The 64,915-nt window shown below is 42.9% G+C and overlaps 1 protein-coding gene across 2 annotated transcripts; it reads left to right on the top strand.

Moving 5' to 3' along the window:
* Positions 1-20,181: 20,181 nt before the first annotated feature.
* Positions 20,182-44,220, top strand: si:ch211-184m13.4 (uncharacterized protein LOC798560 homolog). Of its 2 annotated transcripts, none has more exons than XM_035750422.2 (4): positions 20,182-20,499; positions 40,728-41,084; positions 41,341-41,855; positions 42,157-44,220. In XM_035750422.2, exons 2-4 carry the CDS (start codon positions 40,733-40,735, stop codon positions 42,319-42,321), a joined length of 1,032 nt encoding a protein of 343 aa, XP_035606315.1. In that variant the 5' UTR covers positions 20,182-20,499; positions 40,728-40,732; the 3' UTR covers positions 42,322-44,220. The 2 variants fall into 2 exon arrangements, with proteins under 2 accessions (XP_035606315.1, XP_035606316.1); XM_035750423.2 differs by lacking the exon at positions 20,182-20,499 and adding an exon at positions 21,935-22,064.
* The last annotated feature ends 20,695 nt before the right edge of the window (positions 44,221-64,915 follow it).

Genomic DNA, 64,915 nt, shown 5'->3' with positions numbered 1-64,915 from the left:
TTTCCTGTATGAAACTTCATCTTGGTTTCGCCTGTAGCATTAGTTCTGGGGCACTCACAGATAATGTCTTTGCAGTTTTGGAAACGTCAGAGTTTTGTCTTTCCAAGACTGTCAATTCCATGCATAGTCGAGCATCTTTTCGTGACAAAATATCTTGTTTAAAACGGGAACGTTTTTTATCCAAAAATTAAAAGAGCGCCCCCTATCTCGAAGAGGTTAACACCCCAGCCATCCTACAATCTAAACTTGATGCCCTCAATCTCACACACATTATCAATGAACCTACCAGGTACCTCCCCAAAGCCTTAAACACGGGCACCCTCATAGATATCATCCTAACCAACTTGACCTCTAAATACACCTCTGCTGTCTTCAACCAAGATCTCAGCGATCACTGCCTCATTGCCTGCATCCGTAATGGGTCAGCGGTCAAATGACCTCCACTCATCACTGTAAAACGCTCCCTGAAACACTTCAGCGAGCAGGCCTTTCTAATCGACCTGGCCGGTGTATCCTGGAAGGATATTGATCTTATCCCGTCAGTAAAGGATGCCTGGATATTTTCTTTTAAATGTCTTCCTAACCATCTTAAATAAACATGCCCCATTCAAGAAATGTAGAACCCGGAACAGATATAGCCCTTGGTTCTCCCCAAACCTGACTGCCCTTAACCAACACAAAAACATCCTATGGTGTTCTACATTAGCATCGAACAGCCCCCGTGATAAGCTGTTCAGGGAAGCTACACAGGCAGTTAGAAAAGCCAAGTCTAGCTTTTTCAAGCAGAAATTTGCTTCCTGCAACACTAACTCAAAAAGGTTCTGGGACACTGTAAAGTCCATGGAGAATAAGAACACCTCCTCCCAGCTGCCCACTGCACTGAAGATAGGAAACACTGTCACCACTGATAAATCCACCATAATTGAGAATTTCAACAAGCATTTTTCTACGGCTGGCCATGCTTTCCACCTGGCTACTCCTACCCCGGTCAACAGCACTGCACCCCCACAGCAACTCGCCCAAGCCTTCCCCATTTCTTCTTCTCCCAAATCCGTTCAGCTGATGTTCTGAAAGAGTTGCAAAATCTGGACCCCTACAAATCAGCCGGACTAGATCTGGACCCTTTCTTTCTAAAATTATCTGCCGAAATTGTTGCCACCCCTATTATTAGCCTGTTCAACCTCTCTTTCGTGTCGTCTGAGATTCCCAAAGATTGGAAAGCAGCTGCGGTCATCCCCCTCTTCAAAGGGGGGGGGGCACTCTTGACCCAAACTGCTACAGACCTATATCTATCCTACCATGCCTTTCTAAGGTCTTCGAAAGCCAAGTCAACAAACAGATTACCGACCATTTCGAATCTCACCATACCTTCTCTGCTATGCAATCTGGTTTCAGAGCTGGTCATGGGTGCACCTCAGCCACGCTCAAGGTCCTAAACGATATCTTAACCGCCATCGATAAGAAACATTACTGTGCAGCCGTATTCATTGATCTGGCCAAGGCTTTCGACTCTGTCAATCACCACATCCTCATCGGCAGACTCGACAGCCTTGGTTTCTCAAATGGTTGCCTCGCCTGGTTCACCAACTACTTCTCTGATAGAGTTCAGTGTGTCAAATCGGAGGGTCTGCTGTCCGGACCTCTGGCAGTCTCTATGGGGGTGCCACAGGGTTTAATTCTTGGACCGACTCTCTTCTCTGTATACATCAATGAGGTCGCTTTTGCTGCTGTTGAGTCTCTGATCCACCTCTACGCAGACAACACCATTCTGGATACTTCTGGCCCTTCTTTGGACACTTGTTAGGGATTTGGTTCCGCTGGCGGGACCAAATCAGCGGACATTTCAAGAGCGCTACCTATAGTTTTTGATAAAACTCAAACTTTCATTGAAACACACATGCAAGGTACTGAATTAAAGCTACACTCGTTGTGAATCTGGCCACCAAGTCAGATTTGTAAAATGCTTTTCGGCGAAAGCATGAGAAGCTATTATCTGATAGCATGCACCCCCCAAAATACTGGAACGTCACCTAAAACAACAGATTTTGCGATAGCTGGCGCTACCCAAAACGCAGAAATAAAATATAAAACATTCATTACCTTTGACGAGCTTCTTTCTTGGCACTCCTATATATCCCATAAACATCACAATTGGGTCTTTTTCCCGATTAAATCCGTCATTGTATAGTCAAAATGTCGTTTTCCTTAGACTGGTCTGATCCAGGAATATTCCATTTTACAAGACGCAACGTCACTTTTTAAAATTACAAAAGTTGCCTATAAACTTTTACAAATCACTTCAAACTACTTTTCTAAACCAACTTTAGGTATTAATAAACGTTAATAATCTATAAAATTCATCACAGGGCGATCTGTATTCGATAGCAGCAAGTCTTGAAATCATCGTCCATTGTTTACAATTTCACAACATCCTGTGGAGAGACTAAAACAGGAAGGGCCAAAACGTCATAGAACCAAGGATAAAACAAACTTTTAATGCCAGTACTGGAAACATCGTGTGGAAGCTGTAGGCGTTTACAGGGCATCTTCATTTATTTTCTGTTGCCTTAGACAATACATTGACTGGCGGATTGATATTTATTTTGTGTTTTTGGTGAACAGTTTTTCGAGGGATTTTTACTCCTAAACACGTTATGTTATAGCCACAGAAACAATTTAATCAGTTTTAGAGACTTCAGAGCGTTTTCTATATACACATACTTATCATATGCATTTACTATATTCCTGGCATGAGTAGCAGGACTTTGAAATGTTGCGCGATTTTTAACAAAAAGCTGCGAAAATTCGCATGATCCCTAACAGGTTTTCAACCCTCCAGGCAAGCTTCAATGCCATACAACTCTCCTTCCGTGGCCTCCAATTGCTCTTAAATACAAGTAAAACTAAATGCATGCTCTTCAACCGATCGCTACCTGCCCGCCTGTCCAACATCACTACTCTGGACGGCTCTGACTTAGAATACGTGGACAACTACAAATACTTAGGTGTCTGGTTAGACTGTAAACTCTCCTTCCAGACCCATATCAAACAACTCCAATCCAAAGTTAAATCTAGAATTGTCTTCCTATTTCGCAACAAAGCATCCTTCACTCATGCTGCCAAACATACCCTTGTAAAACCTACCATCCTACCAATCCTCGACTTTGGTGATGTCATTGACAAAATAGCCTCCAATACCCTACTCAACAAATTAGATGCAGTCTATCACAGTGCAATCCGTTTTTGTCACCAAAGCCCCATATACTACCCACCATTGCGACCTGTACGCTCTCGATGGCTGGCCCTCGCTTCATACTCGTCGCCAAATCCACTGGCTCCATGTCATCTACAAGACCCTGCTAGGTAAAGTCCCCCCTTATCTCAGCTCGCTGGTCACCATAGCATCTCCCACTTGTATCACACGCTCCAGCAGGTATATCTCTCTAGTCACCCCCAAAACCAATTATTTCTTTGGCCGCCTCTCCTTCCAGTTCTCTGCTGCCAATGACTGGAACGAACTACAAAAATGTCTGAAACTGGAAACACTTATCTCCCTCACTAGCTTTAAGCACCAACTGTCAGAGCAGCTCACAGATGACTGCATCTGTACATAGCCCACCTATAATTTAGCCCAAACAACTACCTCTTTCCCTACTGTATTTAATTAATTAATTTATTTTGCTCCTTTGCACCCCATTATTTTTATTTCTACTTTGCACATTCTTCTACCATTCCAGTGTTTTACTTGCTATATTGTATTTACTTTGCCACCATGGCCTTTTTTTGCCTTTACCTCCCTTATCTCACCTCATTTGCTCACATCATATATAGACTTGTTTATACTGTATTATTGACTGTATGTTTGTTTTACTCCATGTGTAATTCTGTGTCGTTGTATGTGTCGAACTGCTTTGCTTTATCTTGGCCAGGTCGCAATTGTAAATGAGAACTTGTTCTCAACTTGCCTACCTGGTTAAATAAAGGTGAAAAAAAATATATATATATTTTTTTTATTTTTTATTTTTTATTTTTATTTTTATGAACCAATTACTTTTACACAAAAATGTATATACTTTGTATGTGTTTTTTTTAACCGGCAAATAAAATCAATCAGACAGACAGACACCCCCCCCCATCACACACATACTATTTTTCTGTGAAATGCATATTGAAGACATGTTATTTTGCTGTCAGTCTCAGACATAGGATATATCTAATGACCACTGTCTAAGGCAACTGGAATATTACATTTGGTATAAAAAAAATATTTTAAATTTGCATCCCTTTCGTCCCCCCTCTGTACTCCCTAATCCAAATGGACAATGCATCACCCGGCCTTGATGCTTCAGATGTCTGGGTTCATTAAAAATCTTGAACTCATGCCAAGGCTGTAGTCAGAGATAAAAGGACCATAAAAGGATGACACAATGTATGGATGGCACGTCACCACCGCACCCTGGCATTTATAATAAACAAATGGTTTCTGTTTCCAATTTAAATTTCTTATTATACTGTGACTTTTGGAAAATGTGTTTTGATTTACCAACATTTTATCAGCAAAATTGTATAATTGATTATATTTACATAGCTCTGATTTTAATACGTATCGCCTCCCCTAAAAATAAAACAATAACTCTGAGGCGCAATGACATGATATAAAACAAATCCACATATCAAACAGACTTGCCTTAGAAATTAACTGGCCATAACCATCATAGAATCCAATTCATGTCTTTGAGAGATGGTTCTGGGATGGGAGGTGGGGGGGACCCAAAAACATGGAAAGATAGACTTCACAGGCCTGGGTCAGACTGACATCAATGCAGCGTGCCAGTGTCGGCCACATTAACCCATAGCTAAATCCCATCACACAAATGTCAGTAGATCCGTTATGAAACCATGACATTTAGATCCAAGGTCTCCATTGTGGTTGTAGAGAGGAGGCTGGTGTTTGTCCATTATAAGCACCCCTTCCAACAGACACACATATGCTTGTGCACACCCACACACACGTCGAAACATTAAAGATCACAAGATTGAATTTCAAATACGTCAGGGATTTCTGTTACTTAAAATGTACTCTTACTTTAATTGTTGTGCATTTTTTGGAAGAAACAGTCATGGTTTTCTTTTTTCTTACTGATGAAGAAGGTAATAGAGCCTATGCTGCTCTGTACCATCACTCATTCATATATCTTTATGTACATATTCTTTATCCCCTTACACTGTGTATAAGACAGTAGTTTTGGAATTGTTAGTTAGATTACTTGTTGGTTATTACTGCATTGTCGGAACTAGAAGCACAAGCATTTCGCTACACTCGCATTAACATCTGCTAACCATGTGTATGTGACAAATACAATTCGATTTGATTTGATTTGATTTAATACATTGATTATGATACAGTATGACCATTTGTGCAAAAGGACAGTAAAATGCAAGAAATCCCCCAATAATAATGTGAACTTCTATAGGTAAAATAGAACACCACGTGTTGCTTTGTTGAACAATCAATAAATGGAAGTTACGGTAATCATTTGACAAAATATATATACAGTATACATTTACAGCTCCAATATGGTATGCAATTTATTTTATGTTTTTCTTCAAATATTTGTTGGTAGGATTTCAGTTTTAGTCACTTTGTTGTCAGTGCAAAGTAAAAAAGAAGACAAAAATCTTTAAAGAAATAGCACAGGACTATAGTACCATAGACATCCTTATTAAAACCTGAAATATTGGAACTATTTGTCTTTTTTTTTTTGAAAACCAATATGGATGAAGTCCTTGAATATAATCAACATGTATGATTGTGTAATAAATGAAGTTAAATGAGATGCCAAAATGTATTTTACAAATTCATGTCTTCCCAATGGGAAATTAATTACAGGCTTCCACAAAATCATAGTTAATATTTGTACACATATATTTAAAAAAATATCATAATTTAACATTAAACATGATTCCAACATTCAACCATTTTCAATTGTATTCAATTACCTGTGGCAAAAACAAATCTCATGACCGGTCTGATAGAAACAGCTAATTTGTCTTTAAAATGTCAATAATGTCGACAACACAAAATACACTAGACATGGGTGGATCATTTTTTGTCTGTGAAATAGAATATGTAACAGTTGCCGTGGAAACACTTTTTTTGCGCAAATATTGATGTAATTAACCATCATGTCAAAGTAAACTTGGAGTCACACGATGATGTGTTGTGTTGTACCACCATGCCGTGGAAAAGCATGAAGAGATTGTAGCAGGGCAGATGAAGTAACCGACTAAACACAGACATCAGTTCAACGTCTAGTTTTGATTTACATTTGGTTATTAAGTTGTCAACTAACGTGAATTCAAATTGAAATCAACAAAACATTTAACCATGTTATAGGATTTAGGTTAAAAGTTGGTTGAAGAAAAAATAGGAAATTCCCTTAGGTTGATGACTTTTTAAAAATCCAATCAGTTTTCCAATAACATGTACTTTTTTGGTTGAAATGATGTGGAAACAATGTTGATTCAACCAGTTTTGCCCAGTGGGAAGTTATGATGAACTTCAAATGGTTAGTTCACCCAAATTACAACATTACACTGGTCCTTACCCTGTAAGTATTCTATGGATAAGGTTTGACAGCAAATCATGCTTTGGTTTAGTTTCGCTGGCACTGTTGCCACATGCTAACATTTTAGCATTTGTTGCACGAATCCCATTCAAGTCATGGGACAGATATTAACATTTTTCTTACATCATGTTCAAATAACAGTCTGTGGATGGAAACTTAACTACAGAAAGACAATAGCGTAAATGTTAGGAATAAAATGAATAGAACGCTACAAGTATGGTTTGTCAATGCGTCACCTTAATAACAGCCAATAGTTTGCATATTAATTATATCACTGTATATTCCAGTTTTAAAAGAGAGTCATTCGAACTTTTTTGCCTGAGATGTACCAAGGTAGTGGGATTAAATGTCCTTATTGTGGCAGGGCCTGGCACTGTTGAAACTTGGGTTGTGTTCAGCAGGGCACATCGTACCAAAACGTTTTGCAAAACAAACCGGAAACGTATGTTGGATGCTTTTCCAAAATGCTTTTTTTCACTACTGAACACGACCATATAGCAGAGGTTAGTAAACCTTAGTCTCAGGATAAGCCCACATCACTGCCAATACTGCTTCTCAGTAGAACAGTGACAATCCGAGGGAATGCTTGAGTCATTTGGAAAAACCCTGATCCAAACTGAAGCATCATGACTGCTCATAATGACTTATGTATGATGAAGAGCAAAGCCCAGATCCCCAAACAGGACAAGGTGTCATAAAGCTCTCATGTCAAGGCCACAACACCTAACCCACACGGCTGAGACGCACAGGAAGCTTAATGATTGCCTTCTCACATTAGCAGGAAAGTCTGTGAGAGGGAGAGTGAGAGAGAGAGAGAGAGTGAGAGGAACAGAGGAGAGAAATCAAACCCTTCATGACCAGAGACAGAGGCTTGCTGCTCTCTCCCTCTTTCTCTCTCTCTGCCCCCGCCCCCCCTTCTCCCCTCCTCCATCACTACCACCGGAAGTCCGGCAGATCAGGAATTGAAAATAATATCATGACAATTGTTCACGCTCTTCAAACCAGTGATGTTTTACAGACTCATTTACTATGATACCGTATTACACGTCCAGCTGCGAATCAGGAACTTGTCACATGGCTGGAGGCCCCCCCACCCCCCACTGAGCCTGTCCAATGACACGGAAAGCAACAGGGGATGCCAGTGCCTACAGCATGTGCTGCACTGACAAAGCAGCAGGGCACCGTCAAAAACCCTCCCATACAAACTTTCCAGATCACTTCTGCTTTTAACAGATGAGTAGGCACTGCTCCCCCCTCCTCTCTTTGAAACAACTTTGTGGATTTTCATTTTCAGAGGCCTATGGTTAACACGCAGTGGGTGAATCCCTTTTGGCAAGAAGTGGAATAGTGTAGTGGTGAATCTGGTATGGAGGGACAGATATTGTGTGTGGCAGGGTCAGTGCTTCGGTAAATAAACAACTCAGAGTGGCAATCCTTTAAAGAAGAGGGGACAGGTATTGCCTGCTTACCAATTAGAGTTACTGTACATAAGGCCAAAGAAATCAGTATAAACTCAGGGGTTGAAGTGGCAACATTACAATTAAGCTGTCCATGTGCATGCAGAACAACTTTGCTTACTGGTTAGAATCATTCCTAGAGAGATTTTGTTTTGGAAAAAGGTAATATTAGCATGAAAACTCAGGTACTTTCTGTTTCTCTGACACAAATCAGAAGACACTTCTGTGAAAATGTGAGACAAAAGTAAGCATTGCACATTCATCCAGTAATTTTCTGTGACTCTCCAACAATATATGAAGGAATTTATTTCACCGGGACTGTGTGCATTATTGTTCTCATCAATATGTAAATGTGCCAGAGCAAATTTCTCATTTCTGTCCGTAGTCTCTCAGTGTTTGAGTTTAGATTGCTTGGGTTTTCCAGATTAAAGCCCCTCACGCGATCCCCAGGCCCTGAAATCCTCCTACATTACTAAAATGATGCGACGGGGAGTGACGAGGATGGGAGTGTCAGGAGGCATTAAGCCCTTGCAGCCAAGAACTGGTGGACATCATGAGACTGAGCACCGACCGAACGCAGGAGTCACTGACCCAGCAATGGAGAGAGACTGACAGAGACTGAGCGAGAGAGGGAGTGAATACGAGAGAGTTGGTGGGATATGAAAGAGGAAGGAAGAAGAGAGAAAGTGTGTGTGTGTGTGTGTGTGTGTGTGTGTGTGTGTGTGTGTGTGTGTGTGTGTGTGTGTGTGTGTGTGTGTGTGTGTGTGTGTGTGTGTGTGTGTGTGTGTGAGAGAGATGTAAAGCGAATTGAAGGAAATTAAATAAAATGGAGAGGGAGCGAGTCGAGAGAGAGCTGCTCTGTAGAAATTAACCAAATTACAGGAAATGGTCTTAAAGGCTGGTTTTCAAATTGGGTTCACCCAGATTCTCACTATCTCACTTCATTTAACTGAATTAATGAGCTGGTCCAGGCCGACCTCAGAAAATCTCAATTTTCAGTACCAGTCACTTTGTTAAGAGGTTGCATTTGTGTTGCTTGAGGGGTTACGAGAAAAACACGATTATGGATGCACACAAAGACGTGATTTGCGATAATCCTAGATATAATTGTTGGTTAGATATATTTGGCTGCTATTTTAACCAAGGGAAGCTCAGTTCTTGGAATGCTGTATAAGCTCAGTTCTTGGAATGCTGTATATTACTAGTATTACTTTTTACAGTAGGGGCAGTGGGCCGAAGTACTGCAGTTCCTTTTTCTGGTAGTTAATTTATTGATTATTGACACTGATTGGCCAGAGAGTCCACTCATTTGGTGTCCCAGGTCTGAAACAGTAGCCCTGACTGACTTACGCTATTCGGGCTACTTACATACAGGCTGTATCACATCCAGCCATGATTGGGAGTCTCATTAGGGCGGAGCACAATTGACCAAGCGTCGTTCGGGTTTGGCCGAGGTAGGCCGTCATTGTAAATGGGAATTTGTTCTTAACTGATTTACCCAGTTAAATAAAGGTTAAATAATTAAAAAGTTCAATAAAAACATACACAGTATGCTATGTGCTATTGCTTAACTTAAAATATAGCATAAAAAAGTGCATTTAATTCAATATGTGTACCTATATTATTTTTTCCCTATTTATATCCCAGGTGAGCATCACTGGCTCAACCTAACCCTCACAGTTTAAACAACACTGAGGACTATATGCCTGTAGGGTCTGTTTATGAATGAAAGAGCCTACTATCCTACCATAGTACTCTACTCTAACTGCACTGAGCTGGAACAGATGCAGTGGGAGGGTAGCAGTGCAACATGGGACCACAGGACTGAGAGACATCTAGAACATCAGAGAAGAACTATAGCTGTGTACACTCGTTCACCGCAGGACACATCTACACGTATAGTAACACGCATTCACGTCGGGGGAGTCCCTCTCTGAAAAGTGACTAGATGTGACTAAAGATATAAATGTTGTGTCCTTACGTTGTGTATGTACATAAGCTTTATTCTTACAATAATTCATTGGATTCATGTAACACTTTGGTTACACTTTGGCTGACCGGTATAATACATGATTGTGCAGTTACAATGCATTATAAGACTTCTCATAATCATATATGACCCGATTGTAATGTCTAATTATCATTGTTTCTTAGTAAGTTTCTTGTTTTCTTAGTAAGTGCTCAAAGTGCTTTTACACTTTTAATGTTTGTAAGCATTCCCCTTTGTCTGCCCCAGCCCGATGCCCATTCCCAGCCCTCTTACTCTACATGTACTCTTACATTTCCACATGTAGACTACTATTAAATCTTCACCGGGCACAGCTACATAAGGATTGGCCTGGTTCCTCTCTAGGTTTCTTCCTATGTTCCTGGTTTCTAGGTAGTTTTTTCTAGCCACTGTGCTTCTGAATCTGCATTGCTTGCTCTTTGGGGTTTTAGGCTGGGATTTTTTGTTTTTTGTTTACCTTTATTTAACTAGGCAAGTCAGTTAAGAACAAATTCTTATTTTCAATGACAGCCTAGGAACAGTGGGTTAACTGCCTGTTCAGGGGCAGAATGACAGATTTGTACCTTGTCAGCTCGGGGATTTGAACTTGCACCCTTCTGGTTACTAGTCCAATGCTCTAACCACTAGGCTACCCTGCCGCCCCAGGCACAGTGTGAAAAATGTAAAACACAGTGTGAAAAAAGTAAAAAGGGCTTGATTGATTAATTGGCGCTACCCCATCTCCAGTCCCGGCTCTCTACTCTAGCCATAGCCCTATACCCCTGCCCCAGCTCTCTACTCCTGCCACAGCCCTATACCCCTGCCACAGCCCTATACCCCTGCCCCCTACTCCAGCCCCGGCTCTCTACTCCAGCCACAGCCTCCTACTCCAGCCCCGGCTTTCTACTCCAGCCCTGGCTCTCTACTCCAGCCACCACAGCCCTATACCCCTGCCCCAGCTCTCTACTCCAGCCACAGCCCTATACCCCTGCCACAGCCCTATACCCCTGGCCCAGCTCTCTACTCCTGCCACAGCCCTATACCCCTGCCACAGCCCTATACCCCTGCCACAGCCCTATACCCCTGCCACAACTCTATACCCCTGGCCCAGCCCTATACACCTGCCACAGCCCTATACCCCTGCCCCAGACCTCTGTAACACTCCAAATAAAAAAGGCAGCTTTATAATTCCGTGATGTCCAACTTCAAGTTAAAGGACAGTAAATAACTTCTCTCCACAGAATAATGATTTAATCACAGATTTATCCAACACCCAACCAAGCCAGCCACTCCAATGTGTCATAGGAAACAGCATCCAACTGACAACCTGGGTCAGCTTCGACTGCAAGTCAGCAACATACTGCATTTGGTTGCATTATTGACTCGTTTACTTTTTCCAAATGTTGTTACGTTTCAGCCTTTATTAAATGATTATAAACATTTTTTTCCCTCATTAGTCTATACACAATACCCCATAATGACAAAGCAAAAACAGGTTTAAGGAAACAGAAATACCTTATTTAAATAAGTATTCTTGTTACGGTTTTCTTCTGTTGAAAGAGAGGAAAACCGTAACAGAATCACCCACCACAACAGGACCAAGCGGCGTGGTGACAGGCAGCGGTAGCAGGAGCAGCGAAATCCAGATTTCTGGACATAGGAGGAAATCTTGGATGGTAAAGGACCCTGGGCAGGCAGCACGGCGACGCGGATGGAAGCCCAAGAGTCAGCCCCAAAAATGTATTGGGGGATGCACACAGGGAGTATGGCGAAGCCAGGTAGGAGACCTGCGCCAACTTCCTGTGCTTACCGGGGGGCTAGAGAGACCGGGCAGGCACCGTGTTATGCTGTAATAATATAATAATATATGCTGTGGAGTGCACGGTGTCTCCAGTGCGGGTGCATTGCCCGGTGCAGTATATACCAGCTCCTCGTATCGGCCGGGCTAGAGTGGGCATTGAGCCAAGTGTCATGAAGCCAGCTCTACGCATCTGGTCTCCAGTGAGTCTCCTTGGGCCGGCTTACATGGCACCAGCCTTGCGCACGGTGTCCCCGGTTCGCCTGCATAGCCCAGTGCGGGCAATTCCACCTTGCCGCACTGGCAGGGCGACCGGGAGCATTCAACCAGGTAAGGTTGGGCAGGCTCGGTGCTCAAGAGCTCCAGTGCGCCTGCACGGTCCGGTCTATCCAGTACCACCTCCACGCACCAGCCCTCCGGTGGCAGCTCCCCGCACCAGGCTTCCTGTCCTCGGCCCAGTACCACCAGTGCCAGCACTACGCACCAGGCCTACAGTGCGCTTCACCTGTCCAGCGCTGCCAGAGCCTTCCTCCTCTCCAGCGCTGCCGGAGTCTCCCGCCTGTCCAGCGCTGCTGGAGCCTTCCTCCTCGTCAGCGCTGCCGGAGTCTCCTGCCTGTCCGGCGCTGCCAGAGTCTCTCGTCTGTCATCAGCTGCCAGAGTCTCCCGTCTCTCATGAGCCGCCAAAGTCTCCCGTCTGTCATGTGCCGCCAGAGTCTCCCGTCTGTCATGAGCCGCCAGAGTCTCCCGTCTGTCATGAGCCGCCAGAGTCGCCAGTCAGCATGGAGCAGCCAGAGTCGCCAGTCAGCACGGAGCAGCCAGAGTCGCCAGTCAGCACGGAGCAGCCAGAGTCGCCAGTCAGCAAGGAGCAGCCAGAGTCGCCAGTCAGCATGGAGCAGCCAGAGTCGCCAGTCAGCATGGAGCAGCCAGAGTCGCCAGTCAGCATGGAGCAGCCAGAGTCGCCAGTCAGCATGGAGCAGCCAGAGTCGCCAGTCAGCATGGAGCAGCCAGAGCCGCCAGTCAGCATGGAGCAGCCAGAGCCGCCAGTCAGCATGGAGCAGCCAGAGCCGCCAGTCAGCATGGAGCAGCCAGAGCCGCCAGTCAGCATGGAGCAGCCAGAGCCGCCAGTCAGCCAGGATCCGCCAGAGCCGCCAGTCTGCCAGGATCCGCCAGAGCCGCCAGTCAGCCAGGATCCGCCAGTGCCGCCAGTCTGCCAGGATCCGCCAGAGCCGCCAGTCAGGATCTTCCAGAGCCGCCAGTCAGCCAGGATCCGCCATTCAGCCAGGATCCGCCATTCAGCCAGGATCCGCTATTCAGCCAGGATCCGCCAGTCAGACAGGATCTGTCAGAGCTGCCAGTCAGCCAGGATCTGCCAGAGCCGCCAGTCAGCCAGGATCTGCCAGAACCGCCAGTTAGCCAGGATCTGCCAGAGCCATCAACCTGCTTGAGCTTCCTCTTCCTCTCAGTCCTGAGCTTCCTCTCAGTCCTGAGCTTCCTCTCAGTCTTGAGTTACCCCTCAGTCCCGAGCTACCCCTCAGTCCCGAGCTACCCCTCAGTCCCGAGCTACCCCTCAGTCCGGAGCTGCCCCTCTGTCCAGTGGGGCCCTTTGTTAGGGTTACTAGGCCAAGGTCGGCGGCGAGGGTCGACAATCTAAGGACACGGAGTAAGCGGACTAAGACTATGTTGGAGTGGGGTCCACGTCCCGCGCCAGAGCCGCCACCGTGGACAGACGCCCACCCAGACCCTCCCCTATGGGTTTAGGTGTGCGGCCGGGAGTCCGCAGCTTTGGGGGGTACTGTCACGCCCTGGCCTTAGTATTTTGTGTTTTCTTTATTATTTTGGTCAGGCCAGGGTGTGACATGGGTATTTATGTGGTGTGTTTTGTCTAGGGTTTATTTGTAGGTTATGGGATTGTGGTTTAGTGAAGTAGTCTAGGTAAGTCTATGGTTGCCTAGAGTGGTTCTCAATCAGAGGCAGGTGTTTATCGGTGTCTCTGATTGGGAACCATATTTAGGCAGCCATATTCTTTGAGTGTTTCTTGGGTGATTGTTCCTGTCTCTGTGTTTGTAGTCACCAGATAGGGCTGTTTCGGTTTTTCACGTTTCTTGTGTTTTGTATATCGCTCGTATTTTCATCTTTATTAAAGATGTATAAAGATAACCACGCTGCATTTTGGTCCTCCTCTCTTTCGACGGAAGAAAACCGTAACAATTCTGACCCTTTTAAGAATCAAAATTGAGCTCAGGTGCATCCTGTTTCCATTGATCATCCTCGAGATGTTTCTACAACTTGATTGGAGTCCACCTGTGGTAAATTCCATTGATTGGAATTTGGAAAGGCACACACCTGTCTATAAAATTTACCACAGTTGACAGTGCATGTCAGAGCAAAACTCAAGCCATGAGGTCAAACGAATATCCATAGAGCTCCGAGACAGGATTGAGTCAAGGCACAGATCTGGGGAAGGGTAGCAAAACATTTCTGCAGCATTGAAGGTCCCCGAGAACACGGTGGCCTCCATCAGTCTTAAATGGAAGATGTTTGGAACCACCAACTCTTCCTAGAGCTGTCCGCCCGGCCAAACTGAGCAATCAGGGTAGAAGTGTCTTGGTAAAGGAGGTGAATAAGAAGCGAATGGTCACTCTGACAGAGCTCTAGAGTTCCTCTGTGGAGATGGGAGAACATTCCAGAAGAACAACCATCTCCACAGCACTCCACCAATCAGGCCTGGAGTTTGCCAAAAGGCACTTAAAGACTGTAAAGTACAGTGAAGTACAGCGCTACTCCACAGCGCTCAGGACCTCAGACTGGGGTGAAGGTTCACCTTCCAACAGCACAACAACCCTACGCACACAGCCAAGACAAAGCAGGAGGGGCTTCGGGGCAAGTCTATGATTGTCCTTGAGTGGCCCAGCCAGAGCCCAGACTTGAACCCAATAAACATCTATGGAAAGATCTGAAAATAGCTGTGCAGTGACGCTCCCCATCCAACCTGACAGAGCTTGAGAGGATCTGCAGAGAAGAATGGGAGAAACTGTCCAAATACAGGTGTACCAATCTTGTTGCATCATACTCAAGAAGCCGCGAGGCTGTAGACACTGCCAAATGTGCTTAAAAAAAGTACTGAGTAAATGGTCTAAATACTTATGTAAATGTGATATTTCTCTCTTTTTTTTGCAAACATTTCTCAAAACCTGTTTTTCCTTTGTCATATCCTTTGGGGTATTGTGTGTAACGTGACGAGGGAATAAAACAATGGAATCAATTTTAGAATAAGGCTGTAATGTAACAAACTTTCCAAAGGCAGTGTATGTGTATTGTGGACACACAAATGGACACACAGACGCATGTATGCACAGGCACACACACACACACACACACACACACACACACACACACACACACACACACACACACACACACACACACACACACACACACACACACACACACACACACACACACACACACACACACACACACACACACACACACACACACACATAACATAATGTAAAGTTTTACAATGTTTACTGATTTGCTCTAATACTACTTTCACCGCTTGACATCATCCACTGTTACAGAGAGGATGTCAAGCCAGTTGATTGTCAGGCGATGTCAGAGGTGCGTGATCCGAACCACTCATAGAAAGAGACCGTAACGACACCTCCCTCTTTCCCTTTCCCTTTCATCTCACCGTAAATAGATCAAAGCACATCTGTTTTGCCAACCAACAGCCACACATTTATAATTGTGACCTGGTCTGAATGGCTCAGAGCGAAGCGACCCGTTGGATGCTAAACGGTTTGGACACGGGAGATGCTGAAGCATATGAGCAGAGGAATGCTTACAGTTAGTTGTAGGCAGACAGGGGGAATTCTCTGGAGCCACACTGGGCTCTGTTGTTTAGTCTCGGGGCAGACTGATATAGATACCACGATTCCGGCCTGGGGAGGGGGACACAGAGGGACCAGGGCTGACCAGACATACAGCTGGGGCTAGGCTGGGGCTGTGTGGGGGCTGCATGGGGATGGGTTGGGATATATAGCTGGGATATGGGGCTGGTCTACTTGGCTTGGGACTGGAGTTGAGAGAAATGGCTGGAGCCTTATAGCTTTAAAAAGCAGCTTATAGCGCTGGGTAATAGGGGCTGAGGCTGGGGCTGGATCTGGGCTTTGGGTTAATGACTTATCTCATTGCCAAGCTGGTGCTGGGGTACATGCCAATACTTTTGCTATGACCTGGTCTGGTCCAGACTGAGTGTGAGTAGTGTAGGTGCCGGAGTGACCAGAGAAGCCTCAAGTTGTCCAGTTGTCACACCCGTGACTCTGATTCAGTCTAATGAGCAGGTCCCTGTCACCCCACATTTGGCCCGTGTACACTTGTAGGATCTGGCAGCCGATAACCTGCTAGATTTCCACTCCCCAACCTCACCCCCACCCCACTTGCCAGACACTGTAACTCCACGAGCATTGGGCTTGTCACCAGATCAGCACCATACCATTCAACAAGCACTGAGGTCCTGGGGATAATACCCACTATCGTCCTGACAAACAAACAAATAAATAAACAAATAATTAAACTAGGAAATGCTTAATCCCACAACGCCTGGTCATCCACTTGTCATTAAAAAGCGTGACAAGCTGGTGGCACAGTGGTCTAAGGCACTGCATCGCAGTGCTAGAGGTGTCACTACATACCCGGGTTCGATCCCAGGCTGTTGTAGCTGGCCACATGGCAGCGCACAATTGGCGAGCCGGGATGTCCTTGTCCCATTGTGCTCTAGCGACTCCTTGTGGTGGGCCAGGCGCATGCACTCTGACTTTGGTCACCAGTTGTACAGCGTTTCCTCCTACACATTGGTGCATCTGGCTTCTGGGTTAAGCAAGTGGGTTGTCAAGAAGCAGTGTGGTTTGGCAAGGTTGTGTTTTGGAGGTTGCATGCCGCACCCACTGCAGAACCTGAGACAGAGCTGCATTTCCTGACAAAATGTCAAAAATATTAAACAATTAGAGAGTGTCATTTTCCCAAATTTGAAACCCTTATTCAAGGTTTCAAAGACCTCTCTGATGAGGATAGGCTACACGTCCTGTTGGGGGAGGGCGCAGAGAGCTGTGGATTGGCAGCGCACTACATTGCTGCCTGCCATAAGATGAGGGGCAGTGTCTGACAGACCAATCAACCTGCACATGTCCTCTACTGTATAGTTATTGTTATTGTTGAATGTATGGTTATTTTGACACTTGGTTATTGTTGTTACTGTTGTCCCGTTTACAATTCGATTCTCATTTTTATATTGTAAATATCCAAAATAAGCTTTGGCAATATGTACATTTTTACGTTATGCCAATAAAGCAAATTTAATTGAATAGAGAGAGAGAGACAGAGACACACAGAGAGAGAGAGAGAGAGAGAGAGAGAGAGAGACTTATTTACTGGTGATGATGATGATTGTAAGGATGATGAATAAGATATGGTACAACAGACTACAGACAGAAGCCTTCCCAATCCCATCTTCATTCTCAAGACTTCTCCTTCTCCAACTCCTCCTCCAACAGACCTTCCCAGAATTTCTCATGGGCACTGTACTGGAAAATGGCACAAAGGTTTACTTAACTTGGTCATTGGCTGTGGCACCAATTACTGGTAATATATATCCAATAGGTCCTTGGCAGGGACCCGTGAAAACAAGACTGATCATTACAATGACGACAACTGTCAGTCTGCTCACCGCCGAGCTCCAGCTGTTAAAATAATTAGCTCATGGCCTGTGAATAATATAACAATACAATGAGCCGAGACGGTGTCCAAAATATTCATAGCCTCAGATGCAGTGGCGATTTTAGCATGTAATTCATGGTGGGGGAAACTATTGATTTTCTTTTTTTTATGCATGCCAGCAAAGCCAATACACAACACAACCCCAAAAAATTCATTAATTGCACTATAACGGTGACAAACAGTGCCCACAAACTGTTAGGGCCTACACAGAGATTTATTTTCAGCACCATGGAGTGAATCCTACCACTGCTTCACCTGGCTATGAGCGGAGCCTTGTCTGACAGCATAACAGTTAATTCAGCCTCATTTACTGCCTTTTTTAAAAACATTGCTGATATGGTTGACTTGCTTAAACAAATGTGGTTTCTATTGATAATTGAGATGTACAAACTATGGCATAAGGGAACGATTAGCGGATAAGAGGCCATCTGTAATTTCGATTAAGACATTAATGAGCGAACTAAAATGGGCGTAGACAATATAACTATTTGTTCAGTACTTTTGAAATGTACAGCGACAGAATCCAGAACATGGGCCGTTCTTACAGTATTATCCCTGTACACCAAGTTAGAACCATAGGATAAATAAAGGGGGCTTATCACCAGACAATGAAAGCTCTTACAATATTCAATGTTTACATTTCTCTAAAACAGGCTATAGTACAGGCTATAGTACATGTGCACCACCAAGTCAGAAGAGTAGACTAAGGACCATATTATTAGGGTGAGGAACATGGGCTACTAACAGCTTACTACACAACATACACTTAGTATTACTTTCTTAGCTAGAGTATACATATCTCCCTGGCATATTACTGTCACGTTCATTATAAGAAGGAGACCAAGGTGCAGTGTGGTATACGTACATTCTTTATTAAAGAATAAACACTGAACAAACTAACAAAACAAACCGTGAAGCTAATATGAATAGTGCAGACAGGCAACTACACACAGAGCAAGATCCCACAAACACCAATGGGAAATGGCTACCTAAATATGATCACCAATCAGAGCCAACAATAAACAACTGCCTCTGATTGGGGACCATATCAGGCCACCATAAACATACAAATCACCTAGACCTACAAACCCTAGACATACAAAACCCTTAGACAATACAAAAACTAGCGTACCCACCCTAGTCACACCCTGACCTAACCAAAATATAAAGAAAACAGAGATATCTCAGGTCAGGGTGTGACAATTACATAATTTAGGCAGTAGCATACAATACATTTTTGGACTCACCTTGTTGTGATGTGCTTAAAAAGGAAGGTGGTGTAGTGGTGCTTGATGTGGGCAAATTTTGTGCATCAAACCTTTTCATCAAAGTCTGGGGTTCTCTGGATTTATGGTGCTTTCAAGTTAACTGGGAACTCGGAAAAAAACAAGGTTGAATCGTCAGTGATCTTCAGGTTGTAGCTCTAGAAAGAGGCCCGATATCCCGACTTGGAGTTCCGAGTTGGAATCCCGTTCAAAATGTATTTTCCCAGTCGTAGCTAGATTTTTTTTTTTCAGAGTTCCCAGTTTTCTTGAACTCACTGAAGTCTGAGATTTCCCAGTTCCGAGTTTCCAGTTGTTTTGAACACTGTAGAAATTATGCTGGATTGACAGCATGGCCAATGTTGTCCACCTTTTCTGGCCCATGGTGTTGCATGTGAATATTTATCATTTTAAGATTGGAAAATAGACCCTTAAACCAAGACTTGGATCACACACTCTCTCCACTGAATAGCAGGCTAGTGATTGCTTTGCAACGCTTGCAGTTACTAACTGATTCCTTCCAAACAATTCATTGTTGGGTTAGGGTTATTTGCGATTTCCAACTTGTTGTATAATGTTTATGTCCAATGGCCGATAAACACTGATATGTTTTTATCTACAATTTCTCTTCATATGACAAGGATTTACCAGTAGATTGTCGACTTCATTCATGATGATGACTGCTTGTCTAGCTCACAAGCTAAGATTTTGATAGTATGACGTTGACATAATCGGTCCAATCAAATCTACGGTAGACATAACGTGATTGAAGTACTTTTATCTATGGCCAATGACCTTGACATTGAGCCTTCTTGGATGGGCACTTCTAATGTAAATATATGGCAGCACCTAGGGGGCTCGAATTTTCGAGCTCTCCCTGTAGATTTTGTAGTGATGTAGTGTCACCATAATTGACAGAACAATGAGCCAATCACGGCGCAGCGAAAATAACATTACCAACCTCTACGCTCTATATTTTACGCTGGTTGCCCCACTACCAAGGAAAACACAGAGCTAGGCCGAAACACCTGCATTTTGAAGCTGTCTTTCTCAGGAAAGCAAAAAATAAACCACGTTTGTATGCGGCTTTATTAACTCAATGATTTTGTTTTACATTGTTTGCAAACTGATATGTGACATGTATTAATACCAAAATACATATTTCACGTGGTAACTCCCACGCTCACTGCGACAGGTGGATTCATGTGTCATTCACAGTGTGGTCTCCTAGCTACAGCCTACAGAGCCTCATCAACCATGCCTCTCAATAACTATGTTTGGTTGCACCAGCAACTCTACTCTCCGGTCTGTGGGATCTGACTTTGTGGTTGTATTATCTAGTGGAAACCCTCTTCTACTGCCTGCCTTGTTGCATGCCTTATGAGAAAGCGAACACAAACGGCCACTGAAAACAAGTTATGTGTTAATAAAACCAGTTTATCGTCCCCTAAAACAAGCTAGAATGATCCAATCTATAGCTAGCTCACAAAACTTCTAATGTTAGCTTTAGAGTAGCCTAGCTAGCTTGATAGCTGCCTAGCTAATTTTAGCTAGCTAGGTTTATGCAATCACGCAGCAAGCAACTAACGTAAGTATAGTGTTTAAATGTAATCCTGCCTTGTTACAAAGTCTGTGTTTAGTGTTATCCTACCTTAAATAAAGCTTATAGAATGAATAATTGCAGAAGAGCAGTGTAATCAGATGAACAAATGTTTTATGACATTAAATGTAAATACTTTTCTAGAATTAAATTAATATTTATAGAAATTGTAACCATTCTTTGCAAAACGCTCAGCCCTGCTATAGTAGCTCACTAAACTACGGAGTATGTTGTCCATTGATGTTGTCTCCGGCATTAAAAAAAAATCAGATTCAAAATGTATAATAACAAGGTTTGTGGTAATTTAAAAGGGTTTGATCCAACTTAGGTCAGGAGTGTTTCCAATTCACATACCCAGCCCTAGTCATAGCCCTGATGAAAAGGGAAGCTATTTATAATAATAATATTTTGTCATAGCCTATGAATAGGACCCAGAGTTTTACCTGACCAGGTAATGAGATCAGGAAACATTTTGACACACCACTTTTCAACTTGTCGTGCCACCTCTACCTGAAAACCGATGTCTAGTTTAAGGCTGATGTGCAACCACCGATGTCAAAGCTGACGTGCATACCTATATAATGTAGATAGCTGACATAATGACGCCACGAAAAATACAGCGCTACACAGAACAAAAGCAGAAAAATACTAAGAGCACACTTCCAACTACTAAACAAGTTCAAGTCCAGCAGTCATTTGAGTACGAATATTTAAGCGTGACAACTCAAAGGCGAAATCCATTAACGCCAAGATAATGGAATTCATTGCCCTTGACAATCGATCGTTCTCTGTCGTGGATGATGTTGGCTTTCGCCGACTGGTTGAGCACCTCGAGCCCCTGTACACACTACCAAGTAGGTGCTATTTTTCAGATGTTGCCCTACTGGAGTTGCACAGTATTGTTGGAACTCACATCCATGAGCTACTTGCTATGGGCATCACTGCTATTAGCTTCACGACTGACGTTTGGAACAGCGATGTCAGCCCCATGAGCATACTGAGTCTGGCAGCACAGTGGGTTGACGAGGATTTTGTACTGAGGAAAGCCGTATTGCATGCTCAAGAATGTGCTGGTTCTCATACGGCTGCTGCCATTTCAATGACATTTGAGAAAATGTTTGAAACTTGGAAACATGAACACACTCCTAGCTCCATTCGAACAACTGATTCTAGAAATAAGCTCATCAACTGCATCTGCAGCAGACGTGATACCCTGTTATGACATTGAAACTCCTGCTGAACAAAACTGCCGACACAGACTGTAGGGGTTAAAACTTGCAAAAGTACTCTATAAGAGGCTGTGAACAAGTGATTCGGTGGCATTCTCTCTTTACTGTGTCACCACCATGCTCGATGCTAGGTACAAGTACAGCTACTTCGATGCAGACAAAAAACTGGGTTTGTGTGAAATGTTAGACACAGCTGGACAAGATAGAAACGGACACAGTGACAGTGTGCACCAAAGAAGGGAGGCCACGGACAGACAGAGCTGAAACTTCAGTGCTTGACCTGTATGATGCAATTCTGGTTGAGACTGAACAAATGAACAACAAGTAAGTGAAATAAATAGGTTGATTGTGTTTTACTGGTAATGGGGACATATGTAAATGCCAACAAAATAACTTTTTGGTGTGTGCGTGTGTGTGTGTGTTTCAACTATGCTAGAATGCTTAAAAGACCGCCACATTTTTTAATATCGGTCTCATGTAGCTTTTTTTTTGGCAAGGAAAATATTGGATATCGGTATCAGCCAGAAATGTCATATCAGTGCATCCCAAACACACACACAGACTGGGGAACAAGGCCAAGTGTCTTCAAACGAGGCCACAGCCATTAGGAAGCTGTTTGGGTTCAACATCCCTCTTCATTATTCATTAAATTCCAATTTTAAATTATGACGATAATTTGTGTGAAGAGAGAGCGTCTTTGTGCAAGTTGTATGCATTGCACATTTATGTATAGAGTTACCATGCCATGGCCCAACATGCTAGATAGGAGAAGGGCAGTAGGTTCACAAAAATCTAAAGGATGTGTGATAAAATATACATTTGTATTAACAGGAATAGGAGAGAGAGAGAGAGAGAGAGAGAGAGAGAGAGGGAGAATACTTTGTATTCCTAAGTGTTTCCTTTATTTTGGCAGTTACATGTATGTGTTGTGTATGGAGACCTGCACAGATATTTATTCATTGAATTCCTTTATGCTTTATTGTGTGTGACTAGGTCACTAAGGGCTTGATTCAATCGGTATCACAGAAGTTCAGTACTATAGCATGATTTAAACTTAAAGGCGATTTTCTTGCTTTCGCAGAGACTTCATTTACGGTAAATGCTGCACCTGTCGGCTCAATCGAAATGACCTTTAAATTCAAATTGCGCTATAGTGCTGGACTTCCGCAATATGGATTGAATCAAGCCCAAATTCTCAGTAATACTGTACACATACCATGCACTCTTACACACCTCTATTTCCACCCCACTTGGGGACTGCAGAGTGAAACACACACCACACCCTCCCTCACCATACAGCCCTCCCTTCCTTACCATCCACACATTGCCACTCGTAATCGGGTGTTCCTGAAAAGCAAAGTGTTACAGTAATGAACTAAACACAGTGCTAAAGCTGTCACGTGGTTAAGCAGGCATAAGCAAGGAGACTTCATGGGAGCAGGGGGATAGGGCATCTGCCTGGGCTGGGCATCTAGTATCTGATCTATGGGGGTAGATGGTAAAGATGAGAACAGATAAGAGCCACACGAGGCCCTCTGACAAAGGAGGAGTGCCCTGCGGTACCTTTGAATTGCACAAACAAACACACACCAATACTAAGGGCTCAAACACTCAGCATAACTCTACATCATGATAGTATATTTGTTGTGGAAATTCTTACACAGGGACACTCAAAGTCAATCTAAATTGAATTATTCTTTATTTGTCAGCGCGCTGGAGAGGTTCCAACCAACTCAATGCACCATAGTGCACGCGTCAATCAGGGGCTCTGCTTGGGCAGTCCCAGCAGTGGTCTTAAATATGGCTTTACACAGACAAGTTATTTTTTCATGATTTAGTATAATTAATTCATCATTACCATTTTGTTTCATTCATGTGACCGACCAATACTAGTTCATAACATGTGACAGACCAATACCTCACGAGGCGTCTTCTCTCTAAGCTGAGACCTTAAAACTGAGATATCTTTAGTTCTCAAAACAAGGTCTGCTAAATTGCAGCTACTGATAGTGAGTATTCGTTGAGTCAGCCACTTGTGTGAACACAGAAATTGGTTTATAGTACAACACAAATAGAACACAGAAATTCGTTTTAAGAAAATCACAAACATTAAATTCCCATTATATATCACTGAATGCAATCATATACATTTATCGTCATGATATGAATTGCTGTAACATAAAAATTCCACATGAAATAAAGTTTATGTGTATACCACAGCCTACTCAAGTAATGGAAGAGGAAGCTCTGCAACACTTAGGTCTCACGAAAAAACTACATATAAAATCAGGGCATAAGACGGTCATACTGTCTGTACTGTTTCCTCGTCTTTGTTTTTAGTCAATGGTTACACACCCTCTAGTGGTATTAAAATACAAATAGCAACCCCTACTTTGATGAGAGAGCCTTAATAGTTTAATAGAAACACCACAGAAAACCACTGTATTTTTATGATATGGAAACTTAACATATCACAAAGCTTGTGAAAAGGCTTTACATAACAATAAGAGATAGACCATATGTAATGGATTCACCAAAACACTAAACCTATTCATCCCTCAATGATCAATTTCTTCATGAAATACAGATTGAAGAACAGTATCTATTTCATGTATTAGTCTTACAACATTTGCTTTTGTACTAAATTGAGCCAAACCACTTTATTACTGTTTTAAGTAAGTTTAAAATACTTTTTAATAATACGTTTTATGTAGTTTTTCCTAATTCAACAGACCTGAGAGGAAATCTACAAATTCTTGACAGGAAATGCTTCATATTCAATTGATTTTGGCAGTAAAAAACACTCAGGCACCTATTCTGGAGCCATGCTGGTGATTACAGGCATGTTGGGACACTAAAAGTCACCCCCAGTTTGCCTCACCAACACCACTGGTCATACCCCCTACCACCATCTCGTCCCTTTAAAACGAGATGCCTTCTGGGGGTGTGTTAGCATAGGCTGTTGTTGTTGCACCATTGACTATGTGTAATTCTCTCCAAATCAGTTTCACCCCCGACCCCCCCCAACACACTCTGCCCGATTTAACGACCAGAAAAAGGTCACATTTTTGAGAAGTGACTTCAATGCGTGTTCCATGCTGGGTCGTCACTTTCGATTTCCTAAAACCCTTTTGTGTCACACACTCATCAAGCTCACGGAACTGTACATGCTCCACCTCATGGCGCACCAGTGACTATCCAAGATTGTGCCATTTTTTCTCTAACGTTTATACCGCATTTCACATTTGGCACTGATTTATTCTACGAGCCTCAAGTAAGGGATGGAATTGTCAGGGATTCCTACTTTCTTTTGTGATGACTTCCCAATGTGACTTTTCTCTAATTCTACCCCTGCCTAAACCTGAACTGATTATGAACATTAAGAGAGCAAAAGGGAATTCATTCCAACATTCATAAAAACACTCTACACATACAGTATTACAACTGTATTTAAAGGGAACTGTACTTTAGGGAGAGACTGAACCCATCCGCCCATCTGTTTCATTTATCCCTCGACCCATCCAACAACCTTAAACTCAGTTTGAGGGAGCCACAGGACACCCCTCTGAGAGGGCAGAAAAACAACTGTCTTTTCCTTTTGGGGCTTGCTCACTGGACGTAGAGAAGGGGGGGATCTTTAACTCCCCGCACCAGAATTAATGGAGCATGTGATGTAGCCATGATCTGCAGTGGGCTCCCAACTCGCAGGTGACACTAGTCTACGTCCATGTATCGTGACCTAAGTGAGCTATATCATAACTGCATGTGACTGCTGATGACTAGTGACCTTTCCCTAGTCTGGAGCCATCCATTTCAATTACGACACTGTAGTGGGGCTAGCTAAGTCAGAAATAGTTGGAGTGCCCAGCTGAAAAGCATACAGTATGCTTCGACTTTATACTCTACTGAATATTGCTGTTACTGTGACCATGATAGGCCTATAGGCAGTGGTGTAAATACTTTTAAGTACTACTTAAGTAGTTTTTGGGGGTATCTGTACTTTACTATTCAGTAGTTTTTTGGGGTATCTGTACTTTACTAATCATATTTTTGACAACCATTACTTTTACTCCACTACATTTCTGAAACATTCCTGAAGAAAATGTACTTTTTACTCCTTACATTTTCCTGACACCCAAAAGTACATTTTGAATGCTTAGCAGGACAGGAAAATTGTCTAATTCACACACTTATCAAGAGAGCATCCCTGATCAACCTTACTGCCTCTGATCTGGCAGACTCACTAAACACAAATGCTTCGTTTGTAAATTATGTTTGAGTGTTGGAGTGTGCCCCTGGCTCTCCGTAAATAAAAAAACAAGACAATTGTGTCTTCTGCTTTGCTTAATATAAGACATTTTAAATCATTTATACTTTTACTTTTGATACTTAAGTACATTTAAAACCAAATACTTTTAGACTTTTACTCAAGTAGTATTTTACTGGGTGACTTTACTTTTACTTGAGTAATTTTCTTTTAAGGTACTTTTTCCACCACTGCCTATGGGCCATTCCATGTGAAGGGGGACGCACACATATTTTAGGTATCTCAGATTGTTCTGGTCATATATTAAAAGTAGCACTCTAGATATTTGACATGTTTCAGGAGCATAATCAAAAAGGGTTGTTTTGAGATAATAAAGAGCAAAAATTGCTCTGTCATTTCCTGGTTGCAAAAATTCTAATGGTTTGCCTAATTTCAGTTTATACCACAAAACAAGCATAGTATAAGTATAGTGTAGAGTATCATTGTACCATCTAAACCACTGAAATATATTTTCCATAACCAAAAATATTGTATTTTCAGCTGTTTGAAACTGGTGTACAAAACGTAAAGTAAAAGACGCAAAATCAAAACTTAAGATTTGATATATTAGACTCCCTATTAGCCGACGCCAATGGCGACAGCTAATCTTACTGAGGTCCGACACATAACGAAAAGATATTACGGACAAAATACTTTACAATTTACATATATTTAAAAACATTAACATGTAGTGTGTGTGTGTGTGTGCACCTATCAGTTACACTCCCGTTCAAAAGTTTGGGGTCACTTACTGTAGAAATGTCCTTGTTTTTGAAAGAAAACCACAGTTTTTTGTCCATTAAAATAACATCAAAATGATCAGAAGTACAGCCTAGACGTTGTTAATATTGTAGCTGGAAACGGCTGATTTTTAATGGAATATCTACATAGGCGTACAGAGGCCCATTATCAGCAACCATCACTCCTGTATTCCAATGGCACGTTGTGTTAGCTAATCCAAGTTTATAATTTTAAACGACTAATTGATCATTAGAAAACCCTTTTACAACTATGTTAACACAGCTGAAAACTGTTGTCCTAATTAAAGAAAGAATAAAACTGGCCTTTTTGTAAACTAGTTGAGTATCTGGAGCATCAGCATTCGTGGGTGCGATTACAGGCTCAAAATGGCTAGAAACAAAGACTTTCTTCTGAAACTCATCAGTCTATTCTTGTTCTGAGAAATAAAGGCTATTCCACGCGAGAAAATGACATGAAAATGAAGATCTTGTACAACGCTGTGTACTACTCCCGTCACAGAACAGTGCAAACTGGCACTAACCATAATAGAAAGAGGAGCAAGAGGACAAGTACATTAAAGTGTCGAGTTTGAGAAACAGATGCCTCACAAGTCCTCAACTGCCAGTTGTGTCATGTTTTGTCTTATATTGTCTTGTCATTATGCTTTCCCTTCTGTTCGTTTCCCCCTGCTGGTCTTATTAGGTTCGTTCCTTTTTTCTCTCTCCTTCCCTCTCTCTCTCCTCTCTCTATCGTTCCGTTCCTGCTCCCAGCTGTTCCCCATTCTCCTACTCACTCATTTAGTCTTTTCACACCTGTTCCCTATCTTGTCCTCTGATTAGAGTCCCTATTTCTCCCCTTGTTTTCCGTTTCTGTCCTGTCGGATCCTTGTATGATGTTCGCTGTGCTGTGTCTTGGTCTCGCCCTGTCGTGTCTTGTCTCCTTCAGATGCTGCGTGTGAGCAGGTGTCTGAGTCCGCTACGGTCGGTGCCTTCCCGAGGCAACCTACAGTTAATGGTCGAGTCTCCAGTCTGTCCTCGTCACTACGAGTGGATTTAAGTTTTTATGTTTTGTTTTCTGCTCTGATTGTCCAGGAGTAGTGCTCTTATCCTTTACTGGAATAAAGACTCTGTTTTCGCCAAGTCGCTTTTGGGTCCTCATTCATCTGCATAACAGAAGGATCCGACCAAGAATGGACCCAGCGACTATGGATTCTCTCTACTCTACTCTCGAGTTCCAGGGAGCGATGCTTGGCAGACACGAGCAGGAATTGTCTGCTGCTCGGCATGCCGTTGAGACCCTGGCCGCTCAGGTCTCCGACCTCTCAGGACAGTATCAGAGTCTTCGTATCGTGCCACCAGCTACTTCCGAGTCTCCGGAACCTAGGGTTAATAACCCACCATGTTACTCTGGGCAGCCCACTGAGTGCCGCTCCTTTCTCACCCAGTGTGATATTGTGTTCTCTCTCCAGCCCAACACATACTCAAGAGAGAGAGCTCGGATTGCCTACGTCATATCACTCCTTACTGGTCGGGCTCGGCAGTGGGGCACAGCTATCTGGGAGGCAAGCGCTGAGTGTACTAACGATTATCTGAACTTTAAAGAGGAGATGATAAGGGTTTTTGATCGTTCTGTTTTTGGGAAAGAAGCTTCCTGGTCCCTGTCTTCTCTATGTCAAGGTAATCGATCCATAACGGATTACTCTATAGAGTTTCGCACTCTTGCTGCCTCCAGTAACTGGAACGAGCAGGCGTTGCTCGCTCGTTTTCTGGAGGGACTCCACGCTAAGGTTAAGGATGAGATTCTCTCTCGGGAGGTTCCATCCAGCGTGGATTCTTTGATTGAACTCGCTATTCGCATTGAACGACGGGTAGATCTTCGTCACCGAGCTCATAGAAGAGAGCTCGCGTTAACTGTGTCCCCTCTCTCTCCGACACTACCATCTTTCCCCACTGACTCAGGTGTTGAGCCCATGCAGCTGGGGGGTATTCGCATTTCGACTAAGGAGAGGGAACGGAGAATCACCAACCGCCTCTGTCTCTATTGCGGTTCCGCTGGTCATTTTGTCATTTCATGTCCAGTTAAAGGCCAGAGCTCATCAGTAAGCGGAGGGCGACTGATAAGCGCTACTAGACTGTCCTCTCCGTCAAGTACCTGTACTACCTTGCCGGTCCATCTACGCTGGACCGGATCGGCAGCTTCCTGCAGTGCATTAATAGACTCTGGGGCGGAAGGCTGTTTTATGGACGAAGCCTGGGCTCGGGAACATGACATTCCTCTCAGACAGTTAGGGAGCCCACGGTCATGTTCGCCTTGGATGGTAGTCCTCTCCCCAGTATATTATGTGAAACACTACCTTTAACCCTCACAGTATCTGGTAACCATAGTGAGACCATTTCTTTTTGATTTTTTGTTCACCTTTTACACCTGTTGTTTTGGGTCATCCCTGGCTAGTGAGTCATAATCCTTCTTTTGATTGGTCTAGTAATTCTATCCTTTCCTGGAATGTTTCTTGTCATGTGAAGTGTTTAATGTCTGCTATCCCTCCTGTTTCTTCTGCTCCCTCTTCACAGGAGGAACCTGGTGATTTGACAGGAGTGCCGGAGGAAAATCATGATCTGCGCACGGTCTTCAGTCGGTCCAGAACCAACTCCCTTCCTCCTCACCGGTCGTATGATTGTTGTTCTGATCTCCTCAAGAAGCGTTTTGCATCCGCTCCTATCCTTGTTGCACCTGACGTCACTAAACAGTTCATTGTCGAGGTTGACGCGTCGGGGTGGGCGTGGGAGCCATTCTGTCCCAGCGCTCCGAGACTGACGATGGGGTCCACCCTTGCGCGTATTTTTCTCATCGCCTGTCGCCGTCGGAACGTAACTATGATGTGGCTAACCGCGAACTGCTCGCCATCCGTTTAGCCCTAGGCGAATGGCGACAGTGGTTGGAGGGCGACCGTTCCTTTTGTTGTTTGGACTGACCAAAGGAACCTTGAGTACATCCGTTCTGCCAAACCACTGAATGCGCGTCATGCTCGTTGGGCGTTGTTTTTCGCTCGTTTCGAGTTCGTTATTTCTTATTGCCCGGGTACTAAGAACACCAAGCCTCATGCTTTATCCCGTCTCTTTAGTTCTTCTGTGTGGCTTCTACCGATCCCGAGGGGATTCTTCCTGATGGGCGTGTTGTCGGGTTGACTGTCTGTGGAATTGAGAGACAGGTTAAGCAAGCACTCACCCACACTCCGTCGCCACGCGCTTGTCCTAGTAACCTTCTTTTCGTTCCTGTCTCTACTCGTCTGGCTGTTCTTCAGTGGGCGCACTCTGCCAAGTTAGCTGGCCACCCCGGCGTTCGGGGTACGCTTGCTTCTATTCGCCAGCGGTTCTGGTGGCCTACTCAGGAGCGTGACACGCGCCGTTTCGTGGCTGCTTGTTCGGACTGCGCGCAGAATAAGTCTGGTAATTTTTTTCTGCTTCTGCTCCTGGTCTTGCTGGGTCTCAGTCTGTCCCCAGCCACCGCATCTTTCCTGCCCTTGCTGTGTCTCAGTCTGTTCCCTGCCACCGCATCTCTCCTGGTCCTGCTCCTGCACTTGCTGTATCTCAGTCTGTCCACAGCCACCGCCTCTCTCCTGTTCCTGGTCTTAGCCTTGCTGTGTCTCAGTCTGTCCCTAGTTGTTACTCTCCTGGCCTGTTTGGTCCTGTTTGCTCTAAAGCTTACAGTTCTCTACCCGTGTCTCATTTTTTTTTTAGAGTAGTAGCCCTAGATTCCCTCTTCTTCGTCTTCCGTTACGGGCCTGAGGAGAGGAGTTGGGTTGTTTCTCGGGACGTGCTGGACCGTTTGTGATCTATGATTTCCTCCGTGGCCGCCAGTGTTCCTCCTCGAGTGCGCCAGGAGGCGCTCGGTGAGTGGGGGGGTACTGTCATGTTTTGTCTTATATTGTCTTGTCATTATGCTTTCCCTTCTGTTCGTTTCCCCCTGCTGGTCTTATTAGGTTCGTTCCCTTTTTCTCTCTCCTTCCCTCTCTCTCCTCTCTCTATCGTTCCGTTCCTGCTCCCAGCTGTTCCCCATTCTCCTACTCACTCATTTAGTCTTTTCACACCTGTTCCCTATCTTGTCCTCTGATTAGAGTCCCTATTTCTCCCCTTGTTTTCCGTTTCTGTCCTGTCGGATCCTTGTATGATGTTCGCTGTGCTGTGTCTTGGTCTCGCCCTGTCGTGTCTTGTCTCCTTCAGATGCTGCGTGTGAGCAGGTGTCTGAGTCCGCTACGGTCGGTGCCTTCCCGAGGCAACCTACAGTTAATGGTCGAGTCTCCAGTCTGTCCTCGTCACTACGAGTGGATTTAAGTTTTTATGTTTTGTTTTCTGCTCTGATTGTCCAGGAGTAGTGCTCTTATCCTTTACTGGAATAAAGACTCTGTTTTCGCCAAGTCGCTTTTGGGTCCTCATTCATCTGCATAACAAGTTGCCATAATATGCATATCTTATATTCCTGGCATGAGTAGTAGCAGGAAGTTGAAATTGGGCAGGCTATTTATCCAAAAGTGAAAATGCTGCCCCCTATACCTTAAGAAGTTAAAGGTTTTACTCACATCGGCTACGGAGAGCGTGATCACACAGTCATCCGGAACAGTTGAGGCTTTCATGCATGTTTCAGTGTTACTTTCCTCGAAGCGTGCATTGAAGTTATTTAGCTCGTCTGGTAGGCTCGTGCCACTGGGCAGTTCTCGGCTGTGCTTCCCTTTGCAGTCTGTAATAGTTTGCAAGCTCTGCCACATCCGATGAGCGTCGGAGCCGGTGTAGTACGTATCGATCTTTGTCCTGTATTGATGCTTTGCCTGTTTGATGGTTCGTCGGAGGGCATAGCGGGATTTCTTATAATCTTCCGGGTTAGAGTCCCGCTCCTTGAAAGCGGCAGCTCTACCCTTTAGCTCAGTGCGATTGTTTCCTGTAATCCATGGCTTCTGGTTGGGGTATGTATGTACAGTCACTGTGGGGACGACATCCTCGATGCACTTATTGATAGCCAGTGACTGATGTGTTGTACTCCTCAATGCCATCGGAAGAATCCCGGAACGTATTCCAGTCTGTTCTTGCAAAACAGTCCTGTAGTTTAGCATCTGCTTCATCTGACTACTTTTTTGTATACCGAGTGTATAACCCGCCAGCTCTATGTTCTTAATTCTTAATGTCGTCGTTCATCCACGACTCTGTGAAGCATAACATTTTACCGTTTTAATGTCCCGTTGGTAGGATATACGTGCTTTCAGTTAGTCCCATTTATTTTCTAGCGATTGAACGTTAGCTAGCAGAACGGAGGGCAAGGGCAGATTAGCCACTCTTCGCCTGGTCCTCACAAGGCACCCTGATCTTTTGCCTCAGAATCGCAGTTTCCTTCTCCAGCAAATCGCGGGGATCTGGGCCTGGTCGGGTGTCAACAGTATATCCCTCGAGTCCGACTCATTGAAGAAAAACTCTTCATCCAGTTTGAGGTGAACAATCCCATTTCTAATGTTTAGAAGCTCTTTTCGGTTATAGGAGATGGTAGAAGCAACATTATGCACAAAACAAGTTACGAACAATGCAAAAAGACGGCAGCCCTACCCATCGGCGTCATCACATACACTATCAAATTTGATTTGATTTTGATTTCAAAATTTGATTTATCAAGCATTTCACACCTTATTTAGATACTGACTGTTAGCACTTGGTAGCCTATAGCAACACCCCAAAATAAAAGGCTTTAGATGTGCCAGGTGAACCTGCAACCACAACAGTTGACATAAGATCTTCTCTAAGCATTACAGGGATATGGCTCTGAATATATACAGTGACACCTCCCCCATAAACATTCCTACCTCTTCTATAAATGTTATATCCTTGTATTTCTACTTTCTATTACCTAAGTGAGTCTCAGAAATGTCTAATATTAGAATGTTATCTGATGTTAGCAAGTTAATGATTTCATTAACCTTATTTCCAAGGCTACATATATTAATATGGGCAATTCTCAGAGCTTATCAGAGATAGACATAATATAGAAAAGAACAAACAAAGCAAGAGAAAAAAATACATTCAGCAGTCATTAATCAGTTGGTGTGTGTAAGTGTGTCTGTGTGCTGCGGGGTTGAAGGTAGGAACCCATAGGCTTGGCTCTCTAATCCCTTCCAGGCTTTTGGGAGGGAGGATGGACATTGAGCCTGTCATAACGGACGTAAGCAAGTTCCCCATGCCTTCTGGCAGCTTTCATAGCTGGGGTAACTTCTTTATTCTTCTGGCACACAGCTTCAGGATAGTTCTTGTTGAGGAAGATGTATTTGGCTATTTCCAGAACAGCTACATTGTCCTTGAACCTCAGGAACTTGACTACTATCGACCTGAGCCTGTCACCTGGGCCAGTGGTGGGTTTTCCAGTCCTGCTCCACCTCAATCTTCCTGTAGTCCATCTTCAGTTTCTCCAAGATAATTTCCCTCACTTTGTCCTCAGATTCCGTCCAGGGCTCGTGGAGATTCTGCAATTCCGTCCACAACAATGTTGTTCCGTCTTGATTTTCTCTCGAGATAATTGGATATTTCTGTCATTGTTATGATGGATGATTCACATTCAGAACTGATGTCCTCTCTCAATGAGATGAGACAGCAGATTGCTGTCATCTTGCCGTTCTTCTGTTTAAAACTTCTTGGTGACAGGGGGGCAGTATTGAGTAGCTTGGATGAATAAGGTGCCCAGAGTAAACTGCCTGCTACTCTGTCCCAGATGCTAATATATGCATATTAGTATGATTATTGGATAGGAAACACTCAGAAGTTTCTAAAACGGTTTGAATGATGTCTGTGAGTATAACAGAACTCATATGGCAGGCGAAAACCTGAGAAAAATCCAACCAGGAAGTGGGAAATCTGAGGTTTGTAGTTGTTCAAATCTTTGCCATTCCAGTAGACAGTGTAAATGGGGTCATATTGCACTTGTAAGGCTTCCACTAGATGTCAACAGTCTTTAGAACTTTGTTTGAGGCTTCTACTGTGAGGTGGGGGAGAATGCGAGGGGATTGAGCCAGGTGTCTGGCAGAGTTCCACAGGCTCGTGACGCGCGGCCAAGAGAGAGTTGGCTCTCGATCCATTGCTTTTCTACAGACATAGGAATCCTTCGGTTGGAACATTATTGAAGATTCATGATAAAAACATCCTAAAGATTGATTTTGTACTTAGTTTGACAAGTTTCTACGGGCCTTTTTGAACTTTTCATCCGACGTTCGGCTGGACCGGAACGTGCGTTTGGATTTGTTTACCAAATGCCCTAAAAAAAGGAGCTATTTGGACACACATTATGAACTTTATCGAACAAATCAAACATTTATTGAGGAACTGGTATTCATGAGAGTGCATTCTGATGAAGGTCATTAAAGGTAAGTGAATATTTATAATGCTATTTTTGACAATTGTTGACTACACAATATGGCGGATATATTTTTGGCTGCTTTGAGGTCTGAATGCTGTACTCAGATTATTGCATGGTTTGCTTTTTCCGTAAAGTTTAAAAAAAATCTGACACAGTATTTGCATTAAGGAGAAGTATATCTCTAATTCCATGTATAACGATTGTATTTTCATCAACAGTTATGATGAGTATTTCTGTAAATTGATGTGGCTCTCTGCAACATCACGGCATGTTTTATAATTACTGAACGTAACGCGCCAATGTAAAATGAAATGTTTTGATATAAAAATGCACTTTAGCGAAAAAAACATACATGTATTGTGTAACATGAAGTCCTATGAGTGTCATCTGATGAAGATCATCAAAGGTTCATTCATTTTATCTCTATTTGTGCTTTTTGTGACTCCCCTCTGGCTGAAAAAAAGGCAGGGTTTTTCTGTGACTTGGTGGTGACCTAACATAATCGTCTGTGGAGTTTTCGCTGTAAAGCATTTTTGAAATCAGACACTGTGGCTGGATTAACGAGAATTGTATCTTTAAAATGGTGTAAAATACTTGTATGCTTGAGGAATTTTAATTATGAGATTATTTTGTTTTGAATTTGGCACCCTGCACTTTCACTGGCTGTTGGCAAGGTTGGACGCTACCGTCCCACATATCCCAGAGAGGTTAATCTCATAGAGCTGACCCTTGGAGAACTGCAAACTGTTCTGCAGGTCCTGGACCTCTCTGATCATGTCGTCCATTATTTTATTAGTTGACTCAACCAGTATTTGGACACAACACTTGAGACTATTTTCTTGTTGTTGTAACAACTGCTTGTAGAACTCTTTTTGTTTATTTAAAAGACACCGCTGTCCTTAACAGTAATCCCGCTGGCTTTGGTCTTTGTCATGGTAGCAATGTTGGTTAGGCTGTTACTCCTCGCAGTTCCGGATTGGGCAGGTAGCAGGGAAGATTGGAAACAACAACAGCAAACAGAAGCGATCTAAACAGCCAAAAGCCCGGGACAATCTGCGGTCCCAGCCTCAATGGCTAACTGCGTTGCGGGCCCCGTTCAAGCCTCAAGAAAACCCTACTGGCTTGATAGGCAGCTAGCTAGCAGCAGGGCTAGCTAGCAGCTGGGTTAACTAGCAGCTGGGCTAGCAAGCTGCTACGCCAAACAGCTCCTCAGACCCGGCCTTGTTTGGCAGGATCACTGGACAGATACAGTAGTAGCGGTCCCAGCAGCTGATGCCAACTATGTCATAGAATCCAAACAACAAACTTTCCAAAACAACAAACCGAGCTATCCCTTGTTTCGCATTCAACAGGAAGTGACATGTTTTGGACTTAACCTGTTGCTTCGAGCAATCCCGTATCCGGGAGCGTAATTATAGCCTCAAGCTCATTACCATAACGCAACGTTAACTATTCATGAAAATCGCAAATGAAATGAAATAAATATATTGGCTCACAAGCTTAGCCTTTTGTTAACAACACTGTCATCTCAGATTTTCAAAATATACTTTTCAACCATAGCTATACAAGCATTTGTGTAAGAGTATTGATAGCTAGCATAGCATTAAGCCTAGCATTCAGCAGGCAACATTTTCACAAAAACAAGAAAAGCATTCAAATAAAATCATTTACCTTTGAAGAACTTCGGATGTTTTCAATGAGGAGCCTCTCAGTTAGATAGAAAATGTTCAGTTTTTCCAAAAAGATTATTTGTGTAGGAGAAATCGCTCCGTTTTGTTCATCACGTTTAGCTATGAAAAAACCCAGAAAATTCAGTCATTACAACGGCAAACTTTTTTCCAAATTAACTCCATAATATCGACAGAAACATGGCAAACGTTGTTTAGAATCAATCCTCAAGGTGTTTTTCACATATCTATTCGATGATAAGTCATTCGTGGCAGTTTGGTTTCGCCTCTGAAGCAAATGGTAAAATACAGGCAGCTGGAGATTACGCAATAATTGCAACGGAGGACACCAACCGGAGCACCTGGTAAATGTAGTCTCTTATGGTCAATCTTCCAATGATATGCCTACAAATATGTCACAATGCTGCAGACACCTTGGGGAAACGACAGAAAGTGTAGGCTCATTCCTTGCGCATTCACAGCCATATAAGGAGACATTGGAACAAAGCGCATTCAAAATCTGGGGCATTTCCTGTTTGAAATTTCATCTTGGTTTCGCCTGTAGCATCAGTTCTGTGGCACTCACAGATAATATCTTTGCAGATTTGGAAACGTCAGACTGTTTTCTTTCCAAAGCTGTTCTATGCATAGTCGAGAATGTTTTCGTGACAAAATATCTTGTTTAAAACGGGAACGCCCCCTATATCCAAGAAGTTAAGAATGGTAAGCATAGAAATGGAGCACATATTGTAGAACAGATCTACCACTTCTTGCAATACTTGCTTTTCAATGAGAATGACAGATCTATAACACACATTTCTATGTGAATTTGGTTGGTTCTGCCAAAAAGTTACATATTGCAACTATAATATAATATTATTTTTAATCTTGAATAAATTATTTATCCCAAAAATATTTAGTCCTTATTTTAGAGCACACTATAAGAAGTATGACACCAAGATGTTGTCTGCATCATGTATGGTTCACAGTTCATAGGGTCTTATAGGAGGCATGTATACAGTTGGTCTAAAAAGAGCCTAATGGCCAATTCCATCATGATTTTCTAGAAAACTGTTTCTGATACAAATGTAAAAAGCATGTCAAACATCCTTCCTCATGATTAAGTATCTATGTGAGATACCAAAAATATTTTGCATCCCCGCTCAAATGGAATCCCCCTATACTTTCCCTGGCACTCATGTAACAAATCCGGATTTGGCTCCCACAGTTTATTTGAACCCTGCTGTTTCTGTATGTATTGTACTATTGCACAACTGTTGTAGTAGCAATTATCCTGGTGTACCATTTACAGTAACCCTGTGAGAATGCAAAAATGCAACGCTGCCTAAATTACATCATGAACAGGTCCTAAACTAAGAAATAATGTCAAACACGCCAGTGCATCTCCTTAGACCCAGATGTATCTCTTAGTAGTATTTGGTGTCTCTCAGTGTGATTATTGTGGCATCAGTAGCCTCTGAAACACTAGATACCTGTCCACTCGTCTGAGATCACACTGGTCTCCTACACAAGTATATATTGGTAGCCATTCATGCAAGTACAGTACATGACTTGAAATACGTTTTCCTGTCTTCTCTCATATGTAGTATGTAGATATGTCATATGTCATATGTAGACGAAATACATTGAGAAACAAACATTCTGAGCCAGAGCTACAGGTTGTGTTGTAAATTGATAAAAGTCATCTTTGGGCTTAAAGGGTTGAATATCTGAGACATAGTGTCACGCCTTGGTCTTAGTATTTTGTGTTTTCTTTCTTTATTTGGTCAGGCCAGGGTGTGACATGGGTTTATTTTGTGGTGTGTTTTTGTATTGGGGTTTTAGTAGGTATTGGGATTGTGGCTGAGTAGGGTTGTCTAGGAAAGTCTATGGTTGCCTGAGGCAGTTCTTCATCAGAGGCAGGTGATTTTCGTTGTCTCTGATTGGGAACCATATTTAGGCAGCCATATTGTTTGAGTGTTTCGTGGGTGATTGTTCCTGTCTCTGTGTTAGTTGTCACAAAACAGGCTGTATAGGTTTTCACATTCCGTTTTTTTTTTGTATTGTTCGTGTTTTCGTCATTAAAGATGTATCGAACTAACCACGCTGCATTTTGGTCCGACTCTCCTTCAACGGAAGAAAGCCGTAACAGAATCACCCACCACACCAGGACCAAGCAGCGTGGTGACAGGCAGCGATAGCAGAAGCAGCGAAAAGAGGAATGGACATGGGAGGATGAATTGTTCGGAGAAGGACCCTGGGATCAGCCTGGAGAATATCGCCGCCCCAAAGAAGAACTGGAGGCGGCGAGAGCTGAGAGGCGCTGGTATGAGGAGAAGCAACAGCGGCAGCAGGAGCAACAATATCGGGACTACACTACTTGGGAGGAAATAGACAGGTGGGCGGTCGACCCAGAGAGAGTGCCGTAGCCCGCATGGGATTCGCTGGAGCAGTGCGAAGCAGGTTATCGGAGAATGGAGTTGGCGAAGCAAGCATGGCGGCGCGGACGGAAGACCGAGAGTCAGCCCCAAAAATGTATTGGGGGGGGGGCGGCTCAACATCATTTAATTGAACCAGTGGGAAGATAGGAGATTATCTCTTCAAGTTAATCCAAAAAGTTGATCCTTTCAAAAATACATGTTTTAATAGTACAATACTCACATTTGGATAGATCAAGTTGATCAATTGAGCTATTTCAGACAAAATATGACAATATTTCAGACAGATTTTCCATCACATCAATGATTTTTATTGAATTTTATAGTTTTCTTAACGCAATATTTTCCTGCCATAACATTTTCATAATCAGAGGTCTAATTTGAAGTATTTCTGAAGGGTAATACATTGTTTTCCATCACTTGGATCTATGCATGGGTATGATACGGTTGCCTAGTCGGGGGCATCCTCAATGTGAGAGTCAGAGATTACGCTAAATACAAAATGTCTGAGTGAATGGAGACGCATAGAGAGAAACTGCTGAATCGGGACTCACTTTGTAGACCCTGTAGGAAGGTGGGGGGCACACCTAACAACCTGTACCACGGTAGTGGCATTATAATACTCACATGCACCCGCTAAACTTCTTTGAGCTTTTCTCTTAGTTTAATGTAATTTTGCATTTGAAGTTCAGAGTGGCAGAGATTGTGACCAAAATAAAATGTTCTCTGAGAAATACTTTTCCCAATTAAACACTGAAATAAATAAATAAATGTTGATTTAAATATCACTTTTACCACCTGGTATAGACACTTCCTGTCATCAGAAGATATTATATGACTGTCAGCATTGTAAGAAGGCCCTGGTTTCACTTGAATGCCAGTGTATGGATGGACACACTATTGAAATTGAAAAAAATACAGCATAAAACCAATGAAGTGAATACCATAAATATACTATGCTATATAACACATGCTAAGGTTGATTAAAATTCTTTTTTAAATAGTCACCCACAAAAAGACTTGTCAGTCAGTGATTTCAGTCTAAATTTGATTCATTTGAGTTCAGTTCTTGGCATTGTTTTATCTTTATATTGGCAGTTGAGGGAGAGGTGCGGCCAAATCAAAAATGATTCGTCAACATCACACACATTTTGACATTTACGCAATGAACCACATGTTTTCTACTTTTCCCCAATCTCTTCATCATCTCCACCTTTCTTTACCTCATGTAGGCACTCTGCTAGCTGTCAGTCAACCCCAGAGACGAGACCCAACACAGGATACACAACCTCAGATCTTATCAGATATTCATTTAACCTTTCTTTCATGAAATTCCCTGGTATAGGTATAGACAGGGGTTAGAGACTGGGGCCAGTAACCGAATGGTTACTGTTTCAAATCCCAGGGCTGATGGGGAAACCTGGTAGGAGGGTTGCTGGTATCAGAATCTCAGGTGCCGCCTACTTCCATTGTGCCCTTGAGCAAGGCACTTAAAGCCTGGTCCAGCTTTAAACATTTTTGTTGTATTAGGTTAAGGTAGTTTTGGGTATGATCAATGAGTATACTTGACACTTTCATATGCACGTCAATAATATGTTTTGATGTCTCATAAATAGAAAGTTGTGTTGTGTTATTTTTTACCCCACCTGGCTTTCAAATTTGAAAACATTTGTTTGAGCTGCAGAATACCACAATGGCTTCTGGTTATTGTCAAAAAGACGATCTTCTCACAGGACTATGTAAAACATGGTACATTGATGCCCTAGATTTAGCATGTGTGTTTTGCAGAGAAAACACTGGCCATGTTGTGATCATCATTATACACCGGAACTTGATTTCTAGATGTAATCTTTATCTAATTGATCAGATCATCTACATTGATATATCATGGTCTTAGATAAACTGGAAGAACACACATCGTTGAAGTGTTCAACTTAATACCAGGCACCTTGAAAATGGCATTTGACTGGTTGTGACCAAAACTGTAACTTTGCACTACCTCTTCTGAAGAAAGTGGGGGTGGGATTTGCGACACAGTCATTCTCTTCAAAAGTGTTTACAAACAGTTCTCCAAGTCACTTTACTTTCAAACACCAGAGTTAACAGACTGTCTTGGATAGCAGGTGAAACGCTGAAGTCTTTTTGCATATTTGTCATTATAGATATGCAATCATTTATATTCAAAGCAAAATCGATTAATTCAGTATTGATTAACTATAGTTATAGAAGTTAATATATGTATTGTTAATATATGTGTTAGCTCAGTATTTATTTATTTGTGTCCCTTTTGGACAAATACGTTTTTTGAATGTAATTAGCTGTTACAGTTTAAACTCCAGCACACTAGATTGTGTTCTCCATAAAGTATTCAATGGATTTCAACCAACTTTTTGGGTTGTTCATCAGGGTTCATCCACAACTTTTTTTCTCAAACATATTTTTTTCTCAACAGGAGAAATGTCTACCAACATCTCTGTGGACCCGGTGGATTTAAACACCTCTGACACCAACCAGATGTGTGACGTCTTTGTCTACCAGAGAGCTGCCTTGATCATCTTCCCAATCTTCTACTCTCTGGTGTTCCTCATCAGTGTCTGTGGCAACTGCCTTGTCCTGTATGTGACCTGTCAGAAGAAGCAGAAGTTCAACTCCACGTCTCTTTACCTGGTCAACTTGGCTGTGTCTGATGCATTGTTCACATTGGCACTGCCAGGGAGAGTCACTTACTACATCAGACAGTTTGACTGGCCCTTTGGGGATTTGCTCTGCAGGCTGGCTACTATGTTGTTCTTTTCAAACACATACTCAGGTAAGGTGTGTGTGTGTATTGTATGGGGAAAACTGTGTAAGAGCTGCAGCATTCCGCAGTGGGTTGTTGTTATAGTCAAAAATAACTTTTGCTCACAGGTTTATATAAAACATTTACATTTATGCCCTACTTTTTGCATGTGTGTGTATGTGTCAGTCTGTCCATTTCTTTCTCTGTCTGCTTGCCTGTCTGCTGGTTAGTGTCTTCTGTTTATTCATCCACCCATTCAATATCCCGTCTCCCTGTCTTCCACCAGGAATTGCCTTCATGACATGTATCAGTCTAGACCGGTACCTGGCCATGGTCCACCCCCACCGGCTACAGTACCTGCGGAGTGTCAAAGTGGTGCGAGCGGTCTGCTGCCTCGTCTGGCTACTGGTGTGTCTGGAAACCGCCCCCCTGCTCTTCCGTACCATGCTCCATGACCACAGAGGCCGACGAACCTGCATGGAGTACTTCACCTTTGAGGGTACTCGCTCCACCCCTTATCTTCTCTTCCTGGCCTGTACGGTTTCCTTCTGTCTCCCCCTACTGGTCATCATTGTGTGTTACACCCGGATTAATCTCAAACTGAGTCGCACGGCCAAACAGAACCCACTGACGGGCCGCTTGGGTCGTAGCCAAAGAGCCAACAATATCATCCTCCTCATCCTCCTCACCTTCATCCTGTGCTTCAGCCCCTACCACCTCAACATCATGCAGTTCATGCTGAGGAAGATGCTGGGCCAGCCCAAGTGTGACGAGATGCGGGCATTCAAGGCTTCCCTACAGGTAGGACCTGCTAAAGTGAATGTCTGTATGTCAGTTGTTCGTCTGTTCGTTGGTCTGTTTGTTGGTCTGTTTGTTTGTCTGTCTATCGGTTGAGGAGACTGTTGGTGGGTCTGTCTTTCTATAAAACATGGTAGGTTTACATTTATGCCCGAGATGCATCCTGTTGTGTGTGTGTGTGTTTGTGTGTCTGTCTGGCTGTCAGTCAGTATATCTGACTGTTTAGGGAACTGTGAGTTTTCTTTGTGATACATTGAAATCCTCAACAACATTTTTTTATTAAAAAGGCATTGTGTCCCTGCAGGTGACTGTCTCCATGATGAACCTTAACTGTTGTCTGGACCCTGTCATCTACTTCTTTGCCATTAAGACGTACAAGCAGAGGGTGATGAGTCTGTTCAAGGGCTACCTTTCTACCCCTGCTCCTTTCTCCAAAACCGCCACCGACAACAGTAGCAGCAACACCTAAACATCAACACCAGTAGGAAGAGATTGTGGTAGTTCTTTATTAAACTAGAAAGAAGTTGAGGAAGCTATTGAAGGTGATTGCACCTAGTTGATTTCTGCATCTAGGGTTTGATTTGAGGTGTTACATTTGTGTAAGAAACTGAGAATTTTGTTTTGCGATAGTGAGCAAAGAATTATCAGGCTGTAACCATGCTAGACCGTCTAAAACTTTGTTCACACTGCAGGCCTTAATACTCAAATCCATTTAGTTTTTCAAATCCATTTTGGAATACTGACTGTACAAACAGCAAGTTTGACTGTAGTCAATTTTTCAAAATTTTATTTGACCTTTATTTAACCAGGCAAGTCAGTTAAGAAAACATTCTTATTTTCAATGACAGTTCAGGGGCAGAACGACAGATTTGTACCTTGTCAGCTCGGGGGTTTGAACTCGCAACCTTCCGGTTACTAGTCCAACGCTCTAACCACTAGGCTACGCTGCCGCCCCTAATTGCTTACATTGTTACTCAAGTTGTCATTGTAATTGCGGGTGTGTGTCCAGTTGTTGTGTACTGGTAATAAGTTAAGGTGACTGACAACAATGCCTGCCATGGAAGTCTCCCAGTTGCTTTGAATGTTCAAAATCATAGCGTAAGAACACTTTTAAAGCCTCAAAGGATAAGGTGATCCAACTTTCAGAACTAGTCATTTTTGGCTAGCCAAAGCAGTCAACAAGCTTGCTAGGTAGCTGTTTAGCTTGCTAGCACAAATCACCAATGTGTTCGTAAACAATTAACAAGCTAGATAGCTACCACATGTTGTTGTCAAACTGTCAACTGAGAAGCCTGCAAACAACACGATACGCCAAATAACAGTAAAAAAATACTAGAAGGCAAATAAATCAGAGTTGACTGTTCAGACACAAGTCAAATCATTTACAAATATGGTCCAAATTGGGTCTTGAAATATCCAATTCGATGTGCTTTTTGTCTGTTCAGACTGCAGAAAAAAAGAATATATTAAAATCAGATATGCATTTTTTTTTGTCTCTTCAAACCAGTGTGAACAAGGCTTAATAAGATGCAATTAATATGGAGCAGCCTGATTTTGAGCTCAGCTTGAACTATCAAAACTGCAAACTCAGCCTAAAGGCAAAGGTCACTTATCGCTTATATTTAAGGCAGGGGAGCATATTGACATGGCGTCCATATTAAATGTACCAATTAATTAACTTCAAATCACTCCATATGTGTTTCTTTATTTACGTGATGCCTATACAGTTGGTGTAAATGATTTACACTGTACATATCCCATTATGTGTTTTATATTGCTATGCCCTGTCTAAGCTGGGAGGGAGGCTACTTACTAAGCAATATGGAATTGCTTTAAGCAGGTCATACCATGGAACATTTTGTTGCTTGTTTTCGAATTAGATTTTTTTTTATATAAAAATGATTTGATGAAGAAGAAAGCACTGGCCTTACTGCTATTAGCCCATACAAACACATTGATTCACTACATGGAACAGATAGTCCCCCACCAAAGAAATATAAAGGAAGTTTGTCCTATACCTTTAACATACAAGAAAAATCTGGAAACATTTTTACATGTATTTAACGCTATATTTTTGGCACTAAACATACTCCATCCTTATATGTTAAAGGTATAGGACAGACACTTAAGAACAAACTTCCATACATGTATATGTATAGTATGTTTAGTGCCAAAAATATAGGGTTAATACATGTAAAAATGTTTCCAGATTTTTCTTATATGTTAAAGGTATAGGACAGACACTTAAGAACAAACTTCCATACATGTTTTCGACTGGTACCGGGGGACATTCAGACAAGTCTTGTGAGGCCTGTGGAAATCCTACAAAAACAACCCATATGTATGTGTTCGTGAGAGTCTCACCTTTACACAGATGGGTCAAACTGTTCGAAAGCTACAGACGGAGGTTGGCAGATTGGCTGTATCAACTTCTGATGCTTGTGGGGGTCGTAGAGCAAAACAGAGAACACCATAGTGTTCATGAGAGACCCATCTTTCCATAGAGGGAACGATTATAGTTTGTAGCCCAAACCATTCGGACGCTACAGACAATTTTGTGAGATGTGTCATGGTCTGACAAACACCGCTCTAGCTCTGTCACCTTTCACTGCAGATGCGGAAGTGTAACATAGACGGATGCGGTGGATTGAGACGCATCTAAAGCAAAAACAGATCTCTAGCTTAAACTGACATAATTTTATGGGGAGTTTGTATTTATGCTAATTAGATTCCCACGTTAAGTGGTTTAATATGACTCAAATGTGTATATATATAATGCAGTTATTTTTGTACAAAGAAATGTTACAATATTTTGTTAAACTGAATGAGTAAATATTTAATGCAAATGACGTAAGGTGACAAGTTCTTGATTTACAACATGTATATTTGTAAATCTGTAAATGTCTGGCTAGAGATATAGGCTGGAGTTGGGGACATTTTCTGTATCATTTTACTCTACTGAATAATATAATCTGCAGCTGAATAAACATATTAGTCATCTCTCTGATGTATAACATTTGTTGAGGGTGTCCATTAAACAGACAGAAGGTACGATAATGAGTGAGTTCATTTTCATTGTGTGGAGAAAAAATAAAAATGTGGACCTAGCCATGTAGAAACAATCTGAATGTATCAAAGCGTATAATTGAATTTCATCCGATTGTATTTGGACACTCGGTATATTTCCATTCCATATTTAGTTACACGACACAGCCAGATCACGGGAAAAACACCAGAGCATAAAAGTCAAACATAATGTTTTCAAAATAAACAGATTTGAGATGTAAAAGTAAATACACCTTAACAGAGAATTACTCAAGTAAAGGTAAAAGTCACCCAGCAAAATACTACTTGAGTAAAAGTCTAAAAGTATTTTGATAATGTAATTGCTCAAATATTTTTTATTTTACCTTTATTTAACCAGGTAGGTTGCAACTGCAACCTGGCCAAGATAAAGCAAAGCAGTTTGACACATACAACAACACATAGTTACACATGGAATAAACATACATACAATCAATAATACAGTAGAAAAATCTATATACAGCATGTGCAAATGAGGTAGGATAAGAGAGGTATAAGGCAATACATAGGCTATGGTAGCAAGTTAATTACAATATAACAATTAAACACAGGAATGGTAGGATGCGCAGAAGATCAATGTGCAAGTTGAGATACTGGGGTGCAAAGGAGCAAGATACATAAATAAATAAATACAGTATGGGGATAATGTAGATTGGATGGGCTATTTACAGATGAGCTATGTACAGGTGCAGTGATCTGTGAGCTGCTCTGACAGCTGGTGCTTAAAGCTAGTGAGGGAGGTTAGAGTCTCCAGCTTCAGAGATTTTTGCAGTTCGTTCCAGTAATTGGCAGCAGAGAACTGGAAGGATAGGCAGGCAAAGGAAGAATTGGCTATGGGGGTGACCAGTGAGCTGAGATTAGGCAGGGCTTTACCAAGCAGAGACTTGTAGATGACCTGGAGCCAGTGGGTTTGGCAACGAGTATGAAGCGAGGGCCAGCCAACGAGAGCATACTGGCTGCAGTGGTGCGTAGTATATGGAGCATTGGTGACAAAAACAGATAGACTGCATCCAATTTGTTGAGTAGAGTGTTGGAGGCTATTTTGTAAATGACATCGCCAAAGATCGGTAGGATGGTCAGTTTTACAAGGGTATGTTTGGCAGCATGAGTGAAGGATGCTATTTTGCGAAATAGGAAGCTGATTCTAGATTTAATTTTGGATTGGAGATGTTTAAAGTGAATCTGGAAGGAGAGTTTACAGTCCAACCAAGTCAGAACGGTCCAGAGTAGTGATGCTGGACGGGCAGGCAGGTGCGGGCAGCGATCGGTTGAAGAGCATTTAGTTTTACTTGAAGAGCATTTAGTTTTACTTGCAATTAAGAGCAGTTGGAGACCACGAAATGAGTGTTGTATAGTATTGAAGCTTGTCTGGAGGTTAGTTAACGCCGTGTCCAACGAAGGGCCAGAGGTATAGAGAATGGTGTCGTCTGCTTAGAGGTGGATCAAAGAATCACCAGCAGCGAGAGCGACATCATGGATGTATACAGAGCAGAGAATTGAACCCTGTGGCACCCCCATAGAGACTGCCAGAGGTCCGGACAACAAGGCCCTCAGATTTGACATACTGAACTATATCGGAGAAGTAGTTGGTGAACCAAGAGAGGCAATCATTTGAGAAACTAAGTCGAAAGCCTTAGCCAGATCGATGAATACGGCTACACAGTAATGTCTCTTATCGATGGCGTTTATGATATTTAGGACCTTGAGCGTGGCTGAGGTGCACCCATGACCAGCTCTGAAACCAGATTACATAGCGAAGAAGGTATGGTGAGATTCGAAATGGTCGGTAATCTGTTTGTTAACTTGGCTTTCAAAGACCTTAGAAAGGCAGGGTAGAATAGATATAGGTCTGTAGCAGTTTGGGTCTAGAGTGTCTCCCCTTTTGAAGAGGGGGATGACCGCGGCAGCTTTCTAATCTATGGGAATCTCAGACGATACGAAAGAGAGGTTGAACAGGCTAGTAATAGAGGTTGCAATAATTTTGGCAGATAATTTTAGAAACAGAGGGTCCAGATTGTCTAGATTTGGGTGAAGGAGAAGTGGGGGAGGTTTGGGCGAGTTACTGTGGGGAGCGCAGGGCAGTTGCCCGGGGTAGGGGTAGCCAGGTGGAGAGCATGGCCAGCTGTAGAAAAATGCTTATTGAAATTCTCAATTATTGTGGATTTATTGGTAGTGACAGTATTTCCTAGCCTCAGTGCAGTGAGCAGCTGGTAGGAGGTGCTCTTATTCTCCATGGACTTTACAGTGTCCCAGAACTTTTTTGAGTTTGTACTACAGGATGCACATTTTTATTTGAAAAAGCTAGCCTTAGCTTTCCTAACTGCCTGTGTATATTGGTTCCTAACTTCCCTGAGAAGTTGAATACCACGGGGGTTATTCGATTCTAATGCAGAATGCCACATGATGTTTGTGTTGGTCAAGGGCAGACAGGTCTAGAATGAACCAAGGGCTATATCTACTTCTAGTTCTAAATTTTTTTGAATGGAGCATCCTTATTTAAGATGGTGAGGAAGGCACTTTTAAAGAATAGCCAGGCATCCTCTACTGACGGGATGGGGTCAATGTCATTCCAGGATACCCTGGCCAGGTCAATTAGAAAGGCCTGTTCGCAGAAGTGTTTTAGGGAGTGTTTGACAGTGATAAGGGGTGGTCGTTTGACCGCAGACCCATTACGGACGCAGGCAATGAGGCAGTGATCACTGAGATCTTGGTTGAAAACAGCAGAGGTGTATTTGGAGGGTGAGTTAGTTAGGATGATATCTAGGAGGGTCCCCGTGTTTACGGATTTGGGGTAGGTTCAGTGATAATTTGTGTGAGATTGAGGGCATCAAGTTTAGATTGTAGGATGGCCGGGGTGTTGAGCATGTCCCAGTTTAGGTCACCTAGCAGCACGAGCTCAGCAGATAGATGGGGGGGCAATCAATTCACATATCGTGTCCAGGGCACAGCTGGGGGCAGAAGGTGGTCTACGGTGAGAGTCTTGTTTCTGGAAAGGTTCATTTTTAGAAGTAGAATCTCGAATTGTTTTGGTACAGACCTGGATAGTAAGACAGAACTCTGCAAGCTATCTCTACAGTAGATTGCAACACCGCCCCCTTTGGCAGTTCTTGGCGGAAAATGTTATAGTTAGGGATTCAGACACGGCAAAGACATCCGGGTTGGCAGAATGTGCTAAAGCAATGAATAAAGCAAATTTATGGAGTAGGCTTCTAATGTTAACATGCATGAAACCAAGGCTTTTACGGTTACAGAAGTCAACAAATAAGAGCACCTGAGGAGTAGGAGTGGATCTAGGCACTGCAGGTCCTGGATTAACCTCTACATCACCAGATAAACAGAGGAGAAGTAGGATAAGAGTACGTCTAAATGCTATAAGAACTGGCCGTCTAGCATGTTCAGAACAGAGAGTTAAAGGAGCAGGTTTCTGGGCATGATAGCATAGATTCAAGGCCTAATGTACGGACAAAGGTATGGTAAGAAGAGTACATTGGAGGTAAACCTAGGCATTGAGTAATGATGAGAGAGATATAGTCTCTAAAGATGTTTAAACCAGGTGATGTCATCGCATATGTGGGAGGTGGAACAACATGGTTGGTTAAGGCATATTGAGCAGGGCTAGAGGCTCTACAGTGAAATAAGACAGTAATCACTAACCAGAACAGTAATGGACAAGGCATATTGATATTAGGGAGAGGCATGCATAGCCAAGTGATCGTATGGGTCCAGTGAGGGGTTGGGCTGGCTGGGGACATGGCGATTCAGACAGTTAGCAGTCCGGGGCTAGCAAGCTAGCAGTTAGCAGGCCGAGGCTAGCAAGCTAGCACAAGGGCCTTAGAGGGATGTCGCTTTGGGGGAAAGTCGTGCGGCGACGTCGAGGAGTATCAAAAATATCAAAAGTAATAGTATAAATCATCTCAAAGTACTTATATTTAGCAACCAGACGGCATCATTTTCTTGTTTTTTTAATTTACGGATAGCCAGTGCCATACTCCAACACTCAGACATAATTTACAAACGAAGCATGTGTTTAGTGAGTCTGCCAGATCAGGGGCAGTAGGGATGACCAAGGATGTTCTCTTTATTAGTGTGTGAATTAGGCAATTTTCATGTTCTGCTTAGCATTCATAACAAGTACTTTTGGGTGTCAGAGAAAATGTATGGAGTAAAAAGTAAACAATTTTCTTTAGGAATGTAGTGAAGTAAAAGTTAAAGTAATCAAAAACGTAAATAGGAAAGTAAAGACACACCAAAAAACTACTTACAGTAAGAAGTACTTTCAAGTATTTTACACCCACTGCATATTGCATCATGACTTATGTTCAGTGAGCATTTCAGAATGTTAAGCGCTAACGAATCAATTTCCTGCAACACTTTTTTTTCACAGTTTATTCATAACTCAAAATGATGTAACAAAGAACAGAGTGAATCGTATACGATATACACATTGAAACCCTTTGATAATACTGATCTTAATCAGAGTTTTTCTTAGAAGGTCATACTTTCCAGAGAAATGCTTAACATACTGCTAAACACATTTATATGCAGGCAACCAACACACAAAGACATGAAAAGGAGAAATAAATATGATACTGAATGAAATGCATCTCCTTTTCTCCCTCACCGCACATACACCAACAACATGCACACACGTATGCACCAGCGGCAGCCCACCAATTGGGACGTTAGGGACACCGTCCCACTTGTGATAAAAATAAATAAAGAAACATTTGATTGGTCAACCGATTTTTTTTTAAAAATATTTGCAGTGAAAAAAATATACAGTGTGTATATATATATATATATATACACTACCATTCAAAAGTTTGGGGTCACTTAGAAATGTCCTTGTTAATGAAAGAAAAGCAAATGTTTTGTCTATCATCAAATTCATCTGAAATACATTGTAGACATTGTTAATGTTGTAAATGACTATTGTTGCTGGAAACGGCACATTTTTTAAATGGAATGTCTACATAGGCGTAGAGAGGCCCATTATCAGCAACCATCACTCCTGTGTTCCGATGGCACGTTGTGTTAGCTAATCCAAGTTTATCATTTTAAAAAGGCTAAATGATCATTGGAAACCCCTTTTGTAATTATGTTAGCACAGCTGAAAACTGTTGTGCTGATTAAAGAAACAATACAACTGGCATCCTTTAGACTAGTTGAGTATCTGGAGCATCAGCATTTGTGGGTTCGATTACAGGCTCAAAATGGCCAGAAACAAAAACTTTCTTCTGAAACTTGTCGGCCCATTCTTGTTCTGAGAAGGCTATTCCATATGAGAAATTGCCAAGAAACTGAAGTTCTGTTACAACGCTGTGTGCTACTCCCTTCACAGAACAGCGCAAACTGGCTCTAACCAGAATAGAAAGAGGAGTGGGAGCTATAGGAGGATGGGCTCATTGTAATGGCTGCAATGGAATATTTGGAATGGAGTCAAACATGTGGTTTACATACTCTGTTTGATACCATTCCATTCACTCCATTGCAGGCATTATATTGAGCCTGTCCTCCTATAGCTTCTCTCACCAGCCTCATCTGGCACGCACACACACAAACACAGTCTTGTACAGCTAACCTTGTCAGGACACACAATTCAGTCCCATTCAATCCTAACCCAAAAACCTAACCCTAAACATAACCCAAGCTTCTAATCCTAACCCTTCTAAAACGAATTCTAACCATAACCCTAAACCCCCGAGAAACAGCATTTGACTTCATGGGGACTAACAAAATGTCCACAATTGGTCAACTCTTTGTTTGTTTACTCTTCTTGTGGAGACTTCTGGTCCTCACAAGAATAGTTAAAAACATCCACATACAGTGCACACATGCAGATACACATATCTCGCTCTACATCCTCACCCACCTGCCATACTTCCCCTCACACACACACATTCCTGCTTACCTTGAGGTGGTGTTACATTTCTCTATCTCCAGGAAGTGGTCTGTTTATAGTGCACTGTAACTATCTTATAGCTCCATCTCTATATTTAGATGTAGAACATTGCCAGAGTGTGCAGAAAGTGTTCCATTACTTTTCAGAGAAAATCAGGGTAAGGCACACAGGCAGCAGTACTGCAAATGCAGGCTGATATTCATTGTTGTGCCCTGGAGGCAGCACTGAGCGATTTCTGCTAGATAGGGACAGCTGCAAAGTCAAAATTGCCTATATTGTAAAAACAAATGAAAACAAAAATGTGCTTTTAGGTATTAATTTACAGTTAGGGTTAGGCATTATGGATAGCAGTGTGTTTAAGGTTGGGGTTAAGGTCAGGGTTAGGCTTAACAGATTTTATGACTTTGTGTCTGCATCAGGTCGTGAGAGCCTCCAGAACAGAACAGAAAAACAGAAAAACGCTAACCCGCAATGCAAACTGTGCCATAAAGGCACTGGGTGGTTATTGTGGAAGACATTGGTTACGTTCCAAATGGCACCCATTTCTCCATATTGTGTACTACTTTTGCTTTTGACCAGGGGCTATGGACAAAAGCTATAGACAAAAGCATTACACTTTTAGGGAATAGTTTGCAATTTAGGATATATTCATTATTAAGGTTGTTACTGTGTGGGGAGATGGATCGATAGGCTCCCATGCCTCAGCTGGCTGTATAGGCTCCCATGCCTCAGCTGGCTGTACAGGCTCCCATGCCTCAGCTGGCTGTACAGGCTCCCATGCCTCAGCGGGCTCGATAGGCTCCCATGCCTCAACTGGGTGAACAGGTTCCCGTGCCTCGACCGAGGCAACCGGGGAGGTCTCAGCCGGGTTGTTAGGCTCTCACGCCTTAGCCTGTTCGTCAGGTTTCTGTGCCTCAGCGGAGGCGACCGGCCCGCTCCTGATCCCCGGGATCGTCCCTGTGGTTGGCATCCTACGGCTGGAGCCGCGTGCCAGGGAGGGGCTACTGTCACGTAAGCTCTATCTTAAAATACTTTAAGAGGTCAACATTGCCAGATTCCTTCACTCAATACAAACACCTAAAGAATACAGTTCAAATGATGATTGACAAAGAGAAAGAGTCCTCTATAAGAGCAAGATCCAGCACAATAAACATCTATCTACTCGCAACAAGCCTTCAATACAAAAGCTATTGTATACAATAATAATGTGCCTATGAACCAGAGTTATACTGTTAGCATGAGGCAGTGTGCCCTAGTAGGAAGTCCACTGTGTGCAGCTCACCCTGCGCTATCAGCTCAAACATAAATAACATTGTCATGTCTACTTCTGAAAAGTTTCCCAGTAAAAGCAATAAATAATACAATACTTAAATAATACATTTGATGATACAGTGGTAGCTATGCATGGTTATAAATCTACAGAAAAGACAGAAATGCCAATGGAGGTGGAGTTGCGGTCTATATTCAGAGGCACATTCATGTAAAGCTTAGAGAGGATCTCATGTTAAATACTGTTGAAGTAATATGGATACAGGTTTACCTACCTCACCTAAAGCCCATTATTGTGGGTAGCTGCTTATAGACCACCAAGTGCTAAAAGTCAGTGTCTGGATAATGTGTGTGAAATGCTTGATAATGTATGTGATCAACAGAGAGGTATATTTTCTGGGGGACCAGAAATGTCCCAGTTCTTCCATGGCCTGCATACTCACCAGACATGTCACCCATTGAGCTGTGGATCAATGTGTACAACAGTGTGTTCCGGTTCCCGCAAATATCAAGCAACTTCGCACAGTCTTGTGGGACAAAATTCCACTGGCCATAATCAACAGCCTGCTCAACTCTATGTGAAGGAGATATGTTGGTTTTCTGATCCACGCCCCTACTCTTTATTTTAATAAGGTAACTGTGATCAAAATATGCATATATGTATTCACAGTCCTGTGAAATCCATAGGTTAGGGCCTAATTAATTTATTTTGATTGACTGATTTCCTTTTATGAACTGTAGCTCTGTAATATCTTTCAAATTCTTTTTGTTCAGTGTTTTATTCAGCCAAGGGATTTTCCAAAGGAAAGTATACATTTTCCCAGGTTTCAACTTCAGATGTTACAGAGTTGCTTTAGGATCTTGACAAATAGAAAGCCACATGAATGGATAACATCGCAACTAGACTCCTGAGGGATGCTTTTGATGATCTTATGTAACACACATCATTACATTTCAGTCATTTAGCAGATACGGAGTAATTAGGGCTAGGTGCTTTTCACCTAGTCAGCTCAGGTGTATGACCCAGCGACCTTTCGGTTACTTGCCCAATGCACTTAACTGCTAGGCTACCTGTCACGTTCTGACCTTAGTTATTTTGTTATGTCTTTGTTTTTGTATTGTCAGGGCGTGAGTTGAGTGGGTTGTCTATGTTCTTTTTTCTATGATTTGGGATTGCTGTGTTCGGCCTGGCTTGGTTCTCAATCAGAGGCAGCTGAGAATCATACTTAGGTAGCCTGGTTTCACTTTTGAGTTGTTGGTGTTTGTTTTCCGTGTCAGTGTTTGGTCTACACGGTACTGATTTGGTTTAGTTATTTCACGTTGTCGTTTATTGTTTTTGTTTCAGTGTTCACATTTCTTATTAAGAATCAAGATAAACACTTACCACTCTGCGCTTTGGTCCTCTCCTTCATACGACGACCATTACAGAAACACCCACCAAGGACCAAGCAGCGTGGTGATGAGAGACAGCGATACTTGGAGAACTGGACTTGGGAGGAGATTCTGGATGGCAAGGGAACCTGGGCACAGGCTGGAGAATATCGCCGCCCCAGGGCTGAGCTGGAGGCAGCGAAAGCGGAGAGGCGGCGGTATGAGGAGGCAGCACGGCAGCGGGGCTTGAAGCCCGAGAGGCAGCCCCAAAAAATTATTGGGAGGGCCACACGGGGAGTGTGGCGAAGTCAGGTAGGAGACCTGCGCCAACTCCCCGTGCTTACTATGGAGTGAGAGGGACCGGGCAGGCACCATGTTATGCCGTGAGGCGCACAGTGTCCCCAGTGAGTGTGCATATTCCGGTGCGGTATATTGCAGTGCCTCGTATCGGCCGGGCTAGAGTGGGCATCGAGCCAGGTGCCATGAAACCGGCTCAGCGCATCTGGTCTCCAGTGCGTCTCCTCGGGCCGGTGTACATGGCACCAGCCCTACGCATGGTGTCCCCGATTCACCAGCACAGCCCACTGTGGGCTTTTCCACCTCGCCGTACTGGCCTGGCTACGGGGAGCATTCAGCCAGGTAGGGTTGGACAGGCTCGGTGCTCGAGACCTCCTGTGCTCCTTCACGGTCTGGTCTATCCGGTGGAATATCCACGCACCAGCCCTCTGGTGGCATGCTGTCTCTCTGTCTCCTTCCTACAGGTGCTCCTGCCTGTCCAGTCTCCCGTCTGTCCTGAGCTGCCAGAGTCTCCCGTCTGTCCTGAGCTGCCAGAGTCTCCCGTCTGTCCTGAGCTGCCAGATTCTCCCGTCTGTCCTGAGCTGTCAGAGCCACCAGTCTGTCCTGAGCTGTCAGAGCCGCCAGTCTGTCCTGAGCTGCCAGAGCCGCCAGTCTGCCAGGAGCTGCCAGAGCAATCAGTCAGCCAGGATCTGACAGAGCCGCCAGTCAGCCAGGAGCTGCCAGAGCCGCCAGTCAGCCAGGAGCTGCAAGAGCCGCCAGTCAGCGTGGAGCTGCCAGAACCGTCAGTCAGCCAGGAGCTGTCAGAATCGCCCTTCACTCCGGAACTGCCGGAGTCTCCCACCTGTCCGGTGCTGCCGGAATCTCGCGTTCGTCCGGTGCTGCCGGAATCTCCCTTCCATTCGAATCCGTGGCTAGGGTCCCCAGTCCGAGGTCAGCGGCGAGGGTCGCCACTCTAAAGAGGCCACAGAGGCGGGCTAAGAGGCGGACAAGGACTATGGTGGAGTGGGGTCCACGTCCCGCGCCAGAGCCGCCACGGCGGACAGACACCCACCCAGACCCTCCCCTATAGGTTCAGGTTTTGCGCTCGAACTACAGACCAGTGTCAATCTTGAGTTTGTTGTCAAATGTTTCAGAAAGAGCACTCCATGCACAGATCCTGAAGTATATGCATGACCATAATATTTTATATGACCTTGATTCTGGTTTGAGATAATCCCACTCTACTGACAGTTGTTTACTGTTCTTGACAGATTTTTATCAAGAAACAAATTGACAAGGACAACTTCTGTGGAATGGTCATGCTTGACCTAGAAAAAGCATTTGATGCTGTGATCCATTATATTTTGTTCTACAAACTGAAAAGAATTGGTCATACCTAAATAATAGGGTCCAAAGGTGGATGTGGGCATGACACTGTCTGATGCGAATGAGATATACTGTGGTGTCCCCCAAGGGAGAATTTTGGGGCCTTTACTTTTTTGCTCTAAGTAAATGACATGGACTGCCTGTTCATTCCCTCTGTTCCTGTATGTGGCTGAGTTTGCCCACTTGGTTTCACAGAATAAGAAGGAGCCCATTGAAAATACCCTAAGCAACAAACTGACTGAAGTCAGTAAGTAGTTATCCAACAACAAACTGTCTTTGCATTTAGGCAAGACAGACTGCATCCAATTGACATTGACACTTTTGTCATTAAGCAGGTGCTCTAATCCAGAGCATTTAAGGTTAAGTGCCTTGCTCAAGGGCACATTGACAGATATTTCACCTAATAAGCTCTGAGATTTGAACCAGCAACCTATCGGTTACTAGTCCATTGCTCTTAATCACTAGGCTACCTGCCTGTTTGGTTCCAAACACAATGTGAGAGACTTCCAACTTCTCAGTCTAGTTTCATCATGTAATGTTGAAGGAACAATGCTTTGTTATTTCCAATACTTGGGATGTGAACTGGACCAACCCATGACAGGTAAACTCATGGCTCTGAAGGTAACTGGGAAGCTTCACTCCAGGACAAAGTTCATGGCAAGGGTAGCCACATTTCTGGATACAGAGACTATGAGGACCCTCTCAACATCTCTGATAGTGTCACTATGACTACAGTTCAGTGGCATAGCAACAAATCTGAAGGACAAACTTCAAACGGCCCAAAACAAACTAATGATAACTATACTCAAGCTCAATCCAAAGACGCACATTGGTCCTAATAATTTCAGGGAAATTAACAGGATTTCAGTTGATCTCCAGGTGGTACAGATCAAACTGTTGATGGTTTTTAAAGTTATACATTACTTTGTCCCCAGTTACCTGTCTGGTTATTTTAATTTCATTAGAGTAGGGGTCTCCAACCTTTTCTAGTATGAGAGCAACTTTAAAAAAATGAAACATGTTGTGAGCTCTCAACCCAACAGTTGGTTTTTATTTATTTCTGTTCATTGAGTTGAATTCCCATGTATTTTTCTTCATGAATCACACACTGGGTGGATGTGTATGTATTGTTACTAATGAATCTGCACTGAATTTTATTCCAGTCTGTCTTCTCCTCTTCCCTGCAACTCTTTCCCACAACTCTTCCCCAGGTAGTTAGTGCACAAGAGAAAGTAATGCACTGTGTTTCCTGACAATATACTGTACCTGGTAAATTAATGGTTAATAAATCTGTCCCCCCCACACAAATTGTTTTATATTTCTCCAAATTATGTTTTCTCAGTTAAATTTTTCCTAGTTTTGGATTTGTTTTAGTTTTTCACTCTTAAAATTACAATGATTCATATCGAAACAACTAAATTGGATGTTCTGAGTCCATGTCAATGCTTAAATCACATCCGAATACCATTTTCTCCACTGGAAGCAATGTAGATTTGTTGGTGCAATTTTCCTTTATTTGCGCATCTGGCCATTTAATTGTGCATCTAGCGAGTGAAGAATTCGCCATCTAATGTGCGGTCGAGCTATGATTATGCACTGCTGCTGCTAATTTCATGGCAACGTTTGCAAATAACAAATAATAGATACAAATGATGTACTTACTCATGATATACTTCTGCCAGTTAAGCCTATTTTGCAGTTAACATTTAATTGAGAAGGGTTTGGGGAAAGTATTTCTGTCTACCCATAAGACGGTTATCACATCACCTGGCTACGCACAGTGTGATAGACATGGGCAACATTGCTGGAAATTAATCAGCATAAATTGTGTTAGGTTTGACAAGCCAATAGTGGCTAACCAGGAGTGGGATAATGTCAATGTTGCGTTGATTAGGTATTAGCTGGGAGCATGCAGTGTCTGATACTTGTGACCGTTTGTGATGGAACATGTGAAAATTGCTTTCACAATTGTTTGGCGAGTTTCTCATACATAACATTGCTGCAGATGAATGAAATGGTGTACAAACCAGAAATAATTTATGGGCAAAATGCTTTAAAACTGCACAGGCTTAAAGAAAGTATAATTGTTTCAATGAACGCTACTTGGTAATCTATTTAATTCCTTTTAAGGTTTCCTCCCTATTGATGATGTATCTGAGATGTATTTTCTTTTTATGTTATAATCTTGTGTATATTTTGTTTTCATATAAACTTTTTTGTGTCATCCTCTATAGTTTTAATGGCATTGTACTGCATCCACATGTGTGGTTGTACTGTGTTTAAAGGTCAACTACCCCAGAGAACAAACTTCTTTGGTTTTAAATTGCCTATGTGACTTTGATATCAGGAACAGGAACATGAATACAAATGTCAAAATTGACTACAAAGTGTAAATAGGAGAATTTTGGCAGAATCACGACTTACTTGAGGGTTGGGTTTGGATTACTTACATTCCCACTTTTGCTTTATCTTTATCTTGGCCAGATCACAGTTGTAAATGATAACTTTTTCTCAACCGGCCTACCTGGTTAAATAAAGCTGAAATAAAAATCGGTAATCGAACCCACAAATGTTGATGCTCCAGATACTCAACTAGTCCAAAGAAGGCCAGTTTTATTGTTTCTTTAATTAGGACAACAGTTTTCAGCTGTGCTAACGTAATTGCAAAAGGGGTTTCTAATGATCAATTAGCCTTTTCAAATGATAAACATTTACATTTACATTTAAGTCATTTAGCAGACGCTCTTATCCAGAGCGACTTACAAATTGGTGCATTCACCTTATGACATCCAGTACGGCAGTCACTTTACAATAGTGCATCTAAATCTCAAAGGGGGGGTGAGAAGGATTACTTATCCTATCCTAGGTATTCCTTAAAGAGGTGGGGCTTCAGGTGTCTCCGGAAGGTGGTGATTGACTCCGCTGTCCTGGCGTCGTGAGGGAGTTTGTTCCACCATTGGGGGGCCAGAGCAGCGAACAGTTTTGACTGGGCTGAGCGGGAACTGTACTTCCTCAGTGGTAGGGAGGCGAGCAGGCCAGAGGTGGATGAACGCAGTGCCCTTGTTTGGGTGTAGGGCCTGATCAGAGCCTGGAGGTACTGAGGTGCCGTTCCCCTCACAGCTCCGTAGGCAAGCACCATGGTCTTGTAGCGGATGCGAGCTTCAACTGGAAGCCAGTGGAGAGAGCGGAGGAGCGGGGTGGCGTGAGAGAACTTGGGAAGGTTGAACACCAGACGGGCTGCGGCGTTCTGGATGAGTTGTAGGGGTTTAATGGCACAGGCAGGGAGCCCAGCCAAACTTGGATTAGCTAACACAACGTGCCATTGGAAGACAGGAGTGATGGTTGCTTATAACGGGCCTCTGTACGCCTATGTAGATATTCCATAAAAATGTGCAGTTTCCAGCTACAATAGTCATTTACAACATTAACCATGTCTACAATGTATTTATGATGAATTTGATGTTATTTTAATGGGGGAAAAATGAGCTTTTCTTTCATGAACAAGGACATTTCTAAGTGGCCCCAAACTTTTGAATGGTAGTGTATGTCATTCCATCTAACGCAAAACACAAGAGTCACCACTATAGTCATAACCATACTAAAACATTATCATATCAATTAGTCAATATACACCAATACCTCCTCTGGAACAACGATCACTCTTATGTTCCACGACACCTAAAAACATATTGACTTGAACAGGGAAGCGAGAAAGTGCATGATTAATAATTTCACACCACCCTTGATGCGACTAAGACTGGGTGAAATAACCGTCCATTCGTTCTGTTCTATGCCCATGTGATGCTAGTCTCCATGCCTGTCTCCTTCATTTTTATCCATGGGTATTAACGCAAGACACAGACTATTAGCCTTGTAGGTAATGAATTTTACCATATCATCCAGTAATCCATATGTATTGATGCGATTTAACATTGTAATTCTGACGACATGGTAAAACAAAAACCCCTTCATGGTTGACTCAAGCTATCATCTAATGTTCTCTAACAACTTCCCTCTCGGAGGACACTTAAAGATAAGGCTTCTGGAGAGAAAAACCCTCCCGAGATCCAATAAATTCTAGCAATGCCCACACCCCTCACAGTTTGAGAGTAGCTCCCTCTCACTGTGTCCGAATCATCATTAAAACCTTTTATAAATTGTCCTACCCAAATTTAGAATAACAGTATTTATCAAGTGAAATTGTATTTGTCACATACACATGGTTAGCAGATGTTAAAGTGAGTGTAGCGAAATGCTTGTGCTTCTAGTTTCGACAGTGCAGTAATATCTAACAAGTAATCTAACAATTAACCAACAACTACCTATAACCCACAAATCTAAAGGGGTGAATGAGAATATGTACAATTAAGTATTGTATATGAACGAATGAAGGCCGAACGGCATAGGCAAAGGTGCAATAGATGGTATAAAATACGGTATATACTTTTTGATATGAGTAATGTAAGATATGTAAACATTATTAAAGTGACATTATTTAGCGTGGCATTATATAAAGTGACTAGTGATCCATTCATTAATATGGCCTGTGATTGGTTCTCATTGTAGGCAGCAGCATCTCTGAATTAGTGTTGATATTTAGCAGTCTGATGGCCTTGAGTTGGAAGTTATTTTTCAGTCCCAGCTTTGATGCCCCTGTACTGACCTCGCCGTCTGGATGGTAGCAGTGTGAACAGGCAGTGGCTCGGGTGGTTGATATCCTTGATGATCTTTTGGGCCTTCCTGTGACATCGGGTGATGTAGGGGTCATGGAGAGCAGGTAGTTTTCCCCCGGTGATGCATTGTGCAGACCGCACCACCCTCTGGAGAGCCTTGCGGTTGAGGATGGTGCAGTTGCCGTACCAGGCTGTGATACAGCCCAACAGGATGCTCTTGACTGTGCATCTGTAAAAGTTTGTCAGGGTTTTGGGTGACAGGCTAAATTTCTTCAGCCTCCTGAGGTTGAAGAGGCGCTGTTGCGCCTTCTTCACCAAACTGTCTGTTTGTCTGTGACGTGTACACCAAGGAACTTAAAACTTTTCACCTTCTCCACTGCTGTCCCTTCGATGTGGATAGGGGGGTCCTCCCTCTGCTGTTTCCTGAAGTCCACGATCATCTCCTTAGTTTTTTTTACGTTGAGTGAGAGGTTGTTTTCCAGACACCACCCTCCGAGTGCCTTCACCTCTTCCCTTTAGGCTGTCTGGTCGTTGTTGGTAATCAAGCTCACTACTGTTGTGTCATCTGCAAACTTGATGATTGAGTTGGATGCGTGCATGGCCATGCAGTCGTGGGTGAACAGGGAATATCGGAGGAGGCTGAGCATGTACCATTGTGGGGCCCAAGTCTTGAGGATCAGCGAAGTGGAAATGTTGTTTCCTACTTTCACCACCTGGGCACGGCCCGTCAGAAAGTCCAGGACCCAATTGCACAGGGCGGGGTTGAGACCCAGGGTCTCCAACTTGATGATGAGGGGTTTGGAGGGTACTATGGTGTTGAATGCTGAGCTGTAGTCAATGAACAGCATTCCGAAGTTTTGGGTCGACTACTGGAATTAGATCCATTGTCCTGAGCGGTGGTTCGAACGGAGGCTCCGCTTCGGAAAAGTCGTATTCCTAGTCGTAATGTTAGTAAGGTGACGTTGCTCTTATATCTGTCACGAATCCCGCTTCCTGAGTCTGTGTTTGCCTGTGTTTCTGTCCTGGAGTGTGTTTCCGGTGTCCTGGAACGCACCCTGTCTGGTTGCCGGGCGAATTAGCTTGTTGGGAGATCGCTGTTCACCCGCCCCTGTATCCTATCAGTAATCTGCACACCTGTCCTGATCATCACCTCTCCCCTTCAAAAGCTCTGACCTGACATCCATTCCCTGCCGGATCGTTAGCCATGAACACCATTCACCCGGAACCCATACCCCATCCCTGTCTGCTCGTCACCAGTGTGTTGTTATCCATTGGATCTGCCTATCTACTCCCATCAACCCACCTCCGCTGCCCGCTCCTCCACCCGGAACTATCTACCTCCACGTTCTCATTGATTAATAAATACTCACCATCTTTATACTCACCTTGTCCTGGTCTGCTTCTGGGTCCTATTCTGGTAAACCCTGACAATATCCAATAGTTCTTCCCTGCTGTATGTAATAAGACTTAAGATTTCCTGGAGTAACAATGTAAGGAATAATACATAAAAAATACAGCATCATTTCCTAAGAAAAGTCTTATTGAAACACATTCCCAGAACGTTATTTAATTACCTTCAAATAACCTATACCTTCTGTCCTGAGAGCATTAATTATACCTCCCAAGAAAACCACCTAAAATGTATGTTCCCAGAACAGGCAACATATTAACTTCCTTTCCCAGAAAAAAAACATTCAGTTTTACCCGTCAGGAACCTGAGGGCTTCGTTCCCGGAACCAATGGCAAACCAAAAACATACATTCCCACAGCTAGATAGGATAGCCAGCTGAAGCTATCACCAAGCTATGCTAGCTAGCTGCTGTCAGCTTGGCTAAATGCAAAGTTAGCGAAGGCTTTAGCCTACATATAGAGCTGAATTAGCTGTCCATCTTCAGATGGAGAGTCAGTCAGGAGGGTAGAAGTGTTTTTGGATTGTGTCCAGGCACAGATATGGGGAAGTGTATCAAAAAATGTCTACAGCATTGAAGGTCCCCATAGAACTCAGTGGCCTCCATCATTCTTAAATGAGAGAAGTTTGGAACCACTAAGACTCTTCCTAGAGCTGGCCACCCAGCCAAACTGAGCAATCGGGGGTCCCCAGAGTTCCACTGTGGAGATGGGAGAACCTTCCAGAAGGTCAACCATCTCTGGAGCACTAATCAGGCCTTTATGGTAGAGTGGCCAGATGGAAGCCACTCCTCAGTAAAAGGCACATACAGGACTCTCAGACCATGAGAAACAAGATTCTCTGGTCTGATGAAACCAAGATTTAACTATTTGGCCTTAATGCCAAGCATCACGTCTAGACGAAACCTCACACAATTCCTACGGTGAAGCATGGTAGTGGCAGCATCATGCTGTGGGGGTGTTCTTCAGCGACAGGGTCTGGGAGACTGGTGAGGATCAAGGAAAAGATGAAAACTGCTCAGGACCTCAGACAGGGGTGAAGGTTCACCTTCCAATAGGACAATGACCCTAAGCACACGGCCAAGACAACACAGGAGTGGCTTCGGGACAAGTCTCTGAATGTCCTTGAGAGGCCCAGCAAGAGCCTTGAATTGAACCCAATCAAACATTTCTGGAGAGACCTGACAATAGCTGTGCAGTGATGCTCCCCATCCAACCTGACCTAGCTTGAGAGGATCTGCAGAGAAGAATGGGAGAAAGTCCCCAAATACAGGTGTGCCAAGCTTGAAGTGTCATACCCAAGAAGACTTGAGGCTGTAATCACTGCCAAAGGTGCTTCAACAAAGTACAGCGTAAAGGGTCTGAATGCTTATGTAAATGGTTTATTTCAGTTGTTTTTCTAACAACCTGTTTTTGCTTTATCGTTATGGGGTACTGTGTGTAGATGGATGAGGGAAAAATAACAAAACGTGGAAAAAGTCAAGGGGTCTGAATTATTTCCGAATGCACTGTATTTAAAGACAAGATTAAATCAATAGTCTGATGGGTGACAGTATTAGCCTATCACTTGTGAATTATATACACTACCATTCAAAAGTTTGGGGTCAATTAGTAATGCTCTTGTTTTTGAAAGAAAAGCACATATTTTTTGTTCATTAAAATAAGATAAAATTGAACAGAAATATGGAGTAGACATTGTTAATATTGTAAATTACTTTTGTAGCTGGAAGACAAAAAATGTGCTTTTCTCAAAAAATTAAAGACATTTCTAAGTGACCCCAAATGTTTCAATGGTATTGTATTATCACTTGTGAATGCCCACTATAAGGCAATAAAAATGCATTCCTTTTTTTGCAAATTTTTCAAATCATAGTCCCACACCTGGTGTAGACTAGCCCATAGGCCTATATGTTTTGAAAAGGTTTGTATCACAACTTAAAGTAGCCCAATAACTTCTTAATAGGATCGGACCTTTTTTTTCAATTTTCACCTAAAATGACATACCCAAATCTAACTGCCTGTAGCTCGGGACCTGAAGAAAGGATATGCATATTCTTGATACCACTTGAAAGGAAACACTTTGAAGTTTGTGGAAATGTGAAATTAATGTTGGAGAATATAACACATTAGATCTGGTAAAAGATAATACAAAGAAAAAAACACATTTGTTTTTTGTTTTGTTTTTTCATCATTCTTTGAAATGCAACAGAAGGGCCACAATGTAGTATTGCAGTTTAGGCGCTATTTAGTGTATGTTAGTGTATGCAGTGTATGTGCACAGTGTTTGACTGATCCAATGAACCAATGAATTGCATTACTGTTCAAAATGTTGTATCAAGTCTGCCCAAATGTGCCTAATTGGTTTATTGATACAGTTTCAAGTACATAACTGTGCACTCTCCTCAAACAATAGCATGGTATTATTTCACAGTAATAGCTACTGTAAATTGGACAGAGTAGTTATATAAACAATAATTTAACCTTTATGCAAATATATCATATACTGTATGTCTATGTTAGTTGGCGACATCGATTTCAGTAATCCACCCGTTCAACATGCAGACAAAGAAGTCCAAAAAGCTACCGCTAAACTTTGTTCAAACAAGTCAAACTATGTTTCTATCTAATCCTGGGGTATTATAAAATGTAAATAAACTATAATATTTAATACGGAAAGAAGTATGTTCAATAGTAAAGTAAAATTAGTAAGCGCGGGTCCTCTTCCTCGCGTGCCAACAGACTGATATTGTAACGGGACTCTTTGTACAAAAACTCAAAATTCTTGCGTTTTTGAAGAAACAAGCCTGAAACAATGAACAAAGACTGTTGACATCTAGTGGAAGGCATAGGAATTGCAATCTGGGAGCTGGAATTACATAGAACCCATAGGTTTTGATTATAAGAGCCTGGGAGAGCCTGCCATATTAATTGTGTTACAGTCTCATAGATTATGTTTACATTTCTACAAACTTCAAAATGTTTTCTATCGAATATTACCAATTATTTGCATATCCTGGCTTCTGGGCCTAAGTAACAGGCAATTTACTTTGGGAAAGACCCTATCCCTATTCATTTGGCATCTATCGCACCCCACAACTATCCCAACCTACTTATTTATTACACAGAATAGGTCAATTTTTGTACTATGGGGGATGATAGATTGACATAGGCTAGTGTTTTTGCTGTTTGTTAGGCCTATTCATCTTGTTGGCTGACAAAAAGTAAATGTGGACAGTTCTTCCAATATCTTCAATATGCACCTCGGAATTGGATTGCGTCTCTGATATGTGACCCGATTCAGGAAACTTGGCGTATGTCGCATGTCATGACTTCACAGGACAGCTGTTTGACCGAAAAACATTTTTCTGTGCCACCAGAGACTCTGGGTTCGAGCCCAGGCTCTGTCGCAGCCGGCCGCGACCGGGAGGTCCATGGGGTGGCACATAATTGGCCTAGCGTCGTCCGGGTTATGGAGGGTTTGGCCGGCAGGGATATCCTTGTCTCATCGCGCAACTCCTGTGGCGGGCCGGGCACAGTGCGCAATCACCAGGTTGCTAGGCGTACGGTGTTTCCTCTGACACATTGGTGCGGCTGGCTTCCGGGTTGGATGCGCTGAGATAATGAGTGGGCTGGAAATGCCCGAGAGATGAGTTTGGATTGGTCTACCATATAGCGTGAGTCTGTCTATTGGAGCT

The sequence above is a fragment of the Oncorhynchus keta genome, chromosome 34 (genome assembly GCF_023373465.1).
Source record: "Oncorhynchus keta strain PuntledgeMale-10-30-2019 chromosome 34, Oket_V2, whole genome shotgun sequence".
Lineage (NCBI taxonomy): Eukaryota > Metazoa > Chordata > Actinopteri > Salmoniformes > Salmonidae > Oncorhynchus > Oncorhynchus keta.
This window is presented reverse-complemented; position numbering and strand designations above follow the sequence as displayed.

Bases quoted from the DNA above. Each gene is read 5' to 3' on its own strand.
- si:ch211-184m13.4 (XM_035750422.2), top strand. From the start codon at position 40,733: ATGTCTACCAACATCTCTGTGGACCCGGTGGATTTAAACACCTCTGAC. The intron at 41,085-41,340 runs GTAAGGTGTGTG...GTCTTCCACCAG, and splicing joins CTTTTCAAACACATACTCAG to GAATTGCCTTCATGACATGT. The intron at 41,856-42,156 runs GTAGGACCTGCT...GTGTCCCTGCAG, and splicing joins CATTCAAGGCTTCCCTACAG to GTGACTGTCTCCATGATGAA.